At 33.0% G+C, this 52,387-nt stretch overlaps 2 protein-coding genes across 3 annotated transcripts in view; both read right to left on the reverse strand.

The window, feature by feature from the left end:
- Positions 1 to 957, reverse strand: part of LOC143063923 (chitinase-3-like protein 1) — a 12,492-nt gene extending 11,535 nt beyond the window's left edge. The window contains exon 1 of the mRNA XM_076236372.1: positions 799 to 957. Within this exon, the coding sequence (XP_076092487.1) occupies positions 799 to 850 (52 nt within the window). The 5' untranslated portion in view covers positions 851 to 957. The remainder of the gene's footprint in view (positions 1 to 798) is intronic.
- A 10,786-nt stretch (positions 958 to 11,743) lies between these two features.
- LOC143063924 (sodium-coupled monocarboxylate transporter 1-like) lies at positions 11,744 to 34,860 on the reverse strand. 2 transcript variants are annotated; one of them, XM_076236373.1, is made up of 15 exons: positions 34,320 to 34,860; positions 28,616 to 28,681; positions 27,934 to 27,985; positions 24,723 to 24,790; positions 24,029 to 24,183; positions 23,281 to 23,421; positions 21,227 to 21,356; positions 20,040 to 20,128; positions 19,066 to 19,190; positions 18,351 to 18,421; positions 17,550 to 17,636; positions 16,234 to 16,454; positions 15,681 to 15,781; positions 14,311 to 14,420; positions 11,744 to 12,246 (listed from the first exon to the last, which is right to left on the reverse strand). In XM_076236373.1, the coding sequence occupies exons 1-15, from the start codon at positions 34,725 to 34,727 to the stop codon at positions 12,085 to 12,087; spliced, it is 1,986 nt and encodes a 661-aa protein (XP_076092488.1). In that variant the 5' UTR covers positions 34,728 to 34,860; the 3' UTR covers positions 11,744 to 12,084. The 2 variants fall into 2 exon arrangements, with proteins under 2 accessions (XP_076092488.1, XP_076092489.1); XM_076236374.1 differs by lacking the exon at positions 34,320 to 34,860 and adding an exon at positions 29,321 to 29,836.
- Positions 34,861 to 52,387: the final 17,527 nt, after the last annotated feature.

The following is a 52,387-nucleotide window of genomic DNA, read 5'->3' on the forward strand; positions in this document are numbered from 1 at the left end:
ACTCCTTGAATCCGAAATTCGAAAGCATTCAAAATATGTGAAATATCACATTGTCTCTTAATTTGCTTTACATCAAAGCATTTCGCCTTTTTGAAAATTAATGGAAAACCTGCCAAGTAGTCATTGAAGACCTGTTGGTGACCTTCTGCTATTGTCTGCTCTATGGTCGGGTTGTTGTGTCTTTGACACATTCCCCATTTCCATTCTCAATTTTATATTTTCAAAGTGCAACTACCCGAAGTCTGAAAATATGGACAAATTCCACATCTTTGTGAATCGATTAAGGAGCTTTCATCATAAATATTATTTCTTTCTCTGCAAAACATGTTTTTTTAAAACAGTCTGACAAATGATTGCATAATTTCAAACAAGGTTGTAGTATCTTTTATATTAAAACGAGAACTACTATTTATCAATCAATGAAGAGTGGAAAATGGGTGTAAGACTTAGAAATAACAGTGCTTCTTGAAATTGGCGACTGGTTTTCCGCTCGATCGAGCCGCGAATTAGTTAATTGAAATAACCATGTTGATACTTTTATCTATGAACAAACATTTCTCAAAGTTACCAATACTCATTTTTCAAATGTCATATTCATATACTAGACTATGTTTGCAATAGTTATTATGAATGTTTCAAGATTTGAATTTTAATTGTTCCGTCAATGTGGAATAATTTACATATTCCTCGTACTGAAATAAATTTATAATGGAACAATGGTTAACTTTGTTTATACATATATAGATAGATAATAAAATGTTTAAGATAAGTTCTCATACAGTAAAGCTAAACTCTTACCTGATTCGACATTTCCAATAACTAGTAGACTGAGAATAATTCTTAAATACATAATTGTAAAATTCTTAATAATTAACTACGACGTGTGTTCTAGACAATAGCAAAAATCAAAAGTGCAGTAGGACACCTCCGATTGTCGCCCTGGATAAGATAAGTCGCCCACGATCGAAAGCACGTGTCATTTCTTATAGTAGTTTTTATGCACATAGATGTCAGGACATTATGCAATATAAGCACATAGATACATAGTCAATCAACTTAGGACTTAGAAGAGAAAACGGACATACTCAATTATAAGAAAGACACCTGACATAGACACAAACCTTAAATCGAAACTTCATATTGAAGTCAATAAGTAGACATATTAATCATATCCTACAATATAGTGTATGTCAAGAACTTTTTAGTGATAAAGTCTAGCATTGAGATTATCAAAATAGGAAGAGATACGTATGTGTAGAAATAAGGAAATGTTCCAATTGTACACAATGACATGTATCTTATAATACAGCCTACCAAGATAAACAAAAGTTGTTATTAGCTGTCAGTAACTGGGAATACTCTCACATCTAGTATACTTAGTGTCTTTTGTTTTTGGGTACCCTTCCACGTTTACTCTGGGGTTTTTGTAGTATGCATTTCTATTTATATTCATTTGATGAGTTAAAACATTTTGCAACTGATTTTTCTAGTTTTTTTCTTAAGTTGTTCTGTTACACCACTGTCCAAGGTAAGAGGTAGGGTTGAACACTCACAAACATGTTTAACGCCGCCACATTCTGTATGTGCATGTCAGGAGCCTGTAGTTTAGTAAATGTCGTTGGTTCATGTCTGTGATATTTGTTTTCCGTATTTGTTTGTTGTTATACTTAAGGCCGTAAAAGTTATCAAAGGTACCATGCTTATAATTTTATGCGCTAGACGCTCGTTTCGTCTACAAAAGACTCATCAGTGACGCTAAGATAAAAAAAAAGTTTGAAAGCCAAAACAAGTACAAGTTGAAGAGCATTGAGAATCCAAAATTCCAAACAGTTGTACCAAATACGGCTGAGGTAATCTATGCCTGGCATAAGAACAGCCTTAGTATTTTCGAATAATTTATACTTTTGCAACCAGTAAATTTATAAATGTGACCAAATAATTGTTATTCATGTCAACACCGAAGTGCTGACTACTGGGCTGGTGATACCCTCGGGGACGAAACGTCCACCAGCAGTGACATCGACCCAGTGGTGTCGCAAGTTTTCCTCAATCGAATTTTCATTTTTTTTGTGTCGGGGCCTTTAACAGGCGGTTATACAGTATGGGTTGAAGGCCATTGTACGATTGCCTATAATTGCTTACAGTCACTTTATTTGAACTTTGGTGGATAGTTGTTTTAATGGCAATCATACGACATCTCCTTATTTTTATATACCTAGAAGTTTGAATGAGCTTGTTTTGTTTTTATCAAATGAAAGTATATAGATTGTTATGATTCCTCTTTTTTAGTAACTCGAAACAATGATCATGTTTGTCTATGTTTTGAAACACAACCAACACTCAAAGCAAATCGTTGTCGTTTTATAAAAAAAGATTTTTGAATGGCTTTACTGTGAGTATACTGTGTTAATGACAATTCCAACGAATAAATAGTTAACATAGAGACGAACTCTGCCACTATAATTTTAAAGCATCCTAGTTCAAATATTTGGCCGACCAATCTCTTATGTACGACGCTTCAGATTGAATATTGTATATACAAAGACTTTCATACAATACAATACAATACAATACAATATTTTTATTGTCAATCAAGGACGCCCTAAGAGAGCAGTATAATTACAAACAATTTATTACAATGATTATTATTAATTCTTAATGATATACAATGACAAAATATAGAATAGAGAAAATAAACACAAAAGCAAAATTAAAACCGCAGATATTTATATATATTCAACATATAAAAATGTTATTCAACTGTTTATGGATACCATTAGTGCCATAAAAAAAATAAAATTTAAATTTGGTCTATGAATGATTCACTGGGTCAGCAAATTGGCATCATTTACATTTTTTATCAAATTATCCCTCTCAGTCCAGAGACTGATTTTTAAATTACATAGGTGTTTTAGAACTTCTAGATTCTAACAACCTATTAGCCATATAAACATAATTATTTTCATTGTTACATTTCTTTAGATTAGGATAAGAAATACAAAGTTCTTTAATAAATGTTATTCTGTATGTTTCTAATTTTTTGCATCGTTTGAGAATGATGAGTAGTTACGGGGCGCCGAATGGGACTCTTGTGATTTTGTACTCGAAATTCAATTTTGTACGGACAAAAGTGAGTTTTGTTCAACAAAAATGAGTTCAGTTAAGCATACTACAAATTTAAAATTTTGTCATACAAAATTATCTTTCAGTGGACAAAAGTTACTTTTGTCATGACAAAATTCATTTTTGTAACACTGACTTTACTTTTGTTACCTAATTTGAAAATTGGGCGACAATAGTCAATTTTGTATGCAAATTTGTTTAGTTTGGATTCTGTGAACTAATTTGCATACAAAATCGACTTTTGTGAGACAAAATTGACTTTTGTGTACTGAGCATAATTGACTTTTGTGAGACAAAATTGACATTTGTGAGACAAAATTGACTTTTGTGAGACAAAATTGACAAAATTGAATTTTGTCTCACAAAATTGAGTTTTGTCTCACAAAAGTCAATTTTGTATGCAAATTTGTTTAGTTTGGATTCTGTGAACTAATTTGCATACAAAATCGACTTTTGTGACACAAAATTGACATTTGTGAGACAAAATTGACTTTTGTGAGACAAAATTGACAAAATTGAATTTTGTCTCACAAAAGTCAATCATGCTCAGTACACAAAAGTCAATTTTGTCTCACAAAAGTCGATTTTGTATGCAAATTAGTTCACAGAATCCAAACTAAACAAATTTGCATACAAAATTGACTTTTGTCTCACAAAATTGAATTTTGTCTCACAGAAGTCAATTTTGTCTCACAAAAGTCAATTTTGTCTCACACAATTGACTTTTGTGTTTTAATTTCCATATCAGTTAACAAACGTCAATTTTGTATGCAAATAAGTTTATAATTGCATACCTTTTTGACAAAATTGACTTTTGTCATGACAAAAATGAATTTTGTCTACAAAAATGAATTTTGTCTACAAAAATGAATTTTGTCATGACAAAAATGAATTTTGTCATCACAAAATTGAAGTTCTCACAAAACAAGTCTGTATCACATAGTTTTGTAAGACAAAAATGATTTTGTTATGACAGAATTGAATTTTGTACAAAACCACAAGAGTCCCATTCGGCGCCCCGTAATAGTTGCAGTGAACATAGATTTTCGTTCTGAATGACATACTTTTAAAGTAAATACGGTCATTCAGCTTAAAAACATTTATGCACTAGAGAAAATTAAGATACACCAAACCCTATCCTATTAAAATTATCTATGATCCTAAATATCTAGTCGCACTTTTTATCCGGAATTGTGAGCGGTAACCAAAACATAACACACATGTGTCTTGTGACAAGGCTATTAACGACTAAACAAATGAATTGTTGACAAATATGTATCTTCAAACAATCTTTATATCCAAAGAAATGTTTGAATAACAGGAAATTAAAAGAAGATATCCCTACAGATAAACACCAATTAAATAATTAGGAAGAAATGATAGTATAAACAGAAATCCACTCGATGACACCGACAAGAGACAAAATAAGCTAAGGCTTATATATACTAATGCACTTTTTACCATATGTATTCTGACTCATTTACAGCAGTGTAACCTTGTCCATTTTTTTGTTTTGTCTCTAGTCCCTTTTTTCATATGATTTCGATTGTTATTTCCTTGTAAAATGACTGTAAGCTTGTGTTATACGCAAACAAGTCAATACTGCGAAGGTTGCACGAGTAAAGAAAAGTCCGATCTCCTGTCTGCTTACGATTCAGTGCAAAGGATGTCCGTCGACTAGGATATGGTGGATGTACAAAAACGCAGCCACGTCCGGTCGAATTGGGTACGTTGAATCTGTTGTCGCCTATCTAATTTATACTCTTTCATTTTTTTCCACAGAATTGATTTGACAATGAAACAAGTGGAAAAGGCAAAATAACCAAGTCACTACCACATCTCAGATTAAGGCCTTCTCTGGACATTTGAAGGTCCCTTCTAAGTTACCTAAACTACACAACAAAAACAGTAAAATATTGTTTCATCTCGGGCTCTAATTTTTTGGTGAGTTGACCGAGTTACTTAACATTACTACCAAAGAATAGATATTTTCGTAATAAAACATATGAAAATAGTGGAATTCGAATTAACCCATTGTTGGAGTGTGACCAATTATTTGGATGTTTTAGACACGTTACACGTTTTTAAGGTACTTTGATTCAGTTGACAGTTTTTACCGTTCCACTCTTTATGCTACGCTACAACACAATCTTATCAAACAAAAGTTATCCCATTTAATCGAATGGTTGTTTGATAAATCTATTTGCAAACTTATTTGCCGCTACTCATAATAAGCCTTTTTCTCAAATGATAAAAGTAAATAATTATGCTAAATATATTTACTGGATGTGTGACGAGTTGATAATAGTTGTACATTTTATTCTTGGCAACAATATGAACATTTTGGCAATAAAGTTTATCAACAGGTTATGGGTATTCCTATGTGCAACAATTACGCCCATATAATAGTCGACTCGTTCCTGTACTTTTATGAATCATAGTTTCTGGCTAAACTTAGTAAAGAACCAACAATACTTACCGTTTCCTTACTGATATCGTTTCGTTAATCAATCAAAAATTGTCAAAAATATATTGCTGAAAATTACCCAATGAACTTACTTTTTCAAAATAAATCAAATGTTAAACAACAGTAAATCTATTTTACAAGATCAGATATTTCAGTGTAACACCATAAACTGTACACAAAAAATTACGACATAAAGGATGATTTTTCCTTCCGTATTGGTAAGTTTCCTTTCTTGGAAGGTGATGTTTCATTGGCAGCGTTTAACGGCGTTTATATATATCCCCACTTGTTCTTCAATCTTAAAGTTTACTAAATTCTTTCATAGATACAAGAGAAGGACGAAGGATACCAAAGGGACAGTCAAACTCATAAATCTAAAACAAACTGACAACGCCATGACTAAAAATGAAAAAAAAAAAAACAAACAACAGCACACATGACAGACATGACACAACATAGAAAACTAAAGAATAAACAACACGAACCCCACCAAAAAAACTAGGGGTGATCTCAGGTGCTCCGGAATGGTAAGCAGATCCTGCTCCACATGTGGCACCCGTCGTGTTGCTTATGTGATAACAAATCCGGTAAATAGTCTAATTCAGTAGGTCACATTCATGAAAGGGAAGGGGATTGTAGTTACGACGTAAGGAATATATCCGATATCATTTGTGAAACGGTTATTCCATAACGGTCAACCAACTCGTGATGGCGTCCATAAAATTTACGAAGGGATGATTTCAACTTCACCATTTGGAACTCTTGGTTTAATAGCTTCCTTGTGAGCAGCAACCCACTATCAAGAAAATCATGATAGGAAATGCAAGCACGGGAATATCGTATTAATTGGGAGTTATATACCCCGTATGCAGGTGCTGCTGGAATGTTGCTACTTAGAAATGGAAAGTTCACAATTGGAAAGCTGCAATCATCTCTTTTGTCGTAAAGTTTTGTTTTCAACCGACCCTCATTGTCAATTTCTAGATGTAAGTCAAGATATGAGGCCGACTTACATCTTTGACTTACGACTTACAAAGTTAAGTTCGCAAGTTCAAACGAAATAGCACATCTTAAATTTTGCGGTGAGGTTCTTAACCGAGCCCGAGAAATTAAGATACGATCTGGGTTAACTTGTCAATCATTTGAATAAACTTATTCTAAATGATTGAATATTGTTTTTATTGGTAAAGGTATTGATTTTTTATCAGTAATTTAAAACCATACAAAAGTTTATTGTTATACACAAAACGTCATACTCTCATATCTGTTCTTTGTGTATTCTAGTTGTTAGGGACGATTGATGACTCAATACTAGTACCCTACTACGTCCGGTCGGTGTTTCTGTTTGAAATTTTTCTGCTTTGTATCGATCTAATGAGTTAAGCCTTTTTCAACTGATTTTGATATTTTGTTCTTATGTTGTGCTGTTAAGCCACTGTCCGGTCTAGGAGGAGGGTTGAGCGCTCAAAAACAATTGTAGCTCTGCAATAATCTGTATGTGTCTGTTCCAAGTCGAGCAAGTAGTTGAAAGAAAATAGTCAAACTATCCCTAATGATGTATGCCTCGACAAATTCATTATTTTTATTATTATAACACGTATTTGACCATACAAGATGATTTACTTCTACCTCCTTCCTCTAAGTGACCACACTCATTGAGTTTTATTTCCCGAGGGTGTCACCAGTCTAGTAGTCAGCACTTTTGTTTTCACAAGAATTATTATTGGTATGGTCATAATTATAAATTAACTGAACAGTTAACAAAACCTTGAATTTTGAAATACTAAAGATTTACTACCTCAGGGATAGATGACCTTAGCTATATTTAGCAAAACTTTTTATGAACTTTTGGTCCTCAATGCGCTTATTTAGCCTTTTCAATTTTTTTGTTTCAATCGTCCCTGATTAGTCTTTATGACACGGGTTATGTTCTTCTCATATATTTTATGATAGTATGATACTAAAACCTCTAACTGGAGGAATTGTGCCTGATATTCATATGATGAAGACATAATCTTTCAATCAGTTTAATTGAGGTCTGGAGCTGGCATGTCAGTTAACTGCTAATAGTCTGTTGTTATTTATGTATTATTGTCATTTTATTTATTTTCTTTTGTTACACCTTCTGACATCGGACTCGGACTTCTCTTGAACTGAATTTTAATGTGCGTATTGTTATGCGTTTACAATTCTACATTGGCTAGAGGTATAGGGGGAGGGTTGAGATCTCATAAACATGTTTAACGCCGCCGCAATTTTGCGCCTTTCCCAAGTCAGGAGCATCTGGCCTTTGTTAGTCTTGTATGATTTTTAATTTTAGTTTCTTGTGTAAAATTCGGAGTTTAGTATGACGTCCATTATCACTGTACTAGTATACAAATTTTTTAATGGGCCAGTTGAAGGACGCCTACGGGCGCGGGAGTTTCTCGCTAAATTGAAGACCCATAGGTGGCCTTCTGCTGTTGTCTGCTCTATGGTCGGGTTGTTGTCGCTTTGACACATTCCCCATTTCCATTCTCAATTGTATTTAGTAGACGAAACACAAAATTTCAATTCTGGTATCTATGATGAGTTAATTTCTAACTTTTTCTTGTCCTGTTGTAGATGAGATCCCATACTTAACTAGCATATTCAACTGTTGTATTGGCCTTTTCTTCATCTAATTGTTTGCTATTTTTAACTTTTAATTTTGATAAAGGAATCATATTGTCTTGTTAGCTTTCTGTGTGATGTTGTTTCTATGAACAACACACTTTACATCATGTGTTAGTTAACTTAATGATATTTGGCTGATGATACATGTTCTAATTTGTGTCCATTGATAAATAAATGTAATTGTTGTGTATGGTTCTTTTATTTAATTTGAAAGGTACAATTACACATTGATCGGAATAAAGCGCATCATCTAATTTCCTTCCCATGTGACTAGCACGCTGAGATCTTCTTGCAGACTGTTGCTTTCTGAAACAGTGGTGTAAGCAATTGTGTCTACTGCAAATTGCGTCACTGATGATGAAATGTTGTCTGGCATGTCATTGATTTAGAAAAAAAGGGTTGGGTCTAACTACTGATCCCTGCAGAACTCCGGAATCTTCATTCATGAATTCAGACTTCTTCCCTTCTATGGCAAAGATCCGTTTCCTTTTGGAAGGCATCCGTTTACGCAAGCGTTTGTTTTCCTTCGATTCCATAATGACCAATATTATGGATTAAGACTCTGGCTTACTTTGACGAAGACCTTTGAGAAATTCACTATTCTAATTCCATGCTGTATTTTGTAGAGGATGTTATTCATATCTGCATGATTCATTATGTAACTGTGGAAAATACGCTTGTACGATTTTGCAGTAAATGCAGATCCCAGATTAGTCCTGTAAATTAGTAATTGATGACTTTGAATAATAATAATAATAATAAATTCTTTATTTAAAGAGGGTAACTCAATTAGAAATAGTCTAATTTTCATTGAGGCCCTCAAACAAAATACATGCATACAGTTAACATTCATACATTCATACATTAAATTACAATATATATTACTAGTATATACACAGTTCAATCATTGAAATATACTTTAGGGTAATAAATGACAATATTTGATATAGTTTTGTTAGAGGAAAACAAATTATTTGACTTGCATATAATTTTCAAGAAAATGATTATAACTATGTTTCTTGAATAATTCCACATTAGGACATTTTTTTTATTTCGAGTGGTAAATTATTCCATACTTTGGTTGCAGAATAATGAAAAGATTTTTTATAAAAATTTGTATTTGGTCTTGGAACAAAAAGATCATTATTAGAGACAGATCGTAAGTTGTGGCGTTGCACATCATCAATATTTAGTATTGCTAAGTAATCAGGTGTTAGCCCATTTACAATTTTATACATTAGAATTGATTGTTGGTATTTTATTCTTATAGTAAAAGATAGCCATTTTAAAGAAGAAAACATGAAATTAGATGGAATAGAAATATCGCATTCCAGTATAATTCTTGCTACTCTTTTTTGAAGTTTTATGATTCTATCTGAATCTTTTTGTAATAAATTTCCCCAAACTGAACTACAATAGTCTATATATGGTAGAATATATGCATTATAAAATAGTTGCCTTGTGTGTATTGGCAAATATACTTTAATTTTATATAAAAGTGATACTTTAGATGAGATAATTTTACATATACGATCAACATGATCTTCCCAGCTTAAATTTTCATCATTTGAATCGTTTACCTTTATTCAAAACTTGGCACACATTTTCTGTTTTCCATATCGATAGTCCTATTCTAGTGATAAATGGTCTTCTATATATCATTTTTAGGATTAATGGTACAGTGTAAATGCTATCTCTTTTAAAAATGTTTTAAGCATCCATAAGGTGTTTTCTTCTTTTGAATTATGCCTTTTGGAGTTATGTTGTATGTATGAATATACTGGTTCTAAATTTCTAGATGGAATAAGGTTATAAAAATGTTGAATATAAGAGTACACTGAAGCGGTTTTGTGTATGGATGACCACACTGAAACAGAATATAGAGTAATTTTGCAAAACCAGAAAATGAAGTCTTATTATCTTTGTTTTAAGTTCTACTTGCATGTCCACTGCTTAAATATACCAGCAGTTGTTGTTTAAAATTCAGACGTTCTTCTATTTGTTTGGAATCACTTTTAACTAGACGAATATGGTTTTCAATTGAGAAATTAAAATTAAATGACGCTTGACATCGCTGGGCAGCTTCAGCAGGTCTAATAAGATAAAGTGGCCCACCTATCAGTTGATTTTGAGCTATCGATTTTTAATTTGAAAAAGCCGCATTTTGGTTTTTGTTTACATTTGTTGCCGCATTTTCAAGATCTGTGTAATAGGAATTTCTACGTAGAGCGACAATCAATTATGTTGTGCGCTTATTTATATATTATTGTTCCGATTGAATCAACTAGTAATGTCATCACTTTTCATACTCTAGGTGTCAGATTTTCAATTTTGCAAAATTCACCATTTCTATTACATTGGTGATCGCATTTTGAACATTCCATAATTATGAAAGAGCATTGGAGCAATAAACGTGAAGACAAAATGAGATTGATTTAAAGCCTTTTTGTTTCATGAAATCCGCAACATGAACGATGCTATGGAATACATATTAAAATAAACTAGATATCATTGAGATGGGAGCCATCTCTGTGGGCCCCGCTGTGAATAATGTGCATTAAAAAATTGTATCTTTACCATAGGACATGGGTTTTGACCTTGACCTTTGACCTATGAAGTTGTAAATAAATTATGACACACCCTTTGGTGTTGGTTTATAAACATGTCAAGTATAAACTTTGAAATGATAACGGTTCTCAAGATATAGAGCGGACACGATCTTTACCATAGGACATGGGGTTGTCAACTGAAACCAAAGTTTTTGACCTTGACCTTTCACCTAGGAAGTTGCACATAAATTATGACACACCCTTTGGTGTTGGTTTATATACATGTCAAGTATAAACTTTGAAATGATAACGGTTCTCAAGATATAGAGCGGACACAATCTTTACCATAGGACATGGGGTTGTCAACTGAAACCAAAGTTTTTGACCTTGAACTTTGCCCTAGGCAGTCGTTAATAAATTATGACACACCTTCTGGTGTTGGTTCATATACATGTCAAGTATAAACTTTGAAATCATAACGGTTCTCAAGATATAGAGCGGACACGATCTTCACCACAGGACACAGGGTTGTCAACTGAAACCAAAGTTTTTTGACCTTGACCTTTGACCTAAGAAGTTGTACATACATCATGACACGCCCTCTGGTGGTGGTTAATAAACATGTAAAGTATAAAGTATGAAATCATAATGGTTCTCTAGATATGGAGCGGACACAAAGTGTTACGGACGGACGGACGGACGGACAGACTGATCACTATAGGGGACCCGCCTTTGGCGGGGCCCTAATTAAAATGCAGTACAGTCATAACACTATATTTAATGATTTTAAAACATAATTCATACATCTTTTATTGACAGATATCAAACATATAATCAAGGATTTGTATAGTAAGACTTACTATACAAATCCTTGATATAATTAAAATACAATTTATTATATTTGCATGGTTTTACATCATATCTATAAATTACCACTACAAATGTACCTAAACTTGATCAGAAAAATAATTAATATTTTGTATCATAAAGCATATCATATGTTTCAAAAAATGTCCTGAGTATAAAACAAAATACTTTTGCATTGTAAAAAATGAGCTGTCATTTAAAATTAGAATTAAAAATTAATCAACATTCATAAATGCAAAAAATAAAGTCACCTGTATTCCAATAAATTATATTATTTTAGGATAGGTATCGTGTGTCATATGCTGGCTTAACCATTATGACCCTTAAAAGTTATACATATGTTAATTCGACTAGCTGAACGATAGCATCGTAGCTCGACTTGTTTCGCAGTCCACATTGTCTTTTAAGCTCTAGCAATTACTATCATAATTGTGTGAAGTTTTCTTTTGATTCCATTTTTGACTGTCCATTTCTATAAATAACTCCTCCAAGTTTTTTTTCTCCAAAGTCGTACATTTTTGTTTCTGAAGACTCAAATCCGTGATTCATGGCACCGTTTACAATAGCTAATTCAAAGTCATCTTTCTGAAAACAAAATAAGAGTATATTAGACGAGAATGCTTAATACGAAATGAATTATTTGGCTACTTGATGTAATGAACGTCCATTTTAAAATCAGTTTTGGAAGCGTCACTGGTGAGTCTCTTATGTATACGAAACGCGCGTCTAGCGTATTAAAGTTAAAGGTCTGGTAACTTTGAGAACTATTAACACCACTTGGTCGATGCCACTGCTGGTGGACGTTTCGTCCCCGAGGGTATCACCAGCCTAGTAGTCAACATTTCGGTGTTGACATGAATATCAATAATATGATCATTTTAATAAATTTAATGTTTGCAAAAGTATGAATTATTCGAAATACTGAGGATTTTCTTATCCCAGCCAAAGATAAAATTAGTCGTATTTGGCACAACTTTTGGGAATTTGGTGTCACCAATGTCCGTCAACAGCGTCACTGATTAGTCTTATGTAGACGAAACGCGCGTCTGGCGTGTGTTAAAAATAATAACCTGGTACCTTTAATAACTATTTGAAAGACGTTGAATTTTATACACTAGTCTTGTAGTTCATTGTTTATTCTCAAAACTTTTACATTCAAATTTGGACAATTTTTTTCATGGGTCTCACTGCTAATTTCGCTTATATAGTAGAGCAATTTAATCAATATTACAAATTAAAAGGGAAAGGATTAGTCTTGACAAACTAGTTAAACCCATCACATGTTTGTGTGTCTATTTCGTTCAAGGAATTTACCAAATGGTTGTTTAATGTCAGTTAGGGAATTGGGTGTTCATTTTAGATCTTCAGTGAAATCATTTGTTAAATGAACACATAACTTGCAGGCGCGTAGCTCCCTATACGCCAACACGCAGTTGCGTGCACATCAATTCGGCATGCAAAAAAAAAAAATGGCAAAATAAAAATTTATAAATTAAATGTTTAAAGGAAACACATATATGTAATCGCTTTTTTAAATGATGTAATGTCATTAAATAGCGGCATTTGGTTTCAAAATTAAAGTTTTATTGGAGATGAAAAGACAAACAGTAACTTGCATCTATTACAAGATTTGAATTTGTTATACTCTAGTAGTTTCGGGGCACATTTTACAGAGTACGGTTTCACTGTTTAGACTGCGATGTACCAATTGACTTTAGATTTATCAGTACCCTTCGATATCGTTGAAAGTATGCCAGGGCGATGTGTTCGACAGACTACCAGAGCCAAACCCCCCAGCAAACTCGCTAAAACAGTATTGGAAAGTCTCATTATATTTTGCGTTCATAGACCACAAGATAATGGAACTGGAGTCGCGTCTGATATCATCAGGAAATCGCTTCTATGCGCATTATCTGCTTCCTTGTGTTGTCGGTAATACAACAAACGAACAAATCTCTGCATTGTTTGAGACATACGAAACTGGCCTGGCATATAATTTGTCAAATTCAATCGTGAGGACACAGGTCGCTCGATGGCGAACACGAGTGCTACCGCGGAGAGATCGTTCAGTGTACTACATCTGTTGGAAACATATGTATGATTAAACATGAACAACTACAGCTAGGTTATTATCGCTAGCATTACTGCATTAAATTCATCTGGATTTCAGTGTGAATATTGACAAAGTAATAGAGACGTTCCCGAAGAGCAGATTTTGGACAATTTTGAGTAAATTCTGTATCACAAAAATGTGTTGCTTAAATATTCAATTAATCATGCTTTACTCTATTCAGAAGTCAAGATTTCTAAATAGTTTTGTTTATAAGTCCTATGTTCATCACAACATGTAGCTCCTCTTTTAACCGTCCAATGACCGAAAACCGAAAACAAATAAAATTCCTGCATAAAAGTGTCCCAAAAATTTTTCGCCTGGCTTCGCTCGGCGGTAGTTGCTTGCAGATCGTTTCTTTCTAGCTACGCCCCTGACTTGTTTAGACTCCAGAAGATACATAGAATAGACACCTGTTTATTGTACACGTATACAAATTGCATTTAATTCATTGTGTTGCTTAGATGCTGTCTCATATATTGATTTGTTTCATCTCATTTTTCATGTGTTCTAAATCAAACAGAAAAAAAAACACTTACATATTTCTCCATTCTGTGAACTCTCTGACAGGTAACTGGAAGAAAGCAACAAACTCTGTCCACGAGCCTGTGTATAAGATTAGCATCAACGTCTTCCGGTTCATTAAAACCTACAACAAAATAAGCTCTGATATAATACAATTACGTCTGCAAAATGGTAATGCAGTGATAATTTCCGTCTGCTCCATCAATTGAGTTATTATAATTCCTTTTCAGATTGACGTGTTAAAATATACTGAAAGTTATAAATTTTCAATGTTATTTTTCGCTAGATTGATTGAAATTTAAGACTGAGTATTAATTAAAAAAATATTGATAAGCCCCAAGGGTTTCGCAATAGATTAAAATAATATAGAGGTCAATTGATCTTACATGTACACTAAGCACGGAACTGTTTTTTAAACTTACATTAAAAATTTTGTCAACATCAATTAAACAAATAAAGATTTCAACAAGAAATGTTAAAAAAATTCTACACAAGGAAACCCATTATCCACTTTTCATGTAAATCCACTTATAGTATGTCCAATACTGGTGGCTATAGAGTACAATGAAAATTATTATGTTTTATTTGTATTGTGTGTTTTATATTTTGGTGATAAAGGATAGCAGTTTGTAGTAGATGGATATTAATTTTTTGGAAAAGCTGCTGAGAGAAGGACAAACAGAAAATTATTGACATTCTATTTTGTGCCTTTCCATCTTCCACCTAAAAATTGCTGGTTTTATCATATTATTATAAGCAAATGTATAGTTAAGGGAAGATAACTCTAATATTTCGACTTTTCAAAATTTCAGATTTTCATAACTTATACACTTATTACGATATACGATTTTATGGGCGAGACTGTTCTAAAAGTATTGTATATACAAATTGAAATGTCGATTTTATAATCAGAATCTCACAGAAATTGCCTTGTTATCTAATTTAGAAGACACTTTTTTTTTATTCAGATGTATTAGTTGATTATGTCTTGTCTTTAACGTCCAGTGACAAACAGTTCATGAATGTTAGAGGAGACGACTACAAAAATGGTTTTGACTGGACGTAACATCGTTGTTGAGTCTGACCTTCAATTACTTATATTGACTTCTTTGTATTCTGGTGAATAGTTGTATCATTGGCTATCATAGTACGTACACATCTCCTTAATTTTTACTATAATTGTAGAATTATTCATTATTTACGTTTAATTCTACCTTTCATCTTCCATTTTAAATGCAATTGGAATAACTTGATGGCTACTTATACTTTAAGCCGAAAAGCAATTCTTTATATTTTTCTTTTACATTAGCTACTTATTTTACACAATGTCGTCGATTAAAGAATTCTTAATCTGAAGTAAATATTTAAGTTTGTGTATACTTACCAAGACAACAAGAAGTGATAAAGGTCACCAGTATTCCGACAATTAAGCTAATCAATGTGGCGAATAAACCATACCATAGATATGATAAATGATAAATCCATCTAAAAACGAAATCATATTATCAAAATAAACAAATAATATAGAACGATTTGTTTTCATGGTTTTAGTTTGTAACCCCGATTTGTATTGTCTCAATCGATTAATCATTTATGACTTTTGAACACCGGTATACTACTGTTGCCTTTATTTAACCCACCGTTTTTTTTTCGCAAAGAAATCAATACGAAGTCAGCAATATGACAGTTGTTTTTTATTCGTTCCAATGGATGATAAAATCTAACGTTTGATTTTGACAGTTTTATATGATTGTGTCCCTTTTTTTGTATTTACCTTGGATATTGGTATTTTCGATATACCCTTTTCTCTTAATTCATCGTTCGAAAACTATTCAAAAATCTAAATTAAATTAGTATTTTTCAAAAAGAAAAAGGACTTAAAAAATAGCATTGTTTTTCTACAAAATTGAAATAAAAACAACAAAATGAAAACTTACAAATTGTCCTCGCTGGATAGTGTGGCTTGCGTGGTAGCTGCTATCGTTGATGATATTGTAGATGATATGGTGGAATTTGAGGACGATGAACAATTTCTCTGAATAATACTACACATTTCAGTACTAACATGCATCACTTCCGGAACAGGAAGTAACACTGTACCACCTACACCTACCCAGAATGCCATCACAGCGCTTGTTATCAAACCACACAAAGCTCCCTGTTAATAAAATAATCGTCAAAATTTGATTACAAATCGAAGAAAAGGAAAGCAAAGTATTATCATTATTTACCGTTGTATCATTTAATATAAAAAGGGGAATAATTCTTAAATTGTGTTATGCTTTTGCACCACAAAACTCCATGTTCGACTAGATTATTCTGTGCTTAAATTCGGCTATATTACAGAGGCAATATAAAGTTAAAACAATAAACAAAACTAAACCTTCCACACCATTTGTTTTTGTCATGATTCTGGCCAAGTGTTTTTTGGTAATTTGATATTCAGTTCAATTATATATTTAAAAAGGATAGAGAAAGAAGCCACCAAAGGGACAATCAAAACTTAAGAGCCGAAGAAAAACCGACAACCCCATGGCAAAAGTTTGAATCCAATAAGACGAACGACAGCCCAAAAAGCAATACTTTTAAGGCATAAACACAACAGGAAAATTCCATGGAATACCAGAAAGAAACAATATATATGAGACATACTTAATTTAAGTTGCTTTGTCTTGACAATCTCAGAGAAGTTTTCATCAGTGAATTGAAGAACTAAAAATGTTTTGGAAAATCGAGACAGCTACATGTAATACTGTAGTGATAAATTGAACAAATAGTAATTGGTAATGCTTTCTATAAATAATATCAATCAAATCATTTAATCCAGACACTTCGCTGAAAAGAAGCTAAATGAATGAACGTACATTAAAAGATGCAATGGAAAAGAATGATGACCACAAAGAAAACTTTAACCAGTTACAATACCTCCAGTGAAGTTGATGAATGTTGTTAACCATTATATTCAAAATAATTAGGAGAATTATGTTAACCTAATACCCGAAGACATCTTGCGTAACGCTGTAATACATATACTTAGTCTATTTCCCGTAGATTGCAAAAAGGGGCAAATAATTACATTGTATATATAAAAAGAAGATGTGGTATGATTGCCAATGAGACAAGAGACCAAAATGACACAGAAAATATCAACTATAGGTCACCGTACGGCCTTCAATAATGAACACAAAAACCATACCGCATAGTCAGCTATAAAAGTAGCCCGTATTTCTATAAGTAATTTGGTTCAACTTACCGTTGAATTGATAAAAGGGAAGAAGATTCCACTGATAAATAATCCAAGTAAAGGTCCTCCTACCATTCCAAAAATACTCAACATTATCTGAAATTGGAATTTATGAATATGACTGTCAGTAATTTAAAGTAATATAAGTTACATTTTGATTAAAAGATAATTGTACAAAATTTTTAGCAACGTAACTTGCCTTTGCAATGTTTCAGATAAGCTCTGTTAATGCATTTATTAATAATTGCTTGTTAAACGTCCAGTGGCAAATATTTTGTGCATATTCAAATATTTTAGATAATTAACAAATTTATTTTTTATAGCCACTTGAGAATTAGGATATGTTGGATTGGGTAAGAAATTTCCCTTGCAACAGATCATCTGCGAATTAGAGAGTTGTTGTAAGAGTTCTTTAATTACAGTGCAAAGAACTTAGCATTTACCTTATACTAAGGCATCAGAGTTATCGTCCCGAATCCGACAGGTCGGGACTGCATATTTATGCACCCGCACAACCAATTGGACTTCCAATTTAGCAAGGGTTTTTATTATTGCTATGGTCACTTTTTTAGCGGTTTAATAACGAGGGTCGTCTTAAAAGCATTCTAATCAGTTTTTCAGTTGATCTAACAATGTATGAGATGATGACAGAAACCAGTCATATGATTTTGTTTCGCAATTCTCTCAATCTTTTATATAAATTAGCTTGCCTGCAATTATACAACTCTGTTAAGTTGTAATTATAGTTTCTACATGTTCGTGCTATGATCAAATGTGTGAGAAAACTTCTTTACAATTTTCGTAAAATACCTGTAAAACTGTTTGTCCTAAGAACTGTGACAAAAATGCAATACCAATAACCAACCCTCCAGCAAACAATCCTAAAATACAGTTAATTAATAGTAGGAATTCTAATGAAACTGAGTAAATATATCATTAAAGCGCAAATAATGTTTTATGACATTTGAAACATTCTTTCTAAATACAGGTGGAAATGTAGACAGCTCTTACTTATATATCGAGATAATACTAAGTTATTTTAATATTAAGTTAAAATGCATGTAAAAAATATGTACAAAGACAGTTATATGCTACAATGTTTCTAACATTCTTTGTTTCAGTGCTGTGTGGTTGCCTTGATCATTTTAATACAACAGACAATATCGTGTTTGTCCACTACCAGATCTTACGTTGGTAACTTGGTTTATGACGATCTATAATAAATTGTCAAAGACGAATAACAGTGACACATGATTACTGTATTTGACCTTTCGGTTATTTTCTAGTACTTTTTTAGACTCTTATGTCATGTATATAATATTTTATTTCTGTGCATAATTAGTAAATTTTGTCGTTAAAAAATCAGTCCATGTAAGAATGATGAAAAATCTTCATTAGTACAAAGCCATTAGTTGAAATTTCATATCATCAATTGCTGATTCATTTTAAATTATTTTGATCATTCTAAAAAGCTCAAACAAAAAGAACTTTATGTTACTTTGTTAGATGTTTATTTAATTCTTACCTAATAGTTTAGCTATTCTTCCTTGCCACAAAGGCGATGGAGCATTTCCTCTGTAGTCCCACCATAGTTTTAAAATGTCTTCTAATATTACAATCGCTAACGCATTTAATCCGGATGATATTGAACTGAAATATAAAAATAACATGTGGACCACTTTAATCTATGACATTTAATGTATTAATAAATTTGGTGTATTTATTGTCTTCTGATTGGTTAAAAGTATTAGTTTTATTTTCAATGTTGTCAATTTGTATGGCGACACGCCCACTCTGACGTTGTGTATTCATACGCCAACATGTGTGTACGTTGTTATTGTTAATATAAATAGTATAAAAAGTTCTGTGAGCCTCATTTTTGATAGAAATTTTTTTATAATGAATGGCAATAATTTATTTTGAATTTATTGACCCATAAAATTAATTTTTGACTCTTCACATTTTACATAATCCGCTTCGCGGATTATTCAATGTGAAGAGTCACCAATAAAATCAATAAATTCAAAATAGATAATAGCCATTCATTAAATGAAATACGTTAAAACAATGGAAAAGAGGACGAATAGACCAAGAGAGCAATACAATTTCGCAAATAGAGGAGAAACTAACTTTGCCATGACAATCAAAAGCATACAGAGAAAAACAAGCAATTTACAAAATGAGAAATAGAGAAACTAAAAAGTGGGCAGCACGAATCCCACACAGCAAACCGGGTGTGATTTCATGTACTACAGTACGGTAAGCAGTTCTTGTTTCACGTGTGGAAACCGTCGTGTTGCTGGTGAAAAGTACAGGAAATATTCATAATTAAACTTGCTTTATATATAAGCATGCAGGAAGTCAATGGGCAGTAACCTAAAAAAAAATATACGACAGCAGATGTTCAAATAAAATTGTAAGAATATGAATGTTCAAGTAGTAAATGTTTAAATAGTGGGACATAAAAAAAAACATAAGTCGAAAAGAAACTGTATATACCTGAGTGATGCACTGAACAAACAGGCAACAAACAATCCGGGCAATCCAGGTAAAAACGTTAATTTATCCATGACTAAAAACGGCAGCAACTACAATACATAATACATAATGTTAATGAGCATTTTATTTCATTGCAGAACTTGATGTGATATGAACATTCCAAATTAATTATCCCGACGAATCCCGCAATTTGATTGGAAACTCGTTTATATACATGTGTCACTTAAATAAAACGTTACAAAAATGACAAACAATCAGTCATATTGGTAAGGCGTTCATAATTCCTTGCTGTCATTATGCAGTTCAATGTATCACGATTTTCATTCTTATTCCGAGATCATCCCCGAATTCTATGGGATTAGTTTTGGTAAGTCTTTAGTTTTATACGTTGTGTTTTGCATAATGCTGTTTGTCTTTAAATTATGTTTCGTTTTATGCTATCATAATGGCGTTGACAGTTTATTTACGACGTACGAGTTTGAATGTCCCTTTGGATATAAAAAAGAAGATGTGGTTTGATTGCCAATTAGACAACTATCCACAAAAGACCAAATGAAACAGACATGAACAACTATAAGTCACCATACGGCCTTTAACAACGAGCAAAGCCCATACCACATAGTCAGCTATAAAAGACCCCGATAAGACAATGTAAAAAAATTCAAACGAGATAACTAACGGCCTTATTTATTTAAAAAAAATGAACGAAAAACAAATATGTAACACATAAACAAACGACAACCACCGAATATCTATGGCTGCTTTTTTCATGACCTGAACTCCGTTAATTTAGCGAGATTAGCACGAACCGAAAATCATGACTTAAATTTCGAACCACAGACTTACATGCACTCTCAATTTTCAAAAGCTAGTCTCGTGAAGTATTGTATGTTATGAAATTTGCAAGCTGATATTTATAATTATAATAAAATCATTGTATTGCTATTTATCCAATTTTCTTGTAATTCAGGTCAGACTGCATAAGTATGGTTTTATGTGTTCAATCTATTATCTTTCAGTAAATATAATATGTTTGTTCGGTGTGAGCCAAGGCTCCGTGTTGAAGGCCTTACACTGACCTATAATGGTTTACTTTTTTAAATTGTTATTTGGATGGAGGGTTGTCTCATTGGCACTCACACCACATCTTCCTATATCTATTATCTAAACTCTACTTTTAAGCTTACCTGATCCCTAGCATGTACCATATCTAACAAGTAAGGATCACAGTCATGGTATGTGGCGTATATAACCAAACCAACGAGACAGACAACTGTTGATAGTATCAGTGTCAAAGGCAGACTCAAATATAGAGCTCTGTAAAACAGAAACAAAATTGAGAATAACAATAATAAAGAACCTTGTTTTATTTCTTATCTCTAGCGACTAAACTGATATATTTAGACTTTCAAACTAGTGAACAGATAGTATGTTTTATTAAAGTCTTATGAAACGAGTAAATGGTGAAAAATAATGTTTATCCAATTCTTGAACCAATGCATGTTTATATCATAAACGTAGTCTTCTGTGCATTATTTTAACATTATTTATGCAAATATATCGTATAATCGTCATTTTGTTTTCTCTCTGTCTGTTACAATGTGAAAACATGGGTGCTTCTTAATTGTCGTGTTTTGAAACCGTAGTTAACCGATTGTAACCTTATAGTAAACATCAACAAAGAAGCATGGATATTGAGCACGTGTATGATATGTATAATCAAATAATAGGTTATTTAAATGACAGATCCATGGGTACTGCGGTAATTGGATTTTTACGAGTAGGGTCACGCTAAGTTCACTTTGCATACGGAAAATAAGTCGGCGAATTGCTTCCTGGAAGCAAGCAATTAAAAAGAAGTAAACTTCTTCTAAATGTGGACAAATTAAAGAATTTTCTTCAGAAAAAAAGTATATGTACATACGTTTTATAATGATAACTATCCATTTAGTTATAAAAAACATACGCATCATTTTTTTTTTAATTTGAGGTTTCATATGACTTTAACGTGGCAAATTATAAGACTGTTTCAAACAAACAAATATTGAAAGAACAGAGTAAAGATAATACTACTACCTCATATATAACATAAAAGACCAATAAGTAACGAACATTTAGAGTTTGGCCACTGTTAAATAAAAAGCATTCCTATTTAAGTTTTTCAACTTCATATTTGATTGATCCTTCCAGTTACTAAGATTCGAACGCCACATGCACTGAGTAGTGATAGTCGACAAAATGTGCGACTAGCGTACCAAATAATAAGTTTTGTACCTACTGAATCGATGCCACTGCTTGTAGTAGATGTTTCGTTCTGGAGGGTATCCCCATCTAAGTAATCATCCTCTCCCTTGTTGTTAATTTTTCTTGAAATATTATAATTTTCGATATATCGGTGTTTTATGGTCTACTTTATGGTATTAGTTTTGCTTGATGGTAAAAGCCAAACGGTTACCACCAATCTAATTAAAAATCCGATCTTTCATCGCTCCCGTTTTCTGATATGTCGCGTGGGCTCCCACGCGACATATCAGAAACGGGAGAGATGAGAGATCGGTTTTTAATTAGATTGGGTTACCACGAGGTGTTTTTATACTTTGCCTGTAGTTTTGGATGGTTGTCTCATTGGCAATTGTAACACACGGAGAGACGTGGTGTAGTGGTTAGCGCATCGGACTAAATACACCAAGGTTCGATACCTGTTCCCTGGGAAAATTTCAAGGACTTAATTTTCGTCTTTCCCTTGACACCATTTACGAATATGGTCTTGAGAAACGATAATAGTTCGTTGGATGGGGACGATACATGGCTGAACCGTGTTAGGAGAGAGCAGTATCTCTTGCACGAAAAAGACACCCTTGTAGATTTTGAAAGAGAAGGTTAATGCCGCTACAAGTGCAGCACTCGCACCAGCAAAGTGGAAAGGGCTAAATATAAGCTGAAATAGCTTGTTTCCCAATCCACTACAAATAAATATGTTTAAACTAACACACTTTCTCATTATATTTAGATGCATTTCGATTTATATGCAAATAATCGTCTTAACATTGAATGTTTTCTCACACGTGATAAAATCTACTCAACTTTTATGTTTCTTTTAAGTTTTTAAAGAGATGTTCAATTGAAGGCTATGACTTTTGACTTTGACTTTGCGAGAAGACCAGCAATAAAAGTTAAGTGGTTTTGTGTCATGCATCCATCTTTTCTGTTGTCAGGCATCCATCTTTTCTGCTATACTTACTTCTGTGAATTTTGTATTTCTTTTATTGCCAAATATCTTTGAATCATTGTTTGATTGGCTGCATAAATTGTCAGTTGGCCAAAAAATGAGCCAATGATAAGTGCCCATATGGAATGTCGAGTTGTAGGGTTAGGATCCCAGCTGCAAATAAAAAAATCAAATTGTTGGTGTTTTCTATATAATCTTGAAATTATTCAATTGACCTAAGCCTGAAGCTTTTTTGGAATAGTTATTTGCCAAAATTGCAATCTGAAATTAAGTTTGAAATGTTTTTTTTCCAGACAAGAAATACAAATAACTGTTTTCGTAGAGCGAGGTTCAACATTGGAAAAGAAAAGACTGGCACGTTATTTTTTTTTTTATTCATTGTATATGTTCAAAATTTACACCATGGCTCGTTTCGGTTTATAATTAAAACGATAGATTTCTATTTTGATTTATATTAAAATCAACCTTCATTTCTGCATTTTAATAAACATTTGTTTTATTATATATTATGATAGATATGCCACTCATTTTGATATTCAGCCCATAATTTTATCATGATATTTTGTTTCACATATCAAACATATATTACTACTACTAATACGACCTTGCTACTCTTAATTTTGTAACAATGTTTTGGGCGTTATTTCAGAATTTTGCAATAATTGTAAAACAAAAACAATAAAATTTCCCGTCAACAGTCATATGCACTTCTTCAGGTCACCAAAAACGATCATGCATATCTTTTTTTTATTTAGCTTACTCTATAAATTGGATCCTTCCGCCTTTATTGGCGATATCCCATACTTCTCCAAAACCACCAAGATCCCTTGAACCCACAACAATAATGGCTATCAAACCTGCCATGACAACAAATGTCTGGAATGTATCCGTCCAAACTACCGCTCGAAGTCCTCCCTGTAATTTATTGAAAACTTGGAGCATAATTATGTTAAATTAGTTTTAAGAAAAAAATATTTGTAATTCAAGAACAGTAAAAGTTGTGACAACTTTCTCAAAATAACATTGTTAAGTCTATGTTGAAGACACTTTCTATACCATATATAATGATAACCTTTATTATATTTCTTTTTCGTTTTATTTGCCTTTTCGAATTTGTTTTATTCTGTGTTGCTGTCTCATACATGTATACTCATATCTAGTAAGAATCACTCACGTACTGGAATTCGCGTTGACCCCCATACTAGTCCATACGATGAAAGTGGAATGATGTGGTCTGTCTTATTCGTACTTGACCATCATTTTGTTTTTGTATTTATACTGTAGAAAAAAATCCCTGTGAAACTTAGTTCACGACTGTTCTATTCTGGCGCTATACTCTATACTTTCTATACAATTAAATGAAGAATGTATGTTGACCAATAAATATCTTTGTGTTTTGGTGGTTTTGGTGTCTGTCTTACTGACAAACATATCTTTAATTTACAAATACTTACGAGTGCAGTATAAAACGTACATACTAATCCTATGCACACTATTGATAGTTCTAATTTAAGACCAGTAACTGAAATTAAATAAAGATCTTCGTTAATCCTTGAATTATACAACACCAGAAAACACGTCTTTTGATTATTTGATGTTGGTACCGCGTCTTTTTTAACTCTCATTTCTAGGCATAGTCTCTGCTTTGACAATTGTGACAAGTTTTTTTTTTACATACATTTCGCTAAATTTTCAATTATAACATGTATTAAATTTTGTATGTTTTTTTTAGCAGTAAGACATATAGTTTACCCCACAAGTTTTAATATCGGCTATATAGTATCCCAAAATCTTTTACTACAAAATTCACCAAAAGTGTATGCATATACATATAAATCGCACATTTTTCTTTTTTACCAGCTTTTAATTTGTATATGCATGCAATTTTTGGGAATTCTGCAGTCACTTGAAGCTTAATGCCAGGAAGTTGAATTAAAACAGTACAAATGTATCAACGTTATTATAATTACTTACTAGAACACACCCGCGAAATCGCGGGCATATACAGCTTGTGAACTGTTGTAGGATGATTTTTTGTAAAAGATATTATGTATGGAGAATTACATAAAAGGTATCTCCCTTTTTCCAAAGTCCGATATTTGTTTCCTTTCTGTTAAAACCAATTATATTTGTGTTTCTGGCCTTCTGGCATACGACCAGAATTATTCTTCTCCTTTGCTACAATGCTTTTTTTGGTAAAAGTCAAATCAAATTAAAAATTTGCACCGTTTCAAACATGAAATAAATGTAACTGCTTATGTATAGACCATTATTAGTCTAAAAAATATGCTTTTATGACAATCCATCAGTGCTTTTTTTGAAAGAACCTTATTAACATGCCAATGGTAGGATTTGAATCATGTATAAATGACTAATACCGACTAAGGCTAATTTGAGGGGTTGTCGATCGGAGGGGTCCTGATCCCGAAATCCTGGGCTTAAAACCATGAAATCCCGAGATGCATATTTTAAAGAAATTCAAAAAATATATTCCTGGATCCCGTAAGGATCAATCCCCAAATCCCGAGATTAAAAACAGCCGATCCCCACGCCCCAAAAAAGGTCATGCATCCCACTTATCTCTACCTTACTTTCATTTTTGCCAAATCACTGTTTTCCCTTTTAACAATAAATTTGTATGCCCCAATTATGGGCATTATGTTTTCTAGTCTTTGCATCCGTCACGGCGTTCGTTTGTTCGGTCCTCCGTTTTTCCGTCTCGTCCGTCTGTCCCACTTCAGGTAAAAGTTTTAGGTCGAGGTAGTTTTAGATGAAGTTGAGCATATTTTAGTTATTTCAATATATATGCAAGTGGTATGATCCCTTAAATAGTAAACATTTCAAAGAAAACAGTAAACAGAATCGGGGACTTTCTATACTAACATAGAAATTCCCTGACAGAATACAGAGAGTCTCTATATATTAACTGTTTACAAAACTTAGAATTTTTGAAAGACTTAGGTTATTCTATCTCAGCCATAGATAACCTTAGCTGGATTTGGCAAAAACTTTTAGGAAATGCTCTTCAACTTGTACTTTATTTGGCCTTCTGAACGTTTTTGGATTCGAGCGTCACTGATGAGTCTTTTGCAGACGAAACGCACGTCTGGCGTATATACAAAATTTAGTCCTGGTATCTATGATGAGTTTATTTACAACCACTGGGTTGATGCCACTGCTGGTGGAGATTTATTTCCCCGAGGGTATCACCAGCCCAGTAGTCAGCACTTTTTGTGCTGACATGAATTATCATTGATATGGATATATTTATAAATTAACTGTTTCAGGCTTTTCTACCTCAGGTATAGATAACCTTAGCTGGATTTGGCAAATCTTTTAAGAATTTTGGTCCCCAATACGAAACGCGCGTCTGGCATATATACAAAATTTAGTCCTGGTATCTATGATGAGTTTTTTAATTAAAGTAGTATAATCGTAGTTTACATGTAGATAAACGCGAAAAATAATTGTCCTAAGAAGGTATAATAGTTGTGGTTCTTGTGATCTAAACACCATGTTATTGACAACGCTCTGGTTGGCTTATCTATTTTTCATTTTTGTTATCTATCATACGATTGGTTGTATTTGTGTCACATGTTTTACTTATATTAATATATATGCAACTGGTATGACCCCTTAGATAGTAATCCGACCGTGCAAGGGCTGTATAGCCAGTCAAGGTCGTTAAAAACTTCCATATATTAGATAGTAAACGTTAACATTTCAAAGAAAACAGTAGACAGAATACAGAGAGTCTCTATATATATTGAAGTAGTAATAATCGTAGTTTACATGTAGATAAACGCGAAAAATAATTGTCCTCTATAATTGTGGTTATTGCGATCTAAACACCATGATATCGGGAACGCTCTGATTGGCTTATTTATTTTTCATTTTCTATCATACGAATTATTTGTGCATGTTTCAAACCGGAAGTCTTATCTATGATTAAAATTCAGTCTGATGACGGAATCATATCCGGACTCCTTTTGGTGTCATACCACCAATTAAGCCCTTAAATTTAGAACGTATGTGAAAGTAGGCCTACTCGGACAAAAAATAGTGCATTTGATGTCATTGTTTACTTAAACTAACCAACAAATTGGCAGAAATGAAACTTTTGGTGAAAGAGAAATATATTAAGACCATTTTGAGCTAAAATTTACTTGTTTATGAGTTTGCATTCAAAATTGAGGATTAATGCACCCCATAGTATACTAATTTAAGATTTCTAGAAAACCAGGGGTTATTTTTAGTGGTACCTCTATTCGGAAGACCTTTTCTTTTTTATATGATTTTAAACACCTGTTGAAAATTGGCATGTAGAAAGCTGATACATGTACAATTCAGGATATACCTGGTTTCTATGAAGTTAAACTTAAGGTAAACTATTTAGAAAGCTGTGAAAATTGTAAAATTTGGTTGAACAGATAGGGACTTTTAATGCGTGGTATGACACCTTTTTTCTCGTTTTTCTCCCAAAATAACTCAATCTGAATAATCATAAGAATGGATGACAAATGCGACTATGCATGTTACTTATAGGACACAGAGGCATGATGATTGATTTATTGTGGAAGGAAGAGAAGCGACACATAAAATGAGGTCTTCTCGTTTAATAGTATAGATTCAGGTACGCCAGTGCACATTTTGTATTTTATTTACCTTGATTCAAAGCTAATGATGGTGCATATAGAACAACACCCATATACAAAAGCTGAAAGAAAATATAAACATATTATGATGTTGCATGACATATTTACAGACTGTCAAGGTTACAAAATTGAAAACAAGTTTCCATTCAAGAAATTTACTATGCAGCGATTGACAAATTATAAATGTTACGAACTCCAATGTAGAGTAAAAAACAAAGTTTACAATGATAAACATCGTGAAAAATTTCTTCAAATAATTAACGATCACTTGCATTATATATTGACTACCACTAATATTGACATAGTGGACAAAATTTGAAAAAAGGTTATTTTGAAGCAGGTATTTCAGCGCATCAAGCCATTCATTTGCATGGCATCCATTTCAAGCACCAGTTTCTGTTTCTGTCGGATAATAGACTCCTTCAACGAACTGAAGATTCTGCTATATATGTTTCTGACGAGGTCAAGGATCCAGTTATCAAGGATCTTAGAAGTAAAGCACTAAATCAGACAAGACGTCATTGCATATTTATACATTCATACTGTCAACTTATTCCAAGTTCTATGATAATTGTAAACTTTTAAAGCTTTTCCATTGACTTCTTCTTAACCATATACAATAAACGAAAGTTTTAATATTTTTTTGGTCTTTATGGAACCTAGACTTAGGTTATCATCACTGCAAAACTTACCATGTTTAGCATAAATATAATGGACGCACATACTCGTACAGCTCTGTTGAAACGCCTCTCTAAATACTGAAATGTGAAAAAACTGTTCTCAAGATGTAAGAAAACTAATTGATATTTAACAGTCAAAAAATTCGTTTGATCTTTACCAAAAAAACTTTGGATTACTGTACAGATACAATGTTATCTTCTCTGGGTTTTATTTATTTTTTTATAAAAAGTACTGGTTTTATAGTTTGTCAAAATGTATTTTTTCATTGTATTTTTATATCTTTTTGTTTGTCCTTCATTACTGTATTTATAGCTAAGTAAGAAACATATTGGGATGACACTGACACGGTTTTGGGATGATGACTGAACAAAATTCATGTGGATGATTTTATACACCATGCACTCAGTTGGAACTCAGTACCACTATGTTACACTACTGTGTTTTTAATATTTTAAGAAGATAAATATAACTGGACATTTTTAATATACACTCTTCGTTTTGAAAACGCATGTAAGATTTGCTGCTGGACGATAAGACTTATATTTATTTGGCCTTTATCAATAACAAATAGAGTTTAGCATATGTAGCAATCTATATCCGTAGCATTTATTGTATTCATTTCCATAGCATAGCCATGCAATGATGCATAATGTTAACATCGTTCCACTGTTATGCACTAGTTTGTTTTTTTTGGAAATTATGTTAAAGATAATTACCTCGTACGCACTTGTAAAATCAAGTTTATGAAAGAATGGCATGAAAACATGACATGTCACAACGGTAGTTGGGAATATTGCGAGACAAGATAATCCAAAGCTTGTGTCATGAGTATACATTTCTGCTGGGGTTCCTAGCACGAAAATTGTGGACATACAACTAGCCATTAAAGACATCGCTATCGGAAATATCCCTATATCTCTTCCACCCATCAACATGTCGTCTGCTGTAGCATTTTTCTCTTTATAAATAAAGTAAATCCCGATGAGTACCGAAATGACCAACACACCCACAACTAAACAATAATCCACTGTCTGAAGTGTTCCGATTAGTTCTCCTGGGCATAATTCACACACTGCCTTGCAGGATGATATGCTTATATTGTTGTATGTTACCATGACTATTGGGTGTCTAAACAAAATCCCTATTTTCGAATTATTTACGGTATTCAAATCACAAACTGTGTAACTGAACAAATGAGCTCTTTTTGGGATTATCCGAACTGCAATGTACTATTTATTTTTTAGATAACTAACTGAGCAAATAAATGCATGTGATATGTACATGTAAACAATATTACGGAAGATAACGTTGACTTTTTGTTGTGATAAGGGGGGAAATGTCATAATGTATTTTGTTGTGATTTTCTAGAATATTATGTTTTTTAATAAAGGACCCATACTCTATTGTTCTTATTGTTTTTTTTATGATCAGTATGGTAACGCATTCATCCTTTATCTACATCTCACATAATTGATCTTACATCTCTGTCATGAAATTGAAATAAACTTTGGTACTACATGTATGTGATAGTTCTATTTAATCAACAAATTTAAAATTAGGTTGAAGACTCCTTTCAGTGGAGATGTTATCTATAGTATAACAAAATCAAACAAATAAGATGAGAAAACATACAACATTTATGCCGTCTTACATTTTAATACTAAGTAGGTTGTGAAACAAACAAAAGATATGGGTATTTCAGGACATTGTTAAATAAACATTCGTGAATATAATTTTCCGGCATTTTGTTTTGAGGCGGGGTTACCGGTTGTGCATGACAAAAAAGTCTTCTATGAAACATTTAAAGTCATTAGAAACCTCAAATAATAATAAAAAAAAAATAATGCATACGTTTTTTTACAACTCAACGGATAGTTTTCATTATAAAACTTATGTACATATACTTTTTTCTGAAGAAAATTCTTTAATTTATTCATATTTAGAGGAAGTTTACTTTATTTTAGTTGCTTCCTTCCAATTCCCCCGACATATTTTCTGTATGCAAAGTGACCTCAGTGTGACCCATCTCGTAAAAATCCGGTGATCACAATACCCATGCATGGATGTCCTTAAAATAAACTATTATCTGAATTTACATGTTAAACACGTCGTGCTCAATTTCCATGCTTTTTTTTGTTGATTTTTTGTCGATTGTTGACAAACAGCAAACTGCAGGTGACAATCGTTAAACTTCGGCTTCAAAACACGAACTTTAATTACCTGCCATATTTTCACAACACTGACCGATTGAAAAAAAAAACGATTATACGAAATTTACACGAAAAAAATGATAAATTCGTGCACAGAAGACTATTAAGTTTATGATGGTTCAAGAATTGGAAGAACATTATTTTTCACCGGTCAGTCACTCGTTTCTTATGACTTTATTATCACGTATTAGTGACTTTACAGTTGCTTCTCGTTTTTCAACCATACAAACTACTTCCTATGTGTGTGCAATAATTCACTTTTTTAACATCTGATTGTTTGATTTTTGTTGATACCTTCCTAGAAATAACTAGAATTGCACGTGTTTCTGTCGAAGGTCGATGGTTTTATCTTGACACAATTCGCGACATAGCCAATTATAATACCGAAAAATGCGTTAAAAAAACACAATCAATCAATAGATCTTAACCGGTGCATTACGTTTGCGCGCATTACCATTACATTTACGCGCAAAAATCATTACGTTTGCGCGCAGCTATTGATTACAATTGCGCGCATTTTTTTTACAGGTAAACTCAGGTAAAATACAGGTAATAATACTTATTTATTTATAATTAGTTCAATTATTTACAAGTATAAGTACTCATTCCGTTAGTCTTGGTCCCCTACTCACCAACGATGAGGTGGAAGTGGGATTTCGAGCACGATAAGTCCGTTTTATTATGCACAAGCACTAAATCCTAGAAAAATGTACAGATAAAAATGTTAAAATGCTAAAACATAGCTAATCATAAAGGTAAAAGTATTGATAATTTCATATACTTTACATGTAGGTACGTGTCGAAACTCCATGTTTGTGCCTTAGTGTAACTTTACAAACTAAATTAGTTACTTATTTTAAAAACGATCACTATTCGTTCAAATCCTTTTCACTCTGAAATATTCGCAATGGAGTATAAATGATGATAACTTTATAATTGGTTTTATAATTCAATATGAACAATATATAGTTTGAATTAAGAAATATTTTCAAAATTAATAATTGATAGTCAAATTTATTATGAAAATAAAAAAATATTAGTCAATTATAATTTAATTGAATTTTTATTTATATTTTTACCTGAGTTTACCTGTAAAATGAATGCGTGCAAATGTAATCAAAAGCTGCGCGCAAACGTAAAACATTTTAATCCCCAAATGCGCGCAAACATGGCATACCAATTTTGATTTCACTATTATTGTTTGTTTGTTGTCCAGTCACAAATATTTCAGAATGATGTTTACTTTAATGGATCGTTTAATGGTATCATGATTATTTAAAATAGATGTGTTTATATATTTTTAAATGTGAATCATATCACATTTAATTTTTAACCTTATTTTATAAATTAATTTTGTAGTTGTCATAGTAATAATAATAAATGTTTCTTCATAAAAATTGTGACTCACATTGCTTTATTTTAACTTCGTTAATTATGTTACCTTTTTCAGATTATAATTTTCATAATAAGGTTGTATCGTTCTTTGGTATTTGTGTCCAAAAATATTAATTCAGTGCAGTTATATAAAAACAGCCTAATTTTGAATAACCATTTAGCTAGGACTGTGCTATAAAACCAGATTAATCCACGTGACATCCTCATATGACCCAAGGTCGGACATTCAATAATGGCCGCCTTCTATTTTATATTTATGTTTTTGTGACAATTGGTGAATTTTGTTTGGCGACAGTATATTTGATAGTCTCTGCCACAACTTTCTTAAACTCTGTACAATTCAGAGCTTGACGTAAAGACCTTTTATTGACATCTTGTTGTATTGACATCTTGTTGTATTGTGTATGTGTACATGTCCTTGATCGCTGTCTGACATCTCATATTATAGCTTTCCAAAATAATTTCAATGACCTTATTATTATTAGTTAAATTAATTTTGTGCTGTTTTCGGATGTATTCATTCAAGTTATTGTGTTTAAAAATGCACTTTTTTTCAGACCTTGTGACTCTGTTGAATCTGTTTTGAGTGATATTTCGAAACATCCCAAGTTTTTCAAGCAAAACCGAAATCATTGACAAAATTGAATTAACAATTTTGGATCCTATCAAAATTAGCTTCATATGGAAGAAACTGTACCATGTGTACACACATTTCCTTTTTAGATTAAATGAACAACATGTACGATACGGTAAGTGTTTTGAAACGTGCCCAATTTTAGTTATCTCTGAATTCCCAAGGTAAGCTGGTTGCCATGTAAGATGTTTGATTAAAATGTTTTATAGGATAGTTAATCATTTCATATCTATTTCTTTTAATAGAACGGTGTGTGTACATCAAACAATATCAACACGACCATATTTCAATTGACTTTGTTTCCCTATTAACCCCGTCTAGACATACACAGGTACATTTTTTTTAACAATATTATATATATATATACTGTATATTTTAATAAATTAGATTTCATGTTTTCAACAACTGCCATCATAATTGCGTCAAGTATTCAACAAAGGGAATATTGGCATATTCCGAACAAATTGATGATATAAAGGGCGAAGTATGTTCAAATATAAACACCTTTTATAAAAACGATACTCTATATGGATTAACAGGAATTAGGGTGTAGGTCAGTTAGAAATGTACATTCCACCTAAAAGATTAAATGAAACAACCAAGAGTCCAACAAATATTCTAAGAAAAGAGACAAAACTTTAGTGTTATAACTCGTTCTATAGTGATGTGTTAAATATATAGGATCAACGTGGGCTGTTGAAACGCTATTTATTTTTTGGGTTTGAAAATATTATTCTATATCACAGAAATGTACAACTTAAGAATTAAACTAGCACAACAAAGACTGAAAATAGGCTATGACTGGTTAACTGCTTCGGAGAAATTGATAAGTTCAATTGTCTGCATAATGACTCCCTTCATCTTAGAAATAATTCATGCCCAAGTACTGCAAGTCAGTTGTTACGAAATTTTCAAAATTAAAAACCTGTGTGAACATTTAATAGTTAGAACCTATGTGAACAAAACACAGTAGACAGTAGTAATTGTGGGAACAAAACACCCCCGAATGACAGGTGAACATCAGCACATGTGTGACAAAACACACCTGGAGGACGGATGAACATCAGTATCAAGAAAGTACTTATAGATTTTCCAAACTAATCTGAATCAGCTGAAATAGTTCCCATACTAAACAATTATTCCTCATTCGAAACACTGATGAATTAAAAAAAAAAGATTTAGAAAAGTGAAAAAATAATGATAGTTTCTATTATATAAAACTTTTTGTATAAAAGTATATTAGAATGTCTTTAGTTTAAAGGTGTTAAGGTGTAATTATGAATATATAGTTTTCCATGAGGGTTTATTATCATCATTTATTTCGGGCACTAATAGATAAATAAATAAGATTTAAATAAAAATTCAATAAAATAAACAAAAAAATTTGTTAAGATAACCTTAATGATTGTGAGTCAAAAGGTTAAACGTTATGCTGATACGGATTCAAGATGATACCTAAATATTTGTACGACTTACTTCATAAGCGCTAGTCAGACTCAGATCATGGAAAAATGGAAGAAATACATGATTCGTGACTATCACGGTAATAATCATAGATAGTCCTGCAATCCAATAACTTGTATTGTTATTATACATTTCTGTTGGTGTTCCTAGAACTGTAATTGCTGACATAAAGCTAGCCATCAATGACATAGCGATTGGAAATATCCCAATGTCTCGACCTCCCATGAGGACATCTTCTGATGTTGCGGCTTTTGCTGCTAGGTACTCCTTCACCATATAATAAACTCCAATAAGGGCAGAAATAACCAAAACAGCAGCAAACAATACATAATCCACTGCTACAAATGATCCAATTTGTTCTCCAGGACACAATTCACACACTTTTCTGCAAGACGCGTAACTTGAATTTAACACAGTCATTTTTATCGTAATGAATATAATCTTAATTCCGAAAAAGTATAAATTAGATTGCTACAATTTTCATGTTATTTTGTATTTCCCTTGTAACATTATTCTGTATTTCCTTCGTATCAGCTCGGACAGCTGTCAATTCGAAATATCTCGGTTGTTTTCAATGTTATACTGTTATCAGTTTAGATAATATGTTATGTATTGACAATTTTATCTCCACAGATAAAATAAAATTTTCGCCTGTCCAAATTTCAAATTTATATTTATCCAATTTAAGATGATCTAATGTATTTGTTTAATTATTTGGGGAATGACATTGCAGATTCTTCTACATTCACTTTGCATGTGCATTGATTTTAGTTCGAATTTATTCGCAGTTAAATACTATCTACTTTTTTTTTTTAGCATAGCCAGTAATCAGCCTAAAATACTTTCCAGTAGTAATTTTTGCTTGCCTTTTTGAATTAACATATTATAGACCAATTGACAGTTACGGAAGCAAGATATATAAAAATTTGTGTAAGCATACGTATGAATATATAAATAAGAGGAAAATACCCATGCCGCTTTGTAAACTATAATAAAGTCCACATTGCGTAAACTGAACAAGGCGTTTTTGAGAAGAAAAAAAGATATTCTATTAATATGACGTCCTTATTACGCTTTGTAAACAAAGCCGTCTTCTAATGAGCACAAAATATGTTTGACACATGCGCACGAACTTACTGTTTATATGAACGTTATTTCCATCGTTATCCTTTGGAATATATACATTTAAGCAGCTAACATAAACTTTTATTATATATTTTTATAAAACAACAATATATTTTCCCTGCTCGTAGTTTTTAAACTTATCAAATTTGAAATGTAATGTACTCGAGGAGCAACGGGAATAGCCAAAGATTTTAACGGTATTTTCGTACACTTCAACCTATAAAAATACTGTATTTGTCCTATTAGAATCGAAATAATTTCTTCATGTCATGCTCTATGCTCATTTTAACATGGGTAGGCATTATATTTGACCACATTTAACACCTCGCTAACGCTCAGTGTAAAATATCGACAAATATAATGCCTACCCATGTTAAAATGAGCATAGAGCATGACATGAAGGAATTATTTCTTAAACAATACAGTTTCAAGAAAGCCTGGGAGTAAACATAAAACGTACCACCAAATCGTTTTGTAACTAGGACTCCGTCTCAAGCACAAACATAGCAATAATAATGGAATCTAATAAATATCAACTAATTTCTGTTCCAGAGCCTTTTTTCTGTCATCAAACATAGGTAACGTAACGGTACCCAAATTGCAACGAGTACCCAAATTGCACCTATTTAGCAAAAATAGCAGCGGAAATCTTACAAGATCTCCTAGAGACTAAACAATTTGTATTTTTATGATTTGATACTAAATACATGTCTTTCAAAATAGGTAAATAGATTAAGATATACACAAAACGTTCACAGTTTTTATCAACAGATGAAGTGTTTACTGAAAAAGCAAAATGTACTGAAACGTCGCCATGCGACGTCATCAAAACGTCATCTTTTTAAAATTAGAAAATACAATATGTTTTAAGTATTCTTTCTTAAAAAAAAGAAGAGTGAGCATGGACAAATATCCAATTGTTCAAAATATTTGAAAAAAATAAACAAAAGCTTTGTTATTCGACTTTTGACGATGTGAATTTAAGCATGGTTGCAATTTGGGTACTCCTCATTACAGAATCATAGGTGGTTTGGAGGTTAGTTCAGACCAATTTTTCTATGATTCCATATGAATTGAAAATCAAATATTGGTGTACCTATATAGTAAAGAAGGATACGGCTACAAAATTAACATAAAATGGAAACTTTTGTCTTAATCATAAAAAAACGTAGTTGAAAAAAACCGTCAAAATAGGTGCAATTTGGGTACCGTCACGTTACTTTGATTGGGCTAAAAGATACACAGCGGAGTGATAAAGCACCAGCGAGTATATAGAGAATAATACATGGCAAAATCCGTATCATATGTCGTATCATCCCGAGACATCAATATCAGCCCAAGGGCCTTTAGGCCCGAGGTATGATATTGGTCGAGGGTGATACGGCATGTGATACGGATTTGCCATGTATTATACACTTTATCATATATTTTAACAGAAGAGTATTATATTATATTAAAGTTCTGTTTTCTGATCCATAGCACTGGGTTACCTTCAGTTCTACTTTTGTCTTGTTTCAAAGGCCTTATAAGAACTGCTCAATTACTTATCCGAAGCACCTGGGTTACCTTACAATTTGCGTGCTGTTGTTTTAAAAATATTTTGTTTATTATTGTATTAATTTGTGTGTTTTGTATTTTTCATAGTTGCATTTAGTGTGCCAAAAAATATGAAAACTTGACGTTCGTGACGTCACATACAATATGAAACTTCGACGTTCGTGTCGTCACATACCAAACAATGACGTCATTCAAAAAATTAGGGGTGTGATAAAGGGTAGGGGTGTGATAAAGGGTATGCGATAAAGGGTAGGGGTGTGATAAAGGTATGCGATAAAGGGTGCGCATCAAAGTTGCGCGATATGGAATAAACAGCAGGCTATTTATCACATATGCAAAACTACTGTATTTACTACTAAACATGATAAACTGAAATAAAGGTAGAAAACATTTGATATTGATTTCTGTATAGATATAAATCAGATACCCTAGAAAAAAGGGATTACATTTGGCAAACAAAACTTTCACAAGTTAGGCATAAATGTTAATTCAAGTGCCCTAACAATGAAAAATTGAAAGTATTATATTGCCGGTCCACAAATACTGTGAATGAAACAATGACGACTGTTGACCCCCCCCCCCCCCCCAAAAAAAAAAAAAAAAAAACAACAACAAAAAAACACTCTGCATCACACAGATCGACATAATAATGAAATGTTGATTTTCAAACAAACATACATGAATTTGTAAGTATTGCATATTTAAACGTGGCCATGTTAGTGCAGTGTTTTTATCAGAATACAATTTCATTGTTGAATTGCAAAAAAAACCTATACGTTATATACGTAACTAGACATTCTAATATAATGGGTGCCAGGCTATTGAATTGAGTGTTATCACATTTTTGTACATTGTCAAATCGTCAGAGTTTATCTTTCATGGTACTAGTTAATTATCGTTAATATGATTGTTATTATTCATATATATTGTAGTATAAAAGCAGAAATAAGTTATCAAAATGAAATATGTTGGTTTATCTGATATTGACCTTATTAAGAATAAGGTTTGCTCTATCGTGAAAATACAGATAAAAGCAAAATGATAATACATTCATTTAATTAGTTTATTTCCTTGGATGCTGTTGGTTGGGCAAAAATTTACTGTCGGATTATTATCCCCTTTTCTGCCCAACTTTCAAAGTTTATTTAGTTGATGATTATTTCTTTCTTTGACGGAGATTGGTTAAACAAATATGTACTGTATAGCACACTTCGATCTTTAATCGTTTATGGTTGCTCTCTACAAGATTGACTTATAATACATTGTGTACAATTAATAAAAAATAAAATAACAAAAATGCCAAACTCAAAGGAAAATTCGAAACGGAAAGTCCGTTAACAAATGTTGAAATATAATTCTTAAACACATTAAACTGGAAAACACCTGTCATTACTCTGACTTTGCACAGGCATTTCCTTATGTAGTTTAATGGTGGTATATATATAGTTGGGGGCCTCGGTGGCCAAGTGGTCTAAGTAGTTACCACTGTAATCACTAGCCAGTCAACACTGAGGTTGTGAGTTCGAACCCCGCTCGTGCGGGTGCACTCAAATTAATCCTTAATTGACTAGGATTGTCAGTTTTCCTATCGAAGGTCGGTGGATTTCTCCGGGCACTCCGGCTTCCTCTAACAATAAAAACTGACCGCCACGAAAAAGCCTACATGCGGTGCTTAAAAGTGGCATTGAAACACCAAAAATCAAATCAAATCGTTTTATGATCTTTTATAGTCTTGTTCTTTTATCATTTTGAAATAAAATTCAACATTTACTGGTGTCAAACTGATAATCGTAACTGGAATTACGACGATACCAATATCGCGACGGCAGAAATAGGTAAAATCTTTTTTTCAGTCACTTATTCAAATGTAGCCTGTTGTTGTCAACAGTAACTTAGCTATAAGGTTTCTCTATACTAATACCGTTATATTTGAATAGTAACGGTGCACTAGCTGCTAAGCGCTTAAAAAATTGCCGTCTAAAAATTCGGGATGATAATTGTAATTCCTAAAAAGGATATTCGTAATTCCTGTAGTAAAAAATAAAAAAAGATAATCGTAACTGGATAATGTTTGATTGATATTGGCACTAAAACATCTATCTGATAGAATATGATGAAAATCATTGATGGTTAATCAAAGTTTCTATTTTTTTGTCGCGTAGCTCCATGTAAGTGATCGGATATATGGTGTACTTCTTTTAAAAATCAAACAGTTGTTAAGGTTTTCCCATTTGGTCTGAATTTTGTACACAAGTGTATTTGATGACATACAGACTAACTTTTCTATTCATTCAGATTGGTCGAATTTTCGCTAAGTAACAATAAAAAGTAAAATCACAAAAATACTCCGAGGAAAATTCAAAACGGAAAGTACTTAATCATAATTATGGCAAATTCAAAAGCTCAAATACATCAAACGAATGGATAACAACTGTCACATTCCTGACTTGGTACTTGATTTTTTTTATGTAGAAAATGATGGATTGAACCTGATTCTTTTTTTTTTTTTTTTTTTTGAATGAATGAATTTTATTTCTTATAAACTACAAATTACATAGTTTCAGAGAATATATAAACAATTACATTAAATATTGAAGCACATGTAAACAATACAAACATAAACATTAAATTACAAACTAACCAGGAGGAGTGACCCTCACATTTATAATTTTTATAAATCTACAAAGTTTTTCAAGAACAATATAAACTAGATTTGTAATTGCTAGCAATAACGGATGGCACCCTTCCCCAATTGCCAGGCGAGTGGCAGCCATTTTGAAAATTTCAAAGTCAAAGATCGCTTTAACACATGTTTATTAACATTGTTGTAAAATTTCATCTCGTTTGGCGCATTTTAAAATTTTTGAAATTTTTGCTGTTTCCATGGTAACAGTTACCATTTCCAAAATTCCAAAGACAGGTGCCACATTGGTACATGTCATGTTACATATCTATAAAGTTTCATTGGGATCGATGCTATATTCTTCAAGAAAATGTAGCTTTTATGTGTTTTCCCATATGGTCAATGTTAAACTTTCACCCTGTTTCCATGACAATGGTGGCCATTTTGGAACCTGTTGATATTGCATGCACATCTAGGCATATCAGGTTACACTTCCACAAAGTTTCATCCACTTGGGTCTTATAATGAAGAATTTTGAATTTTGAAAATTTTTCACATTTTTGCAGTTTCCATGGAAACGGCAGCCATCTTGAACCATTCCATGGTGCCTGCAACTCTTCACCTAAGGGTCCTTAATATAAAAGAGTTCCATCAACTTTGGTCCAATGGATTTCCATGAAACTCCTGGACAAAATGTGTGGAAGAAAAATAATAAAAACTAGATTTGTAATTGCTAGCAATAACGGATGGCACCCTCGCCCCCCCATTGCCAGGCGAGCGGCAGCCACTTTGGAAATTCCAAAGTCAAAGAGTGCATCTACACCTGCAAGTTATCATTTTTGCAAAATTTCATTAAGTTTGGAGCATTTTGAAATTTTGGACAATTTTGCTGTTTCCATGGTTACGGCGGCCATTTTGGAAATTCCAACTCCAAAATGCAACTCCGCACATGCCAGCCACTATTCTTGTAAAGTTTCATCCAGTTTGCAGCACTTAATATTTTTTGGAAATTTTGAACATTTGTGCTGCAACCATGGTTACAGTAGATAATTCCAAAATTCTAAAAGCAGACATCTCATTGCCACATGTCATGTTATATATCAGTACAGTTTCATTTACTTTGGTGCACTACTTTCTGAGAAAATGCTGATTTTATGCATTTTTCCATAGGGTCAATGCAAAACTTCGCCCTAGTTTCCATAACAACGGCGGCCATTTTGAACTATCCAAATATTGTCTTGACATCTTGGCATACTGGAGAACATTTTCATAAAGTTTCATCCAGTTGGATCTTATAACGAAAGAGTTAGAATTTTTGATATTTGAGCTGTTTCCTTGGTAACGGCAGCCATTTTGAAAATTCCAAAGTCATGGAAATCAGCACATGCCAGTTACCATTCCTGTGGAGTTTCTTCCAGTTTGGAACACTTTGATTTTTTTCGCATTTGTGCTGTTTCCATGGAAACGGCGGCCATCTTTTACCATTCCATAGCAAGGTGCACAACTTCAAATGGGGTTCCTCATTATAGTTGAGTTCCATAAACATTGGTCCGTTCAATTCTGAGAACTCGCGCGGACAAAATGTGTGGAAGAAAAATAAAAATAACTAGATTTGTAATTGCTAGCAATAACGGATGGCACCCTCGTCCCCCCATTGCCAGGAAAAAGGCAGCCATTTTGAAATTTCCAAAGTCAAAGAGCGTATCTACACATGGAAATTATGATTAATGTAAAGTTTTATTAAGTTTGGAGCATTTTGAAATTTTTGACATTTTAGTCATTTCCATGGTTACGGCGGCCATTTTGAAATTTCTAACTCCAAAATGCAATTCTGTCCATGCCAGTTATCATTTCTGTAAAGTTTCATCTAGTTTGCAGCATTTTGAATTTTTTGAAATTTTTTATATTTCTACTGTTTCCATGGTTACAGTAGATAATTCCAAAATTCTAAAAGCAGGCATCTCATTGCTATATGTCATGTTATATATCAATACAGTTTCATTGATCTCTATGCATTATTCTTAAAGAAAATGCAGCTTTTATGTATTTGTCCATAGGCTCAATGTTAAACATTTGCCCTGTTTCCATGACAATGGCGGCCATTTTGGAATTTCTAAATATTGTCTTGACATCTAGGCATACCAAGGAACATTTCCATAAAGTTTCATCCAGCTAGGTCTTATAATGAAAGATTTAGAATTTTGAAAAATTTTCACTTTTTTGCAGTTTCCATGGAAACGGCGGCCATTTAAAAAAATTCCAGAGTCAGATGCACAACTTCACATGGGGGTCCTCATTATGTTATAGTTCCAACATTATTGGATCACTCAATTCTTAGAAACACGATGGACAAAATGTGTGGAAGAATAATAAAAATAAGAAAAAAAAGAAACGTAGAATAACAATACGTCACCCCAACTCCGTTGAGGGTGCCATAATAAGAAAAAAAAGAAACGTAGAATAACAATATGTCACCCCAACTCCGTTGAGGGTGCCATAATAACTAGATTTGCCATTGCAAGCAATAGCGGATGGCACCCTTCTCCCATTGCCAGGCGAGCGGTAGCCATTTAGAAAATTGTAAAGTCAAAGAATGCATCTACACATGCAAATTATCATTTTTGTTAAGTTTCGTTAAATTTGGAGCATTTTGATATTTTATAAATTTTTGCTGTTTCCATGGTTACGGCGGCCATTTTGAAAATTCCAACTTTAAAAGTTAACTCTGCTTATGCGAGTGACCATTTCTGTAAAGTTTCATCCAGTTTGCAGCATTTTCATGTTTTTGAAATTTTTTGCATTGTTTCCATGATAACAAAAGCCATTTTGGAAATTCCAACTCCAAAAGCTTCATCTGCCAATGTTACTCATTGTTGCTGTGAAGTTTCATGAAGTTTGGAGCATTTGATATTTTTGAAAATTTTGGTGTTGTTTCCATGGCAACATAGTAGTTCCAATGAGTACCAAAATCATCCAACACCTGTATATAGTGGACACCTTCATTGTATTAAAATATAATGATTCTGAGTTAAAGCATATTCAAACAGTTCACCAAAACAAAAAACTGGATTTTTTCACATTTGTTCCGTTTCCATGGTAACGGCAGCCATCTTGAAAGTGCCAACCCCAAAAAGCAAATATTCATATGGTGGTTAACATTATGTTATAGTTCCATCTTCTTGGGTCCATTCACATAAGAGTTCCAGACTGGACAAAAATGTGTGGAAGAAAAATAATAATAAAAATAAAAAAAACAAAAAGAAACGTAGAATAACAATATGTCACCCCAACTCCGTTGAGGGTGCCATAATAAGAAGAAAAAAAAAAGAAACGTAGAATAACAATACGTCACCCCAACTCCGTTGAGGGTGCCATAATAAATTATTAGAGCTCATCAATTGTTGATATTTATAAATATTTGGACGAAGAGGACAATAGCATTACATGACATAACATGATATTCATCACCTACGTCTCTTGATTCGCAAAGATGGCACAACCTATCATTTCTTGATATGTTATTCCACCTTCCCGTCTCGATAGGTAATCGGTGTATTCCACATCTAAATTTACACAATAAAAATTGATTATATATTGACAATTTGGAAAAATAGCTTTCTAATTTAAAATCAGTTTTAAAAATTCTATAACATAAGCATTTAGGAGTAGTGTTAATTTCGCTTAGGCAATTCTGCAAAATCTGGTCTATAAGTTTCAACTCAATACTTTTAATTACCCATTTATCTAACATTTGGTTCAACCAGATATTTGACATTCCACATGTATCAAAAACATTTTTTTACAAATGATATCCATTTACAGTTAAGACCATTGTTATGAAAATTAATATACAATAGTTTATATAAAAGACATGAAATTTTACTTTCTTTACCACATAGTAATCTACATAAGAAACTAACCAACTTTGGCATTAACAATTACAGGATATCTACCCAATTCCGCATAAACAATACAGCTAGGTGTACTCTGTTTTAAATGTAGAACAAGCTTACAAAATTTTAAATGTACACGTTCTATCAAATCAAAATTTTCAAATCCCCAAATTTCCGAACCTTAATAGGTAAAACTATCTTATCAAACATGTCTAACTGACATTCTATAGTCAAACTGTTTAATCTACACTTTTTTTAAAATACCATGATACATTGCTTTTGTAGCTTGTTCACAAATATATTTTCGGGTCTTTAAAAAAGAACCACTTCTAGCAAAAAATATACCGAGGTATCTATACTCAGTTACAATTTCTAATTCTCTATTCTTTATAACAAATCTAATATTTTTGGGTTGTCTCCCTTTGAAGAATATAAGAACTTTTGTCTTGTTAACATTTATTTTGAGTTGCCATTTTTCACAATAATCATCAAATTCATTTATCATGTTTTGTAAATCTTCACTACTCTCGGAAAACATCACAGTGTCATTCGCATATAATAACATAAATATTTTTAAAAAAATACTGTTAACTCGTGTTCGAGGTCATCACTAATAGAATTTACACCAAGTACACCTTTGCCTTCAAAAAAATGCTGTAAATCATTTAAAAATATTGCAAACAGAGCAGGGGAAAGATTTTCTCCCTGTCTTACACCCATTTCACAAGTAAATAACTTTGATTTCTCTCCTTTTAAAATCAAAGGCCTTTTCAAAGTCGACAAAGGCACAGTAGTTTTTCTTCTTCCTTAATCTTAGTAACTCGAATAGTGCATATACTGAAAAAAAAAATGATCAGTAGTTGAATATCCATGTCTGAAACCGGCTTGATTTTCTAGTAAAATAGAGTAATCATCAAGATAATCACATAATCTAGTATTTAAAATAGAAGTTAAAATCTTACCAAGACATGACAAAAGAGTGATAGGACGGTATTCTGTGGTTCAGCAGAACTACCTTTGTTCTTAAAGACTGGTATGACATTACCTATAATCCATGACTCGAGTAAAATACCCGAATCAAAAATAATATGAAATATATACACATAAATATCAATCATACAATCAATAGACGAGGAAATGTATTCATTTACAATCATATTGTCACCCGACGATTTGTTATTTTTCATATGTTTTATAGCTTTTAACATTTCTTCAGCTGTAACACTTCCATTTAAAATAGAATTTGAAGATTCTTGGCTAACATCATTGTTGATATCATAAGTATCTCCTTCATACTTATTTTTGTTTATATCTTTAAAAAAAATTAAAAAATGACTCGGTGTTGATATTACAATTGTTTCTATGTTTAACCTTATTCCAAATTTTCCAAAATTCCCTGGGGTTTTTGAATCGCATATTTCTCATCTTAGTGCGTAAGTTTTTGTTATATAGTTTAATATTCTCGACCCTGACTTTTTTGTAATGTTTTTCTGACTGTCGAAGTCTTTCTTTAAATAAATTATAGCCATAGTGTTTATAAAGTCTTCTGCTTTTTAGAAATTCTTGTCTAACTTTTTTACAGTCTTTATTAAACCAATCTTTGTTTGAAAAATTCCCTTCCCCGCCAAAGTTTTTTCAATTTTTAGTAAATACCCCAAAAGTGTCTTTTGCAGCTTACAAATATCTACAGTACCTTGATCAACTGAACTAATACCATCATATTTAGACATTACATTTAACAATAATTCGTTTGCTTTATCAAAATCAATTTTGTTTTTGTATTCAATTGTCTTTTCATGTTTCAATTCACCAATGTGTACATCTTTGTCATTATTTACTTCGCTTTCACCTTGTGTAAACTATCATTACAACCATTTACAGTTAAATACAAGCACAAAGAAGCGTGTATATCTGAGAATAAATTACAAAAATCAGTAACTTCAAAATCATCTACTTGACATAAAATATAGCAGTACATAAAATATAATCTACTACACTAATAATTCGACTTGTTGGTTTACCAAGTACTCGGTCTTTACCGACTCTTCCGTTTAAAATATACATGTTATGATTTTTACAAAATTGAATTAATTTTCTTCCATATGTATTGACAACAGTATCAGAACTATTACGTATTCTTGGTATCTTAAGATCGTCTAAGACATGAATGTCATTAAACTCATTTACATCTATAAAATCGGTTAAATGTTCTTCGAAATCAGATATATTAAAAAAATCTTGTTCATTTGCAGTGCGACTATTAAAATCACCAAGAAAAAAAATACAGTTACTATTCTTTTGTATTTCAAGAAATTCTATTTCAATTTCTGACATCGCATTTTCAGACGTATAACGAGTATTTTCAGGCGGGATATACACTATACCCATTATTATATCATCTTCAGTTCTAAATAATATTCTATTTACGCTAAACCATAAAACAAAAGGACAATCTGTTTCTATACAATGAATAAATTTTACATACTGTGATCTATAGCCTAAAGCTACCCCACCTGATCTAAAGGTAGTAAATTTTTTCCTGTTTTTATAAGGAAATGTAAAATCTTCAAAACTTATTTCATCTAAACCGTCCAATTTTGTTTCAGTGAGACATAATAAATCATTACATTTTAACAAATCTCTAAACTCTTGATACAGTAGTTTCCGTTTTAATCCACAAACATTCTATAGCTTAACCTCTCACATGTATGACAGTCGCATCGAATTCCAGTATATTGACAACGCTGCGTGAACAAAGCAAACATACATAATGGGTAAAAATGTCAAAAATACAGCAGACAACAATGTGTTATAATCTTAAGCAATCAAAAACAAACAAAAAAATAACAACGAGGCACAAAATGGCATATAGACCAAGCAAATTAGCAAAAGTTCAAGACAAGAATACACAAATTTACCATAGTACAGTAAAGTAATGTTTATACTTGAATGTCCTGAAATTTTTATCGTTCTATTTGAAATCTGCAGATCTAGCGCTGAATAGTGGTACAATAGTGTAAAATGATGCAGCAAAAAAGTATAATTAAAATACCAAAAACAAATACCAAAATCCGCGGTAGATACAAAAAGGGGAAGTAAAACAAAATGACAAATTAAACGTTATAAACAGGACAAGTGCAAAAACAATTGTCATAATTGTATGTCAGTTGTTTATAATAATTGTTCGCTATATTGACAACAATTGGGTGAGATAGACATTTTGGTTTAATGTGGCAATAATTGGGATCCAACAGCCATAACTATGTAAACAAATATCACAGACGTTCAATGCATCTGGCTTAAATAATTCAATAAAATATACAAAAAACCTAACAAATTTGACAAATACGTTGATTATCTTTTAGAACATATACATATACACTTTCCCGATAAAGGAAATATATCATTATAGTCTAACAGTTTGCGTTTCGTCCGATTGGTCGACCTTTTGTGGAGTTTCAGGCGTTCCACAATTGTAAGACATTAAATCCTGCTCTTATCCTAAGACACACGTTTACCTATATATATGGACACATTATTGCAATTTCATACCCTGGTTCACGCCATCTTTCATATGATGTCCGGATCATGTCCCAGAAATGTGCATCTAATAATTAGTGTACAGGAAGGAATATTTCTAGCGTACTTCGATTTTTTGTTAATAACAGTATCAGCAATGTTAGGAGGTGATATGTATAGTTTAGCATGTTGTCCTTCAAAACTATGACAGATGTTGATTAAACTTAAAGTTTTTTGGCGCATTTGATGTCTGGTGGAATAGAAAATTTTATTTAAGAAATCTATATAATCATCGACAAGTTTGGTGCTTGTAACAACACGTGCTATTTTTCATTAATCTAACAAAAAAATAAATGTGGCAGCTTATCTACAGCGAATGGGGTCAACAACAACAGTTCTTATTAGAAATTCATAAATGATTCATATAAATCCATTTCATTCGTATATTGTCTTTCATTTAAGTTTTTCATATTAAAGCTATTTGTTTAGTCTATTTTCAGTAAATAAATGATCACAGCATTGTTTAGCAGTGAATTGGGTCATAATTCCCCAGTTCTTAAAGACATAATGATTTTTTGCCGTATTTCGTTATTTGATTTATAATTTATTTTTTATTCTTTATAATATAGACAAAGACATTATTCGATCATCATCTTTTTAGAAAATTATAATCATTATATGCTAATAGCAAAAAATATTATCCAGTATATCTAATGAAAGGACAATGTTCAATTTTAGCAAAATATGGTTTGAATACTAACTTTATCATTGATTATCAAAAAAGCATTAATTTGTTCTAAATTGACCCATTTCAAAAGTCTGATTCTTAAATAAAACATTGGCAGCAACCTACGATTCAACATATTTATGTTACTTAAAATTTGCAAGGTTGATGGTAAAGTGTTATTTGGCCTGTCTCGCTGAGCTCTATGGTTACCCCAGGGGTTGATACAAACTATGCTTAGTGTTAGAGTGCCCTTACTTTTCTACAAGGTGTCAGTCCAGCTAACCTCGTCTAGTCCCAGATATCAGGTGCATTGCCTTACTCGTTCCGTGGTAAGAGAGGGATGCACTCGAAGAAGAGGCTGGAAGTACCCAACTGTTACCCTTGCGTCATGTGTCCCTTCGGATCCCTCGGTGTTGTACCAGTACCCGTGTGACAGGTTGGGGAAACCCCCTAGAACTACGGGGCAATTACACTACACCCCCCCTCCATCTTAAAAAGGAGGAACTACAGTTTCGACAAAAAAAAAACGACTGTATAATCTTACAAAAACTCCCCAGGGGAAGACTGGCAGCGTCTTTAACAAACTAAACCATGACACAGGATATCTAAAATATCCATTCCCCTTAATCCTGGATAAGGGGAAAATTGACAAAACTTGATATTTCCCAAGAAAAAAAAAATGATTTACACATGTACTTATTCAGTTCTAAACAACTATCTATCTATGGAGTGTGAACCTCCCTACAATTTACACACCAGAGTTGGCACAGGGAGCCAACCCTCAACAGGTTCTTCAGGATAAATAAAGGCAACAGTAGTATACCGCTGTTCGAACTCATAAATCCATGGATAAAAAACAAAATCGGGGTAACAAACTAAAACAGCCAAACTCCACGTCGACCATAGCCATATGCTATTCCAACTTATAAAACCCTGGACACAGGTCTCACTACAAGACGATAAACTGCGTGCTCAACACGTCTAAAATCCCTGACTCTGTGTAATGTTCACATGCATGTACTGACGAAAATCATACTTCAAAATATAAATGCACAATATAAAACAATCTCAATGTCCAAATGACAAGTTCATTAATACCGCCCTGAATTTCCAAATGAAACTAACTAACATGTTTATCTTTATACATAATTTACAACCGACTCAATACTATAGGTCTATAATCCCATAACTTGGAAGGATGTACATTACCCTAAATAATTTGACTCTTGTCAAAATCCCACCTATATAGTGCCTCTATATAAGGATACATTTAACTATTTTATTACTGTAATAGTTAGTTTAACTTCAATTTACATAGTATCAGGGTCATGACACCACTCTATATATATGTTGCAACTATTTAACATATGGTACACTTTACATGTGAGTGTGTGGAACAAAAAATAAAAAATATCATCACATAAAATACAACAATGGTTCACACTCAACACAAGACCAATGGCGGTAAATCCCAAACTGAGAAAACTGTTCTGATATGACAATTTTACTAATGAAGGCTCCTTACCTCATTGTGAGGACGGTGAACTATAGCTAATAGGTCAAAGTATACACTGTCATCTAAGACTGTTCCATCACAAATCAATGTAACATTCCCACATTCAGGGAAACGTTCTGTTACTACATTGTACAGTTCCGTCATAGAACTTACTCTTGCCATACACTGCAAACCTTCATACTGTATACCTACTAGTATTGGAACTTGAGGGCTCTAGATCGAATTGAGCTGCGGATTCATCTAGTTGTGAAACTTGGCGTCCCAGGAGAAGTGCGGTTTCATTCTCCGGAGTATGGTGTGCATCTGTGTCATTGTCAGCAATATTAAACTGCAATTTTCTCATTTTGCTAAAAGTGTCAGTGTTCAAACTTTCACTCTCATAGTGAAATTCTTCTATTTCGTCCATTACTATGGTACGTTCTTCTTGTTCAGACTGAACATTATTTCCCTCCCCTTCTTTTTGAAGGATTGGTGACTTATCTTGAGTTTTGTTTACAAACACTGGCCAGAAACTGGCATTCATCTTAGCAAGTTCCTCAGGTTCTGGAGGATTTCTAGGATTGTAGTTAAATCCTTCGGCTACCCATATCTTGTTGTTCAGGGGTTAAAAAATTAAGAACTGATGTTAGGACTCTCCAGTTGAGTAAACAAACAGGGTTGTTTACTGGTCTCAAACTATATCTGAAATAATCTGTTCACCCATCTCTTTACAAATTGTACGATGGACTTGCATCTGTATCCCTGTAACATGTGTAGAACGAGGCACAACAGACTTCTCATTGAGGAATTTCACCAATTCCTTGGCAGTCACCTTCTCCTGCCTAGTTAACCATTTCCCTATGATCATTACTACATAAGCTCTATGTTGGTGAAATCCACTGTCATTCATGAGTCTTTTGGAATGATAGGTCTGAAAGATTTTAGAAAGATGTTCTTCAAAACAATGTCGTTTTACGTCTCGTCTATCTACCACTACTGGGCAGTTCTTTACAGGACATTTACGGTCTGTAAGACTTTGAACACAAGTCTTCTCCCTTTTCCCACTTTTAGGACAAGTGTGAAACCCACGGTTTTCTCTTGATTCTACCTTGTTAATACAGCACTGATCCCTACTGTCTCTACATTGATCAGACTTTTCCTGTATTCCTCTTTCATCTGATTCCTGTGTAGATGTCGAGGCCATCATGCCTTGCTACCAACAGCAAAGAGTCAACAAGGTTCAACAGCCTATATTGCCAGTTCAAAAAGGTGTGCAATTGCAACAACAGGCACAAGGCCTACACCAACGGCTAGCTCAGCTTCAACTTGGGGTCAACAGCTATGCACAACCTATACAACAACAAAATCTAGCTTCTGTGCCGGTTTCATTACCTCAACAGCAGCTGCATCAACAACAACCCGCTTACCAACAACCAGGGTATCAACCACCAAATTTTGTAACAAGGACCCATCCTCCTACAACGATTGGACACCCAAATTCAATGTTTCAACCTCCTAGGGTTGAACCACCACCACAAGGACCAACATGGTCCTTTAACCAACAAAATATGTCTAGTGTAACGTACCCAGTCATGGGTCAGCCTAACTTTTCAAGGCCTCCAGACATAAGTAATTATCAGCTACAGTCACACACATTACCTGTGCAACAGAAACACCCACCATCATCAGGAGCACCACCAGCACATAACAGCCAACCGTCAGCGAGACGAAAGGAGTACGATAGTGATTATCTCGAGAGACAGCGTAGGCGTGATCCAGGTCGTTATCATACAGCTGATTCGGACATGTCTGATGCTTCACCATACAGCCATATCAGGAATAAGCGTAGGTCAGCACCTGCTTACCTGAATGATCATTTACACAGAGCCTTCTCACCTATGAGAAGTGCATGGACCTCTCCAGCACATAGTAGACATAGTTCTAGGAGAAGCCTTACTGCTTGAGAGTCACAATCAGAGTCTGAGACAGACAGTGGACATTCTAGAAGTCAGTCTTAGAAGATCAAAAAGATTGAAAAAAGACAATTTCTGTCCTCGATTCCTAAAATGCTCCGCTACAATGGGAAAGGCAACTGGAAAGCCTTTTATACCAAGTTATCTGGTTACGCTAAGATTGCTGAGTGGACATACGAACACAAAAGGGAACAGCTCTGCTGGTGTCTAGATGATGCAGCCAGTGAGTATTATACCTTAATGCTTGAAAACAACAAAACAGCTAGATTTAATAAAATCAGATCTAACTTGAATAAGAGATTTGGTCATCAAGAACTGCCAGAAACCTCACAGGTTCAGTTCCAAACAAGTGCCCAATGAGAAAAGGAGACATTGGAGGAGCGGTCGGAAAGAGTGTTGACTGTCGCCACTAGAGCTTATAGCAGATACAGTGAACAACTGATGACTGAACAGGCAATCATGAGATTTTGCCAGGGTTGCAATGATACCGTTGCTGGAGCAGAAGCCTGTATCTCTAAACCTAATTCCATGGATGCAGCCTTGGATATGATAAGATGGTGTCAGCATACTAGAAAGGCAGTTAGTGCAATTAAGAAAACAGGCAAGCAGGCAAATGAGTCTCTTTCAGAGAAGTCATTTAACTCACCAGTAGTTCTTGGTGTAGGTAGCACCAAGCCCAGTATCGATAATCGTCTATCTCGCATAGAGGAGTATATAAAGAATATGATGTCAACAGTAACCAGTTTGGTTCAGGCACAATCAGCCAAACAAGGAACCAATCCTAGTTCTAGGTCACCTACTATAATAACAATGAATGCTTTAATTGTCACAAGCAAGGTCATTATGTCAAAGAATGTCCAGGCCTATATGTACAAGATACCGGAGGTCGACAGTCAGCACAGAAAGAGCCAACATCTCAACAAGTTTCTTTCAGTGAGAACACAGATGAAGTTTATGAATGAGTAGTATCAGGAGTCAGTACAATTAGATCACTAGGAGCAGCCAAACTCTTCAGAGTTGAAGTAGATATAGCTGTAAGGAAAGTACTTGCTCTAGTTGACTCTGGTTCTGAAGTAACTTTTCTAAAGGACACAATTTTTGACACTTTGGAGCCTAATCCCTATGTTATCAGGGAAGCCACCATGTATGGTGCTGGTACCAACATGAC

This window comes from Mytilus galloprovincialis, chromosome 2 (assembly GCF_965363235.1).
Source record: "Mytilus galloprovincialis chromosome 2, xbMytGall1.hap1.1, whole genome shotgun sequence".
Taxonomy (NCBI): domain Eukaryota; kingdom Metazoa; phylum Mollusca; class Bivalvia; order Mytilida; family Mytilidae; genus Mytilus; species Mytilus galloprovincialis.

What these genes read in the sequence shown, in the direction of transcription:
- LOC143063924 (XM_076236373.1), bottom strand. Translation starts at nt 34,727, where the DNA reads ATGACTGTGTTAAATTCAAGTTACGCGTCTTGCAGAAAAGTGTGTGAA. An exon ending in TTGTTCAGTGCATCACTCAG is followed by an intron (nt 19,191 to 20,039) that starts GTATATACAGTT and finishes TTTATATTTCAG; the next exon opens with TTCAATATCATCCGGATTAA. An exon ending in TTCACAGAATGGAGAAATAT is followed by an intron (nt 12,247 to 14,310) that starts GTAAGTGTTTTT and finishes TTTTGTTTTCAG; the next exon opens with AAAGATGACTTTGAATTAGC.